The sequence below is a fragment of the Psammomys obesus genome, unplaced genomic scaffold (assembly GCF_907164565.1).
Source record: "Psammomys obesus unplaced genomic scaffold, mPsaObe1.curated_primary_1811, whole genome shotgun sequence".
Taxonomy (NCBI): Eukaryota; Metazoa; Chordata; class Mammalia; order Rodentia; family Muridae; genus Psammomys; species Psammomys obesus.
The window spans coordinates 898,806-969,415 of record NW_026596039.1 but is presented as its reverse complement, the minus strand read 5'-3'; the positions used below and the strand labels follow the sequence as shown (position 1 = coordinate 969,415).

At 44.0% G+C, this 70,610-nt stretch overlaps 4 protein-coding genes across 9 annotated transcripts in view; 1 reads left to right on the top strand and 3 right to left on the bottom strand.

The window, feature by feature from the left end:
• Nrgn (neurogranin) overlaps nt 1-525 on the top strand; it is an 8,028-nt gene extending 7,503 nt beyond the window's left edge. Inside the window, exon 4 of the mRNA XM_055622338.1 lies at nt 1-525. This exon is cut by the window's left edge and continues 311 nt beyond it. The gene's annotated coding sequence lies outside the window, so the exon portion shown is untranslated.
• Nucleotides 526-774: 249 nt separating this feature from the next.
• Vsig2 (V-set and immunoglobulin domain containing 2) lies at nt 775-5,396 on the bottom strand. The gene is made up of 7 exons (XM_055622337.1): nt 5,342-5,396; nt 4,767-4,924; nt 4,296-4,503; nt 3,416-3,574; nt 2,432-2,551; nt 2,175-2,319; nt 775-993 (listed from the first exon to the last, which is right to left on the bottom strand). Exons 1-7 carry the CDS (start codon nt 5,394-5,396, stop codon nt 861-863), a joined length of 978 nt encoding a protein of 325 aa, XP_055478312.1. The 3' UTR covers nt 775-860.
• Nucleotides 5,397-6,388: 992 nt separating this feature from the next.
• Esam (endothelial cell adhesion molecule) lies at nt 6,389-16,487 on the bottom strand. The gene is made up of 7 exons (XM_055622029.1): nt 16,287-16,487; nt 12,933-13,120; nt 10,265-10,466; nt 9,920-10,075; nt 7,888-8,010; nt 7,479-7,605; nt 6,389-7,246 (listed from the first exon to the last, which is right to left on the bottom strand). The coding sequence occupies exons 1-7, from the start codon at nt 16,354-16,356 to the stop codon at nt 6,928-6,930; spliced, it is 1,185 nt and encodes a 394-aa protein (XP_055478004.1). The 5' UTR covers nt 16,357-16,487; the 3' UTR covers nt 6,389-6,927.
• Nucleotides 16,488-20,296: 3,809 nt separating this feature from the next.
• Msantd2 (Myb/SANT DNA binding domain containing 2) lies at nt 20,297-51,717 on the bottom strand. 6 transcript variants are annotated; one of them, XM_055622059.1, is made up of 4 exons: nt 51,195-51,717; nt 28,371-28,626; nt 26,998-27,058; nt 20,297-22,608 (listed from the first exon to the last, which is right to left on the bottom strand). In XM_055622059.1, the coding sequence occupies exons 1-4, from the start codon at nt 51,705-51,707 to the stop codon at nt 21,756-21,758; spliced, it is 1,683 nt and encodes a 560-aa protein (XP_055478034.1). In that variant the 5' UTR covers nt 51,708-51,717; the 3' UTR covers nt 20,297-21,755. The 6 variants fall into 6 exon arrangements, 5 of the variants coding, with proteins under 5 accessions (XP_055478034.1, XP_055478035.1, XP_055478036.1 ...); XM_055622060.1 differs by having other exon boundaries at nt 28,371-28,470; XM_055622061.1 differs by lacking the exon at nt 51,195-51,717 and adding an exon at nt 28,973-32,153 and having other exon boundaries at nt 28,371-28,470.
• Nucleotides 51,718-70,610: the final 18,893 nt, after the last annotated feature.

The following is a 70,610-nucleotide window of genomic DNA, read 5'->3' as shown; positions in this document are numbered from 1 at the left end:
GCAGCCTCGGTGCGCTTCGCTGCGCGTACTGCAGAGGGCACCCAATGCGTCGCGCAAGTACTCTCAAAAAGAAAGAAAAAAAGCAACCTCCAAATCCTTTCGTTCTGTGGTCAACGAAAGGGGGCGCCCCGCGTCTTTGTGCCCTATCCGCCCCAGCCTAGCCTCAACCCCCTAAATCTGGGGCTAGGAAAGAGGGGAAGAGGGTTTTTATGGTGATGATGCCCCTTGCTCTGATGGGAAGGGAAGTACTATCCCACACCTACCTGTCACCCCTTTTCCTTCCTAAGCGCACCCTGAGAGCAGCCCCTCCCGCTCTCCATTGTTTATGCAAAAGCCTCGGAGCGCCTGGAGGCTCGGCCGGAGGGGTTTTCTGCGGCCCCGCCCCCCGATAGCCCTTCCCCCGTTGGGCTCCTGGGGTTGTGGCTGGAAGGTTTTTAATCTCTGCGTGTGCATGTTACCATACTGGGTTGGAATGTGAACAATAAAGAGGAATGTCCAAGTGTTCAGAGGGTGCAGGGGGGGGGGGGGGGGGCGAGAGGGAGTGGGAAGTGAGGGGAAAGGGGTTTGCAGAAGGCCACTAATGGGCGGCAGAACAAATCTCATTTCATCAAAACAAAACTCACAGGCAGGGTGGGGGTGGGCGTGGGGTAAAAGGGTAGGAAAGACACTTAGGTTGAAACCTTGATCCAGCCGAACTTGCGGCACCATCTCTGGGATTTCAAATTCATTCCTTCCCTTGCTGATAGTATTCTTTGGGACACAGAGAGGAATTCACCACGCGGCGAGAAAGAAGGAGGTACCAGGGTACCTAAAGGCTTTTATTATGAGCATTCCCCCTCACTACCCTCAGGGATCAGAAGTCAGACAACCATAGAGAGTTTGGACTTGGTGGTCGTCACCGTGCTGGCGGGTGGGGACTTCTCCAGGAGGCCTTTGCTATAACTGGCCCGCAGAGAAGCTTGTTCAGAAACCCCAGGGGCGGTGGCATCCTCCCTGAAGGATACAAGCAAAGTCATACAGAGGCGAAAAGCATCCCTTAGGTAACTGGCATCCTCTAACCCAGGACGTTTAAAAATGAAGACATTTAAAATCCTTAGAATCATCTGCAGAACTTTGTTTAAAATGAAGAATCCGGCTCCACCGACACACACGCTGCCTTGGGAGGCATACAAAATGGCTGAGCGTCTAAGCATGTTCCTCTCGGGTTTGCCTAGGTCATCTGAGGCCACATTTTAAGAACTGTCCTGAGAGTTGAGGACATGGCTTGGTGGGTGAAAGGCTTCCTTTTTAAGCATGAAGACCTTAATATACGCCCCACCCCCACCCCAGCATCCTCAGGCCTGTAAGCCCACAGCTGGAAAGGTGGAGACAGGTGGATCTCTGGGGCTCACTTGGCCACTTGGCCAGCTCCAGACCAGTGAAAAATTACTCCAAAAAGTTGGCCTCTGGCTTCCACAAGTACAGCATGAACACACAATATTAATAGCTAAACTGTGTAAAATTAAGGGGGACAACCTTCCTAGAAAGGCCATATGCTTGCACACTTATTTGCACAAACACATGTACATTCCTGCGTGTGTGTGCACACACACACACACAAATAGGAAAAGAGACAGTTAGGTGTGGTGGTGCACACCTTTAATCCTAGTACTTGGGAAGTAGAAACATCAGGATCTCTGTGAGTTGGAGGCCAGCCTAGTCTACACAGAGTTCCAGGCCACTCAAGACTACCTAGTGAGACCCTGTCTAAGGAAAGAGAGAAGTATCACAACAATCCCTATGCCTTGCAACCAAGTGTCAAGTGTATAACAAAGAGCTTTGGCCTTTTGTGTTGGCTCCACCCAAAATAACTAATCTCAGGACAAATGCAACTCCTGGCATCCACCATCCACCTCTCCCCATTACCCTATGTAAGACATATATACCTGAATGCATTAAGTGATATATGTATAGAAAATATATATATATAAAGAACAACAAGAAAAACTTTTTTTTCATGATGAAGAGGAGGATCAGGGCAGCCTGCAAAGTGAGACATCCCCAGGCCAGCCTATGAACCCATCCCTCCTTCCCCTTAAGCGATTTTAATGGTATCAGCTCGAAAGCCAAAGACATCCACGTTGAGCCTGGTCTCTTTCATTCCCCTCTGCACCATTCCCAGCTCTCCTGCTCACCGAAGGTCGCTACCCCCGTACGTCTCCTTGGGCTCCTTTTTCCTCTCTTTCTGGAATCTGATCAGGCAGAATGCGGTGACTGACAGCAGCAGCACGCCCAGGAGCACCCCAATCAGAGTCCCAGCCACTCGGCCTTCCGATGAGTCTAGGGAGACAGGACCGTCAGGGCTGCAGAAGTTTATGCCCACCTTCAGATAGGGTTATGTAGTCTTCCCAAACCCAGACTTTTGGACAGGCCTCTACCCAGCATCCCCTACCAGTCACAGAAAGGATCAGCTCACAGGAGGCACTGCCCATCTGGTTGCTGGCCACACATTGATAGGTGCCGGAGGAGGTCAGGGAGAGATTGGTGAGAATGAGCTGGCCAGACACTTCATCTAGAGAGCGAGAAGGAAGTGTGCTACTGTGCATTCACCTCACAGCCCACACCACCGCCACAAAAGCTTAATGTGGTTAGTCCTCAAAACAATCTACCAAGAAAGGTCCAACCTCATTTGATTGGTCGGAATCCTGGCTCAGAAAGGAGGAATTTGAGAAAACTCAGAGAAGAACCCCAAAGCCACTGAAACTTGTGTGCCCTTGCCTCTCCACACAGCTGCCTTCACAGAGAAGGAGCTACATGCACAGGAAGGTGATGACAGAAGGAGGGGCACTTATTCGATGAGCTCAGGTCCTAGATAGCAGCAAAAGTCTTAATAGCTAAGCATCCATCGTCTAGAATAGCTCTAAGCCGACCCAACCACTTTCTGAACTCCACTTCTGCCTCAGAAGGCAGAGAACACATAGGGAATGATCTAGGGGAGGAGATGTGCTGGATGAAAGGGTTTACTGGGACTGTAGCTACAGAACAGGGCATCTGGAACCAACAAAATGAAGCTAAGGCTTCTAGATATACGACTCCAAAGAAACCCATCAAACATTTGAACCAGTCTAACCTACTGGATAGTTGCCTCTCTAGGAAGTTTGGAAGCAATTTGTAACCCTTAAGAAACCTCCAATAAATAGACAAGTAGGAACTGTCAGCCTGTTTCCTACCCTGTGCTCTCTTCCAGGCTATCAGGGGGACATTTAGCTTGAGAAGTGTTTCCCAAGCACTAGCAGTAAGACAGACGAGAAGGCATCAATACAAGAAAGAAGGAGGAAAAGAGCCGTAGTCACAAATGGATGTGGGATATGGGACTTAGATAGCAGATCTTACATCTCCAATCTTGTCTCTCCCACCCCCCGCCCCACGCTCTCACCTTGAACCATGCTCCCAGGAGGAGGTGTAGGAGAAGATCCGAGACGGACCCAGTTGTACACTGGTTTGGGTGCTCCGTGAGAAGAGCTGCATCTCAGTGCAGCAGAACCTCCCACAGAGGTTTGCCCACTCCGGCTGCATATGGGGTGACTGGGGGGCACTGCAAAAACCACAGAACTTCTGTGATCCTCTAACCCCCAGACCTGTTGAGTTCAACATTTCCTATTTCAATAACTATGCCAAATAGTGGTCCATACGGCGGAAGTGATTTCCACTGCGGGGAATTCTGAGTCATAGAAAGGTCTTTCTCATGCTAAGCCCAAACATGTTGTTAATATAATGCCAAGTCGCTGGTTCCAGTTCTTGCTATCCGGGCCCATAAAGAGAAATTATTTTTTTCTCCACATGAAGGCCCTTACAATATTTGAATACACAGGTCACGCACCACCATCTTAGGCCTTCTCTCTTTTGTATAACCACCCCTGTCTGCTTTTAAAACTTCTTGTTCAGCTTTGAACGGGCTCTGATTTGTGCTGGGGTGGAAGCTCTGAACACAACGTTGTACTCTGTTACAGAGAGGCTTTGTTTCTCTAATGGCCACTTCCCTTCTCCCTTCTCACTGACTTTGGGAGGGACGGAATCCAAATCTGAGCTACCAATGGGAAGTTCCTGAATGATAGTGTTAGTAGAACATGATATGACTCAGCACCCCATATATGGCTCTCCCTGCCCCCTCTTTCCACACTTTGATACTAAGCCACCCAACACAACAGCTGCCCGCACGTTAGGACTGCCTATCAGGACTGAGTGGGTGGAGTTTGGCAGGGTAGAGAACACTTCCAGAGTTGGAGGGTGCCTAGTGCATCCTCGACATGCCTTACCCAGTACAGTAAGGTTGATTATGCCCAACCCATTGGTGTAGAAATCTGGTGGGTTGTTAACATTGCAGAGGTAGGTTCCAGTGTCTGAGGGGCGGAGGTCAGTCAGTCTCAGCGTAGCCACTCCTCCTGTGGGTGGGTTGTGGAGAAGGCTGGCCCGGTCTGCTTTAGAGCCAGTGGGATACAGATGGCCGTTGGTGAAGTAGAGAATCTGAGAAGAAGCCCAAGGTACACATGTCCCCTTTTCAGACTCGTAACAATGGGCAGAACAGTATACTATCACACTACCTCCGATTCAGTGAACTTAAGTTACTGAACTGAGCTACATTTGCATAGGGGAGTTGAGACCCAAGGGAGGGGGAATGCAGGGCCAAACAGACTGAAGGCTCAGACTGCAGGCCCTCTCCCCACCTTCACCCTTGGTGAGCCCTCAGTCCCTGGACAACCCCAGAAGGCACACTGCCCTCCACTCACAGGAACAGATGAAGAGATAGGCTTCCCAGGCTGCACAAAGCTCCACTCCAAGGCAAAGTTGTCGCCCACAGACGTGCTGTAGCTGCAGCTCAGCGTGGCCATCTTGCCCATTGGCATGCTCAGTGGCTCAGTGGGCACAGTCACCTCCACAGCTAGCCCTGGGACTGAGGACCCCAATCCCACAGATCTGAAAAGTGGCTGTTTAGAGGCTTGGCCTCCCTTGCTACAGCACAACCCCCTTCTTCAGGTCAACCCCTTCTCTCCTGAAACTTGAGGTTTCAGGGAGGGAGGAGCCCTCAGCCCAACCCGGCTTTTTCGGGTAAAAGGTCCAAGACTGGGCCAGGTATGAGGATGTATTGCCAGAGAAGGAAACAAGAAAAGGCCCTGCACTGGTAAATCCTGAGACAAGACAGGCCAAAACCATTAGCTTGCCTCCCCGCTCCACTCTCCCAGCCTTCGATGCCCCCTTCCCAGCCTGGCAAAGTGGCTCCTGGCTGCAGGTACTGAGCAGGCCTGAGCAGCCCTGCCCTGCCCCCAGCTTTCCCCTTGGTTCAACCCTCCCAGCCTCTCCTCACCACTCAGGCCCAGACAGGACCAGCAGAGGAAAGCCCCCACCAGGGCCCAAGCCATGGCCATCAGGGTCTCCTGGTCCTGACGTCCTGTCTGTCGGTCTGGAGGGCGTAAGAGCGCTAGGTCTAGGAAAGCCCGAAGGGCAGCCGCCTTTTGTTGGGCAGGAGAGAGACTGGCTATCTCAAAGCAAACAAGGGCAAAGGCAGGCACCCTCAGGTAAGGAAAATGCTCCTCCCTCCCTCAGGCCTGATTCTGGGATACTTCTTCCTCCTCCTACCCCCAATTTCCAAAGCTTTTGGGGCCAAGGGAAGGAGCTGGATTGGTGTGGGCACCCTAAAGACAAGGGTTCAGAACCGGAACTCTGGAAAGGAAGTGTCTTTAGCAGAGGAGAAGCTATTCTGATACCGCCTGGCCAATGATGTCACCTTGGGAGCTGGCAAGCATGCATACTGGGAGCTAAGCTGTCCTGGAGTCTTCAGAGATTCTCTTCCCACCACTTGCTATGGTAAGAGTCTCTCCAGGGAAACTATACCCACTTCTCCATTCCCAGAGACACTGGGGACAGAGAAACTGAGATCTGAAGCCCCCACACTTGGTAGGAAAGAGAAGGGTGGTATTAGGAATCAACCTGCAAGACATCTTATGTCTCTCTTCAATCGACAAAGGGGACTGCTACCCAAGAGGCAGGAAGGTATGTTTGTTAAAGATCCCGTGGCACGGGAAAGGAAATACAAGTTAGGTTCCTCTCCTCCATTCTGCAGGGGAAGAGCAATGGGGTGCATGGAGACCAAAGCCCAGAGCTCCAGAGTTCCAGTAGCAAGTGCCCCATTCATCACCACCTCCTTGCTTTTCAGACTAGGTGAGGGGCTCCTCAGCCTCAGACCCTTGGCACCTTCTCTTTCCATATGACAGTGAATGACCCTTCCATCCTTCTACAGACTCTAGAAGAACTATAAGCCAGTTGTGTAAAGGCTCCCAGATGCACAACCTCATAGCCTCCTACAACTCAACTGCTGAGAGGCCTTAGTTAGCAAAAAGTGATTTGATTACTTGTCCATGCAAATACAATGTATCTTTATTGAAATTTGCAAAATGAAAACAAAACAAAACAAAACACACCAATTTCAAGTTAGTTTTTAAAATGTCTTCCCTATCCCCTGCTCCAGCAAAACCCAGCCAAGCCAGCAGGACAGGTTATATTAATACAGGGAGCTGGAGTGGGCGGCAAAGGACAGCATTAGATAAGGGTGTTGTACAGATCACAGAGCCAGGGGCCTCACTGACTAGCAGTCTCCCCCGGAGCTCTTGGAGGGAGCCAGTCTCAGCAGCATTCTCTGGCTTCATAGAGAGAAGCAGGGAAGAGGTGGGGCCTACCCACCCCCAAACCCCAATCTCAGGTCCATTTCCTTTTTCTCTTTTGTCCTGGATTTGGTCTTACTGAGGCCCCGTATTCCAGCACTAAAAGGAGTTGGGGCAAAGGGCTGAAGGTCTAGAGTGTGGGTATCCTCCCAAGATTCAGTCCTCTGTGCCACAGGCGACCTTGACAGGAAGGTGAGATACCAGACTTAGGTAATGAGTGAGTGCCTGGCCATCACACGAGAGACCCAGCCTGACTCTGTGCAGGCACCATCACAGGTACAGCACCCATGCGGCTCAGAGCAGAAGAAGAAACCCCACCTGGGCTCAGGGATATTGCCTGAGGTGGGGGCCCATCTGTCCTGGGCAGTCTTGGTGAGGACAGGGCCTGGCTAGAGACACTGGGTGTGGGAGTGAACGTGCCAGGTCTTGGAGGAGCCGCCTTGGGTGGCCGCAGAGCTCGTGCTGAAGTGACAGAGGAAAGCGTCCCATTCTTGGAGATTGTGTCTGAGCCTTTGGTCCAAGGCAAAGTCCGGGGAGCAATGGCATCTTCCCTGGTCATCAAATAAGTAACATGTCAGAAGGAGAAAAGGGAGAAGAGTTTCTACATGCCTGTCTTACAATACACACACCGACTCCCTTTCTTTCTGCATTTAAATCCTCCCATAGGAATACTGTTACAGCTACTTCCCACCTTTCCATTAAAAAGTGGTAGAGGCCTGAATCCCCAGATGCCAGAAAAAAGCCAGAAGAGTTCCCGGCTACTCAAAGACCAGGAATACCTACTTGATATCATTGGCCAGCTCCTCCAGGGTCTTGCTCCGGCGTTGGTACAACAGGACCAGTCCAGCCAGCAGCACCAACCCAACGAGAGTGCCCACAATGGCTCCAGCGACCACTGCAGCTTTAGACCCTGAGAAATCCTTATTGTCAGAGAGGGGACACTTATCTCTTTATTATCCACTCCAGTTCTACTACCCCACTCGCACCATAACATTCTCCCTTCTCTGTTAGGATGGGAGTAGAGGGCTGCCAAGTAGGAAATGGCCAGACACTGACCAAACATTTGTCTGTGCCTTCGACCAAGTCCAATTCCCTGTCATGTGTCGATGAGAAGCCCCAGCAGACAGGCTTCTTCTTTCCTGGGAAGCCACCCACTGAGCAGAGTTCTTCACCACACTTACCCCTCACTGACCTGTCATCACTTCCAGGGTCACGTTGCACTGGGCGAATCCCACTCTGTTTTGGGCCTTGCAGACATAGACTCCAGACATGGCAGTGGAAAGGTTGGTGAGCTTCAAGGATCCACGGACAGCATCTTTGGACACAATTTAGCTATCAGTCCAAAGACCAACTTTTCCATTTAAAGCATGTATACCATGCCCTACTTCTGAAATGTCCTCTTTGAGTCCCTGGTAGTCACTGCTTCTCTGTGCCCTCATGAGTAGGAGGAATGTGGCAACACTCTGGGCTCTGCAGATGGGCTAGCTCAATGCCTGTTCCATTTTCCATCACTCAGTGATCCCAACTGCTCTCTGAACAGAAGTGCTACACAGAAAAACCAAAACACCATTTTGGCATTTGTTTCTGAAAGGCTGTGTGAGGGTAGGAGGGGACAGAAAGAACATTTGACTAGAACTAGAAGAGCTGGGATCCCAAATGTCCATGTGACCCTTGTGGGTCCCCACTTCTTCATCTGTAAAATGGGGACAGGTCTCCTTACCTGATGGGGTTGAGAAGAGTGTATAGGCTAACCATGCTGACCCTTTCTGCTGACTCTGTGCTGAAACCTGGCCTGAGCTCAGCTCTGTACTAGCTTAGACTTCCCAGGAAACCTACCCACTGAGCCCTTTTAAATTATGATGTAATCAAGCAGGGCATGGTGGCACATGCCTGTAATCCGAGCACTCAGGGAGGCAGAGGCAGATGGATCTCTGTGAATTCGAGGCCAGCCTGGTCTACAAAGTGAGTCCAGGACAGCCAAGGCTACAGAGAGAATCACTTGCCATGTAAGCCCGGCCTCCTGAATTTAATCCCCCCAAAACACAAACAAAAGTGGAAGGAGAGAACCAACTCCATAAAGTTGTCATCAAGCATAGACCATGATCACACACCTATCATGTACACACACACACTATAATCATCATCATCATCATCATCATCTTGTTTCGAATATATAAGAGTAATACTTTAAAATGTATCTTCAAAAACAATGTCCATGAAGCTGGGTGTAGTTAGAAGCGTACCCCTTTAATCGCAGAACTTTGGGAGTCAGAGGCAGGCAGATCTCTGTGATTATAGGGTCAGTCTGGTCTACATAGTGAGTTCCAGGACAGCCAGAAATACATAATGAGACCTTGTCTCAAACAAAACAAAATTAAAAAACTCCTGCCAGGTGTGGTGGCTTAGGGCTGTAATCCCCACAGAGACAGGCAGATTGATGTGAGTTTGAGGCCAGCTGCTCTACAAAGTGAGTCCAGGACAGCCAAGACTACACAGAGAAACCCTGTCTCAAAAGCCAAAAAGAAAAAAGAAAACAAACAAATAACAATAAGAAAAACCTCCTGTTGTTTTAGACAATCAAAAACCATTGCAAAGCCTCAGATGTAATGATCTTCTGAAGTCAGCTAATGCTTCATATTTAAAATATTCCTGTTGCTGAGTAACTTAGTGGTGTTAGCACTCAAGGGGGTAAGGCAGAAGGATCATTAGTTTGAGGCCAGCCTTAGCTATATAGTAAGACTCTAACTAAAAAAAAAAAAAAAACAATGAAGCCAGGGGGGGGGGGGGGGGGGGGGCATAGGCTTCCTGCCTTTCATGCACAAGGTCCTGAGTTCAATTGCTAGCATCTCTCCCCTCCCTCTCTCCCTCTCTCTCTCTGTCTTACACACACACACACACATATACACCCACACACACAGCCCCCCAAATATTTTTTATAGCTGGTATGTATAACTCATTTTACAAGCAAGAGAAAGGGAGCGGAGTCACAAAGTTCTAGAGTGGCAGGACTGGAACTTGAAGCAGGCAGTTTAGCCCCAGACCTCAGTAACAGTACACAGAGTCTCCGAAGCACTGGGCACAGTACCTATTAGCATAACATCGTTTTCACCCTCTTTCCATGTCTTCTTCTGTAATGTTTGCCCTTATCACCCCATTCTGTGAGGTGCCGCTCATCCTTGCCCATCTTCAGCTACTATCTCAGTGACTTCCAGAAACTCCTTTACCTAAGGCTGGTCCAAAGAAGACCTGGGAGGACGGGGCCAGCTTCTCCCACTGGTATTGCGCTGTAGGCTTACTCCTGGGGGACTTGCAGTTCAAGGTCACATTGGTCCCCACATAAGGTACACCCTGTAAACTACAGGATGGAGGAGCTGGAGGAACTAGAGAAGAGGAGATAGGTTAAAATCCATATGTTAAGGACCCATAGGTTCTCCTTCCCCAGCTTGTTGTATTCCACATTTCATCCCCAGGTCTTATAATCAGCCACTTGAGAGAAAGACCTGCTTGACTTCCCTGTGCTGGGGTGGGGTGGGGGGTGGGGGGTCCAGAGATGTGCCCTTCTTACTCACCCAGCACTTTGAGCTCTATGCTTTTGCTGCTGTGGCCCATACTTGGGCTTTTACCATCTTGCACGTTGATAGAACAGCGGTAGGTCCCAGAGTCCCCCTCTTGAAGGGCCTCCAGCCGCAGGGACACATTCCGCGTGGTGACAGAGTGGACCAGGGAAACTCGAGGTATATTTGACAGAGCTCCATTGATATAGGACAACACCTAGTAGGGACAGGACATCTGTTACGAGTATCCAATGAATCTGTCTGCAACGGGCTCAGCCTGTCTCCCTCCTCCTAAATGGACTTCCACTCCAACTTGGACCCTTCTTATCTGAACCCCCTTTCACCCATCTTCTCACCCACTATTTCACAACTCCAGGCAATTCTCACTTCCCATGTGGACCATCTTTTCCGCTTTTATGGTGGCTTTTAGGGGAGTACCACAGAGGGAGAAGAAAGGGCAATGCAAGAGGAAGTATATATGAAAAAATTTAGATTGTAGATTACAATCTAAGTAAGACCTAACAGTTTTTTTTTTTTTTTAATTAAAAAAGGCAAGGCTAAGAGGATAGCTCGGTCTCTGATATGCGTGTCCTTCAAGCATGAAGATCTGTATTCAATCCCCAGAACCCATGTTTAAAAAACAAACAAAAAAAATTTTTTAGCATGGTGGAGCATTTTTTTTTTTTAACAGCATAGAGCGATTTGTAAACCACTCAAGAACAGAAGCATCTGACATGACTGGGACAGAATTGGGATGGCAAAGTGAACTGATATTCATCATCTAATAGGTTGGAAGAAGCTACATACTCTTCACAGACATCCTCCAAAGAGTTGATACAAGACCATTCATTAACCTAGCACACCAAGTGTGTTGAAGTGGAAATGATGCAACGAAGAAAACAGTTCTATTAGAAAGATCAACGCTTAGCAGGGAAGTGGTAGCACACTTACAGCATGAGCTGTAATCGCAGCACTCGGGAAGGCAGAAGCAAGTGGATCTCTGAGTTTTGGAGGCCAGCCAGGGCTACAAAAATAAATAAAATTAAAAATAAAGAAAAGACCAACACTTTAAAAAAAAGGGTGAAACACTTTCATTTCTTCCCCTTGAACCCTAAAACATCTCACAGGCTTGTCCTAAGAACTGACTTTCCCCCTGACCCCTTCCTAAAAATCCAAAGATTATACTGGCCAGTGTCATTTTACTCCCCCACCCCCAACCAATTTCTAGACACTGATAAGGGACCGTATAGGTGGGGCACTTATGACCCCAAAGCTGGAGAGCCACACACAGGTAGCCTCCGGGGCTTGTTGGCTGCCAGTGTAGCCCAGTGTGAGCTTCGGGGCTGCTAGGATAAGCCCCTGTCTCAAAAAGTGAGAACACCCAAAGGTTAGTGCCAGAAGTACATGAGCATGCAGCCATGTACATGCACCAACATGTACACACATACAAACATGCACATACAAACACACACACACAAATATAAGTGGGGGATTGAACTAGAGTAGAGTTCTTGCCTTGGCCTAGTGTTTGCTGTAATCCCTAGGTTCCATACCCAGCCCCACATCATCCCAGCACTCGGGAGACAGAGGCAAGAGAATTGGAGTTTAACAGCCATAGTAACTATAGGAGACTGTCTCAGACAAAACAGGACAAGGCCAAGTGTGTGCCACATCCCTTTAATCCCAGTACTGGAGGCAGAGGCAGGCAGATCTCCAGAAGCTCAAGGCTAGTCTGGTCTATGCAGTGTATTCCAGGACAGCCAGGGCTACACAGAGAGACCTGTCTCAAAAACAAACAAAACAAGATCAAATTACTTTCTTGAATACATCTTCCAAGACGGTGCAAGGAATCCATAGGAGTGAAGGAATCTGAAAATGGTTTCATTAGCTTCTGCATAAAAGAACCACTGAGTGCCAGTCCCGTGTAGTGGAGGGACAGAGAGGCCAAGTGCTGGAAGGAGGCCCTACTGTCTAGTTCTTACAGAAAGAAAGACTTTAGGGGTTTGAGTTGGCAAGATGGCTCACTGTTGATAAAAGCACTGCCACCAAGCCTGCAGATCTGAGCTCAGTCCCGGAAGTCAAATGAAGATAGAAGGAAAGAACTGACATCTCAAAGTTGTTCTCTGACCTCCGTGCTGGCACCACGGCCCACACAAGCCCACTCATACATAGACATGATGATGAAGATGAGGATGATAAAATTTTGCTTTAAAAAAGAAATAGAGGGTGTGGCCCGGAAGGCGGATGGATCCAGGAAGAGAAGTGACCTGTACGTGACAGTATATCTCAAGCTCAGAAAATGTCAGCAGACAGCACGTTGAGCTTTGAAAACTGGCGGTGCAGGCCATGGTGTGGGGTGATCTTAGCACCCAGGGGGGCAGAGGCAGGCAGGTCTCTGAGTTTTGAGGTCAGCTGGGTATACAGGATGAGACTGAGTCTCCACAAAAAAAAAGCTTGTGTTTTACTCACCCTGTGTTCCTTCTATTCTGAGCCTTACTTCCCCACCTCGGCTCCTTCCCCCACCCCCCTCTACACCTACCTCTGTGCTGTCACGTGTTTTGTGTTGTGGCTTTCACAATGAAAACCATCACTGACACTGTCACCACATTGTCACCCATCCTCATTCCCTGCCAGCTCACCCCTCCAGCCCTAGGTTGTCATTGGCTAAGATTTCCCCCCTCACCTGGGCCAGTTCCTTCCCTTCTTGTTCCAAGAACCAAATCACGATGGGCTCCTCCCAGGGTTGGGATGAAGACTCCTCCCGAGTCATCGTGTACCAGGCAGGAAGCACCACTTCTTGTCCCTCTATGGCCTCTAGTTTGTTGAGGCCGGTGGGGACGTGCAGCTCCAGCTGCGCCAGTGAGGAGGAGGCTGAAAACAGCAAGGAGGTGTGAGCTCGTCCGAGGGCTGGCTCCCTGGTCAGCTGAAGACCCTGCCTCACATCCGTGGCTTCAGGGAGAAACATGTGCCTGGAGGAGTGTTTCTCCTCACTCCGACTCCTTGGGTGTAGAGTGGGGGTGGGGCCCTATTCCTAGGAATTCCTTCTAATCAGAGGTGCAGAGTCTGTGCAGATTCACCGTGAAGAGGGGAGATTCCAGGAGGCAAGGCAGACCCACTTTTGATCCACACCTAACATAACACACTTGTTTCTCCGATCTCCTTGGTGAAAGGCAAGGGAGAATGGAGATGCCAGCCCAGGTCACCCGGCCTCCTCACGCCCGAGGTCTCTACCGGATGGCAGATCCCGGTGGCGGCTGCTCAGTTAGTTACTCATTAACCCCGCCGCTCTTTCTGAACCCGGGGTGGGGAGCGTGGCGCTCCCCAGCTCCCGCCCCAGCTGGTGACGGGAGAATCCCAGGCCTCCGCTTAGTCCCGCTGAGTCAGCCCCCCCGGGAAAACGCACCTCTGAGACCCACTCAAACCCTCAGGAACACTTCGGGGGTCCTGGTTATGCCGCTATGTTGTGGGGGGTGAGGATGGGAGGTGAGGACTATCCTCCCACAAGTACAAAGCTTCCCCGGCGTGCGGTCGGGTAGACAGGGGTGTCCCGTTCGGTTAGGGGGCGCACAGACGGCACTGCGATGCCTAGAGAACAGTTTCTACCCTTCTGTGAGCCGAACGGGCTTGGAGTGCTAAATACAGCCTTTTAGGAAATAACTTTGGTTTGGCGCAGAGCGCAGCCTGGGAACACCGGCGGCTCTGGTCCCGAGCCCCGCTCTTCCCGGATCATAGCACTCTGCGCGCAGTGAAACTGCCGCCTTGGGGAAGGTGAGCGGGGCGGGCGGCGGGAGCTCGGAGGCCGCAGACCGTCTGCGCGGGCAAAGCCAGGGCGGAAGGTCCGGGAGACCCAAGGCCCACCGAGCCAGGATGCGCGCCTCCCCCATCTTTTCCCGACCGCGTCTTAACAGAGGGCCCCTATTCCTTGTCCTTCGTGGCACACCCCCCACCCCCGACATTTCCTGGCGGGTCCCTGAGGTCGGAGCAGGAAACTTGTGCCCGCCGATAAGACTGAAGACAATGAAGCTGGGGCCGCTAGACCGGAGGCGCTGCGTTCGAAAACAACCCCGCCTTGAGAAGCTCCACTTCCCTCCAGGGACTCCGCCTGCAGGTTGTTCCGCTACCGCCAGGCGCACCTGGAGACCCCAGGCGGCGCCACTGTTGTTAAGGCCATTCAGGAGGGGAGAGCGTCTATTCCCAGATGGACTCCCAGCTTCCCTCGCTAAGGGAGCCCTACGTGCCTCTTCCAGGTGCTGCGCTTGTAGTTTGCAAGGTGGGGAGCAGGGGCTCGGGGATGAGATGCGGCGACGAACACACCTGCGTCGAGGCAAGAGCAAGGGGTCCTGAGATTTCCCCGCCCCCTGTTCTGGTGTCAGTAGGAACGGAAGACCCCTAACTGGTCAGACCTTTTGGTGACTAGGTACCTCAAGGAGAAAAATGGCGGGCTGCTGGGTTCCAACGAGGGACTGTGGAGCTGCTCAACAGTAGCATCATTTGGCCCAGTCTGAGACCAGAGTCAGAGAGGAGGCCAAGGGCCTAAGCAGAGCGAATGGTCCCTGCTCCCTAGGGCTCCTATTTTTAGTTCCCCTCTTTCTCTGAGAAACTCCCCTTGTGGGCTTCTCACGCCCCAGGAGCGGTGCTGAGCCGCTGAGAGAGCACATGCAGCAGGAGGGCCTTGTGGCCCTGTGCCTTCCCTAGGAGCAGCAAGCACATTTAACCCTCCAGAGGCAAAGAAGGGCAACCCTTCATGGCATGGTAGGAACCTAGGCTCTGGGTCTTTGATATGACAAACTCAAAGACGAAAGAAAGAAAAAGGAAGAGCCCACGGGTGACTTGCAGAGGGGGTCTGTGAGGCCCAGGCACCAGAGCAGGTTTCTCCTCCCTTGCTTGGCGACCGCCACTGACCCCTCCAACACAGTAAGGGCCACGTTGAGAGAGAATGCAGAAAAGAAACAGAAGCTGAGGTTGAAGATGCAAAAGCGGACGGAGAAGCTGAAGGAGCAGGAAGCTCTCTACCCTTTGGACCTGGCTGGGAAGGGTGGAAGTTCATGAGACCCTCAGCACCACTAACACAGAGACCAGGCTGAAAGAGACTATAGGTAGAAACAAGGAGATCCCCCATCAGCGTCGTCACTGGATTGTACTCTACATTCTTCCCGGTCTCACCTGCTCTGACATCCTCCAGCCTGAGAAAGGAGTTAAAGCAGAGGATTCCAAACCCAGATAGCAAAACAGCCTGGGGGCGGGGTGGGGGTAGCCTAGAACGGACTCCCGTTCCTACAGAATCTCTTCTCTCAGGATGGAGAACTGGGCAGCCCCAGCTCCTGAAGCACTTGCTTCAGGAAGTTTCTTTCCTCTTGGACCCTTTGGCACCCTCTCCCTATTTTCCTTGTTCCTTCGGATCCGGGAAAAGATAAGGATGATCGTAGACCTGAGAGTGTGCTGTGTGACTAGTCTCAGCATTTGACCTCTTCCCGAATTTCCTGTGTCCAAATGACCTCATGGTCAGGCTTCGGGGGCATCTCCTTTGATTTCCAGGGCAGGAAGCCGGAGCGATGAAAGAAAGGAACTTGGGGGATGGGGGGACGACGCTGTGACGTTAAGTACTGGCTTGAAGAACTTGCGTCAAGGCCGAAGACCAGGCATTCCCCCGGGGATCTCACATCAGCTCGAACGTAGGGTTGGGGGCTGGAACTAAGTCCTTAAGCTCTTTAGCCACTGTCTCATCTAGTGCCTCAGCTTATCCGGCTGTGATGAGTGGGGGTGGCGAGCAGACAAGAATAGCTCCCACAACTCAGCCCAGAGGTCTCGCCTGGAGATGCGAGACCCCCTCCCCAACACCCACTCCGCACCAAAGCTGGGAGCCGGTCTAGCCCTAGAAGGGAGAAAATGTAGCACCAACCAGTGATGCCCAGAAGTGGAGGGTGATGAGGACAGACAAGAATGGCAAGCAGAAGTCCCATCAGATCCGCTTCCCGAAGTCCTCGCTGGGATCGGATTTACCTCATCAAAGACCCTCCGGGCCCGGGGTTTGACTCACCGAGGGTACTCAGTCCCAGGAACAAAACCCGCAGCCAGCCGGTCTCGGGGGTTCCAGCCGGGAGACTCATGGCCCTCGGTGGCCCGGAGTACTCAGGACAACTGGGGCACACGGAGCCTACAGGTGCAACGGCTGAGCCGCGGCAACCCGAACGTGCACAGGAACCAGGCTACTGACCAGGGTGGCTCCCGCTCAAGTCTGCGGGTGTGCGGATGGGGAGGTGGGGTGGGACCGGCTGCACAGGGGGCGGGGCGTTCAAAGGGGTGGAGAGGTCACCGTCCTGCCGGGCGCGGCTTGCTGGTGATCCGCAGGGGGGAGGAGAGTTCTCCCGGGGCCGGGATAGCCGGATCCAGCGGCCTCTACCCGGTTATCCTTCAGCTGGGGTCGGCGAAGTTACCCCCCATGAACCAGATCTGCGAGCAAAAAGGAACTACCATCCTGAGTCCTGCAGACCTCCTGCGCAGGTGTCTGGTATGGTGACAAGGAAGAAATGGGGACCGCCCTCAACAGACACTTAAAAGCCCTGTAGCTGAGGCCAGAAACCCGCTCCAAGCCCGGGGTGCCGCGTCCTAGCCTAAGCCTTTTCGGAGGAAGAAGGGGAGCGACGCCGTGTGTGAAGTGCCGGGTCAGGTGGGGATTCGAACTTTCGCCTAGGCCCCTCGCCGCCCGGCTCATGCCCGAGGCTTCAGGGGGAGGATGTCCGAGACAGTCCCGACGCCACAGGCCTTTCTTCTCCTAAGGCGAGAGAGGAGTCGGTTCTGCAGAGCTCCAGAAACTGAGGCCCGAGGGAGTCCCGGCCCTTTGCCTCATTGCTGGGAACACGGAAGATTGGTACAAGGTAGATGCGCAGGAAACTGAGGCAACCGTCCTCAGCCCCTCATCCGTGAACCGTTCATACGCTTAATGCTGACTGGGGAAGAGCGAGCAGCTGCGGGAGGACGGGATATAAATTTCCTTTCCTCTGTACAGCTACTGGTGTCTTCGCGGCCGCCCATCTTCGCAGTGAACAGCTTAGGCCGGCCCTGATCCTTTAATTCCTAGGACTGGATCTTTCCGCTGTGAATTTAATTTCAGGCCCACACCCCTCCCACGCCATTCGGTGGAGGCACCTCTGCGCGCCCCCTGATGGCCGAGGCTGCTTGAGCAGGGCACGCACAGGTTCTAGCCTTTGCCCAACAGCCAAGAAATAAATTACGAAGATGCTTCAAATATTTGAGCAGAAGGCATAACCACGGATGTCTAGCGTGGCCCGTTGGGGGTGGGGAGTGGGGCAGAACTGTCGGGTAGGAAAAGCAGCTGGGGCTCCAGAACCCCTGCACCTTCTTCCCGGTGCAGCCAGCCTGGCTCCTCTTAAAATACCCGTCATGCAGTGGCTATACAAAATGCCTGTACAAACACTAGATTGCTCCTGACATTTCTGGAATCTACCTCTTGGCAGCTCAGACAAGGGACAGAGACCTCCAGACTATGGGACTGTCAAAAGGTGGTCAAAAAAACAAGGGCTGACTTGTTTTTTTCTAGTCTATCAAAACTCAAACATTTTCTAGATTTGAGAATCGGTGTTTTTAAAAAAAAAAAACCGTTTATGGGCTTTGTACCTGCATGTGCGTCTGCAGCACATGCATCCAGCGCCTGTAGAGGCCAAAAGAGGTCAACACTCAGTTTTGAGCTGCCATTTGAGTGTCTGGAATCAAACCCCAGTGCTCTCGAAGACCAGCAAATACCCTTACCCACTCACTGAGCCATCTCTCCAGCCCATAAGCACCTCTTAAAACTCATTTGCTTCTGGACCACAGTTGCCACACCAAATAAATAACTCCTCCCAGGAAAAGGGAGTACAAAGCCTTGGCTCTAGCCCAGTGACACTGAAGCATCTGATGACTCAGGTGTGCCCACCCCCACCCAGAAGCTGCTTTCCAAAGAGCGTAACCCTGGTACAGCAAAGCCACGAGGGTCGGGGGGGGGGGTTACGTCTCCATGTGGCACAGAAGCATTCTCAGGCTTTTACCCCAAAGAACTTTCCCTACTGTCTCCTATTCCAGCCACTTGGGAGCGATGTAGCTCTTTTGCACCCCACAAGCTTTGGCTCTGATGCTTTTGAAAATAGACACCTGTTGTGGTGTAATGACACACGCCTGTGTAAAGACCTGCTTACCTAAGCATTTGACTGTGCAAGCTAAGTTCAGAATGTCATAGGTTCCTCTCAGCCATACTTTCTTCTCAAAGAATTGATAATTTGGGCTGGAGAGACGTCTCAGCAGTTAAGAGTACTTGGTCTTACAGAGGACAAAGGTTCAATTCCCAGCATCCACATGGTGGTTTATAATCATCCGTGACTCCAATCCCAGAGAATCTGATGCCCTATTCTGACCTCCAAGCACACATGTGGTACACATATACACATTCAAGCAAAACACTCATACACGTAAAAAAAAAAAAATTTTTTTTTTTTCAGGACAGGGTTTCTCTGTGAAGCCTTGGCTGTCCTGGACTCGCTTTGTTGATGAGGCTGGCCTTGAACTCACAGAGATCCGCCTGCCTCTGCCTCCCAAGTGCTGGAATTAAAGGCATGTGGCATCACAACCCGCTAAAATTTTTTTTACTAAAAAAAAAAAAAAAAAAAAGACATGGGAGTCTCACACTGAACTACCAACCAACCAAAGAGCATGCATGTGCTGGACCTAGAACCCCTATACATATGTGCAGCTTGTTCTTCATGTGGGTGCCCTAAAATTGGAGCGGAGTTGTCTCTTACTCTGCTGCCTGCAACTGGATCCCTTGCCCATAGCTGGGTTATCTTGTCTGGTCTCAGTGGGAAAGGATACTTAGTCCTCCTGAGACTTGATGAGTCAGGCTGGGTTAGTTCCCGTTGGAGGCCTCCCCTTCGCTGAGCAAAAGGGGAAGAGGGAAGAGGATGTGAGGGAAAGAGGAAAGGAGGGAGGGGGCTGAGATCAGGCTGTAAATCAGTTTAATTAATTAAAAGAATCCTGAAAGTCTTTTAAAAACATTTGAATAAAGGGCCTCCACCCCTCCTGGATCACACAGAAAGCTTACTCAGGGCCTTAGTCCACTTGTTTTTAGCAATGTTCAGTTAGTTACCTGATAGCTGTTGTCTTCTTTTCTAAACTGCTCTGGTCCAACACAGAGGATACTCCTATCACCAAGACACTGTCCTGACAAGCCTCCATTTCTCAACGCTCACTTCTGTTCCCCTAGCCTTCGACCCATTTCAAACCAAATGGAAACTCAGGCTTGATCTCATCTTTTCCCTCCATCTTAGTCATAGGAGTCTAATAATGCCATGCAGGTATAGAAAGTCCTCACCAAATGTTCCTAAAATATTCTGCCCCATCTAGTAAACACTAGCCAAGGAAAGGGACAGAGGTAAGTAAGTTCAGTAACTACTGGTGATAGTTCTGGATTGGTCAGTGGCCATACTGGAGGGGTCATGCAGTATTCCTGGTAATGTCTGTTTCACCACTTTAGCACTGGTAACTGGGATTACTGCTGTATGACCATCAGTTCACCTTAGCCTGAGAACCAGAGTCAGGTCACAAGAATCTCCTAAGGCCCCTACATATAAACTGCGCCCTGAGAGCAGGTGCTGTACTAAGTCTCAGGGTATGAAGTAGCACCTAATTTTAGCAGCTAACATAGGAAAAAAAGTAACCCCTTAAGCCTAGGCTCAAATAATGGAAACCACCCCAGTGGTTAAAAACTCTAGATCAATAGAAAAACATACACGCATCAGCTAGCCAAATGGTATCAATATAAGGACGGACCACTGATTTGACATCATTCTGTGGGCTGTGGGAAAGAACATTTTTAAATATGTAATTTCATTTTATTTTTTAGTTTTTTTGTTTGTTTGTTTGTTTGTTTTAAGACAAGGTTTCTCTATGTATCCCTGGCTGTCTTTGAAATTGCTCTGTAGATCAGGCTGTGCTCAAACTCAAAAATCCACCCATCTCTGTCTCCCGAGTGCTTAGGAGAATAGGACACCACCACCTCCTGGCTTGTGATTTTATTTTCAACAGTATAGAAAATCAGGACTTAAAGAGTTCCAATCTGGATTTGCTGCCCATTAAAAGCAGAACATTTGATAGATGTTGAGGAACCATTAAAGATAAATAACAAAACCAGCAAGTTCCTGCCATGAGACCAAAGTGATCCTTGACTACTGGAGACTATTCTTAGCAACTGTACTAACTTCCATGTGGAGTGGTCCCTAACCCCCCAAAAGCTCAGAAGAGGTCTATGTACGAGTCATTGCTTAATGGATTGACACCTTCAAATTGCTTCTCTCATAAATCACACTTCAAAGTCATTAGTGCTGTATTTCTACTGGATCCTCATTTTCTTTTTTTAGACCACAGCAAGATGGCATAAATTGTCCTTTCACTACTTAGGAGGCTTAACCCAATTACTAAGAAAAAGATAAGGAAACAAAGTGTTTCATGAATTTATACTACTAAAGTCAAAAGGATATTATTACATTTTCAAGTAAGAAATAGTGTAGTTCCTAATGACCTCCAGAACTGACAAGAAATGAGTATGGTTACTGTTAATACATAGAGAAAATAGAGATTTTTTTTTTCTTTTTTCTTTTGTGTGTGTGTGTGTGTGTTGGGGGTGGTCCTGGTCATTCTTTTTCTTTTCAGGTTTGGGGATAGAGCCCAGGGCCTTGTGGATTCTAGACGACTCCTGCTGGGCCACATCCCAGCCTTTGTCTGTTCACTTACAGCAAAGCCAGAATATTCCCCCACAACCATGCAGCCATACTCTGCTACAAAAAGCTCAACTAGCACACCCAAAAGGCCAGGAATTCCTTTAATTTCTTTTTTTTTTTTCTTTTTTTAGTTTAAATGTCAACACAACCATAAAAGTTTGTACATCACATAAACAAAGTCTTTGCAGGCAACACTGATTGGAAATAGCAAAACGCTTGGTTGGTGAAAAATGAAACTCTAAATTATATACAATAGTAGCTAAAGGTAATACTGAAAAACAGCCTTATTAACTGTGACTCAAAATTTACTTGTCACTATCTATTGCTTATTTATTCAAGGCTGTAAATAATACTTATAGAGATGTGTAAAAATGAAATAGTGTGAAAAAAATACAATTTTCAATTTCATATGAAACTCAAAGTATAAGTTTTGTCCAATATGGAATGTACCTACATCTGTTTATATCAGGGCTCTAAAATCCATTTAAAAATTGATGTTTTCTTTTTTTAAAAAAGAACTGACCTACCATGCAAGACCTGCTTGCTCAAAATGAGCATTTCAGGTGAGGTCTGCTTTTTCTGCCCAGAGTCTACTATGATTTTTTCAGAGGTTGTATTGGTCTCATCGTGGAAAGAGCTCCCATGAAGAGTCCGATGGCAGCATCTGGATGTGGGGTAGTTTGGGTAATAGGAAGAAGGGAGAAGAATGCACAAGCCCAAATCCTTATGAAGGATGACATTCAGTTGTTAAATTTTAAGGGGTATCCAATGGCTTTTTCCAGGCACTCAACTAATGAGCCGGCGGACAGAAAATCCCTTTCTACTTCTACAAATTTGATATAGATGGATTTGGGGGAAACTCCAGGATCCACAATACAGTTCTGAGACAAAAACCCATTAATACCAACCCAATCTTTACTGAAGGTTTTGGTATTTGCTTGGAAATGTAGAAACAAGCACTGCTGCAGAGTCCTGACTTCAGCAATTCCGAGGTAGCAGTAGGTGATGCGGGCGGGTTCTACCTCCACCTGTAGTGAGGCTTGTGTCGAGAGGGTTTCTATGTCAACCCGGCCCTCTTTTCCTGGGTCCAGGGCATGGCGCTCCACATCTGGTGAGAGCGGCCTCTCAAGACATTCTTCATAGCCAATGGCATACAGGCCTGGGCTTTTAGGAATCCCTCCTGGTAATAAATACTGAACAACATTCCCACCAGTTGGCTTGGAGTGGGCAATGGGTATCCAGTCAATTTCCATGTGCAGCTCTAAGCACCTAGCTTCACTAATGGTGATCTCTAAAAATTTGTAGTAAACATTTTTCCAGTTCATTTTTTGCACTCGGGTCATAATGATCCGTCCCTCGGGTTTCTCAGAGTTGAAGTACTCCCGAAGACGCTTGCCAAGGGGCACCTGTGAGCTGATCTCGGCATAGTGGTAACGGATATCCTCTTTCCAGCGGGTGTTATAGCCAATTCCAAAAATGGCCAATTTATTGGAAAGGTGGAGCCTTGAAAAGTCTGTCCAGCTCTGAAACAGTTCCCATTTCAACTGCACCGACTCCAATATCTGTACAATATTCTGCATGGTATCTCGCTTCCTAAAAAGAGAAATCAACATATTCTTCAATTGCCTCAAGCAGCAACATCTAACAGAATTTTCTATAATGATGGAAATGTTCAATACCTACAGTGCCCACTATGGGAGCCGCTAGAACTTAAAATACAGCCAACACCCACACCTCAGAAAGGCTTCTACACTAGAAGGTCACTGCATTAAAAAAGTAACCCATCAAGTTCCTAGAATTAAAAACAAACTGCTCTTTATGATCTCATATCAATTTTAATAAATATAAATACTTATGGTCCTAGGATTTCAAAAAATCGTGGAACATGAATTTATGGAAAAAATGTTATTGTACAAATGCATGTGCCATATTATTTGTGTGGAGGTCAGAGGAAAACTTTGGATTCGATTCTCTTCTTCTATGTTCCAATGCATTCTGGGGATTGAACTCAGACTTTCAGGCTTCAGCAAGCACTTTACTCACTAAGCACTCACTGACTCAAAGCAGGACCATGATTTTTTTTTTGTTTGTTTACTATTCTTTCTTTTTAATTTGTTTATTTTTCAAGACAGGGTTTCTCTGTGTAGCCTTGGCTATCCTGAACTTGCTTTGTAGACGAGGCTGGCCTCAAACTCAGAGATCCTCCTGCCTCTTCTGGGACACGTGGAGCATGCTCCCAGTGGAGCATCAACTTTTTAAGTGGTTATCACAGCTCTTGGTTACCTTCAGACCAAAGTACCAAAAAAGCAAAGGATACGTAACAGAGCACCAGAGCAGCCTCAAATAGCACCTTAATTTTTAACATGACATTTATGAGCTCCAGCTCATACACGTGTGCTGGAAGAAAATAAATGGTTATGACTAAGAACCTAAAACAAGAACATTTCCATCATGCCATTTCCAATGAAATGAATTAATACAAACTCATTACTAGTCCCAGATTTAAGTTAGAACATAAATGGTGAAATTACAGAAATCCTTCAATTAGAATTTACATAATTAGCAGATTAAGATAGAATATGCTATGGAATTCTTGTTCCATAGGCTGCTTAACTAAGGTACTGACTGACACTTTGTGTAATAAATGTAATTATAAGCTGAAAATCCCAGCACTTGGGAGGCTGAGGCAGGTGGATCTTTGTGAGTTCATGGCCAGGCCGGTCTACATGGTGAGTTCCAGGACTGCCAGAGCTGTGTGGAGACCTTGTCTCAAATAAAGCAAAACAACAACAATAACAACAAATAGGTATTTCTCAATATGGCCAAACTTTGATGTGGTAAGACCGGCTTATTAGATATTAACTTAGAAATCAAGTTGTTATATTTGGAAAAAAAAAAAAAAAAAAAAAAAAGGAAACCAATCAATTATAGGTTTAATCTACAGAAGTACTTACATCATGCTACAATCAAGAAAAACAGATTTGCTAAGAATACTTTTTTGTTTGTTTTGGTTTTGGTTTTTTTTTTTTTTTTTTTTTTTGAGACAGTGTTTCTCTGTGTAACTGTGGCTGTTCTGGACACACTTGGAGGCTGGCCTTGAACTCACAGAGATCCGACTGCCTCCCTGAGTGCTGGGATTACAGGTGTGTGCCAACCGCCTGAATAGTACTTTTTTAGTGGGCCAGTGAGTGTACACATGTGCTGGTGGAGGCCTGGGAATTACAGGCAGATTTGAGCCTCTGGATTATTGCTGGAATCACAACTTGAGGCCTCTGGAGGAAGGAGCACAAGCACTTGCTTAATCACAGAGCTCTCTCTCTCCAGCTTTCTGTCCATCTTCAAAAGAGGCCATGGTCCTTCATGCTTTCCCTTTGAAATCTTGTATCTTTCAGAATAGCTAAGGAACATTCTGGAGAGGCCTCATAGAGCCACTGTCTGTCCTCTTGTCCTCCTGGCCTAACTGTGCAAGATGTAAAGAGCTAACATTGTGTTACCACCTGCTTCTTAGGCCCCTAAGAGTGCCCTGGGTTTATCCTTCACCCATGTGTCTGTCTTGGAATCTTCTCAAGTGGCCATGGAAGCACCTAAAGGAACACACGGGATTCCTGGGAACCACTTTTCTACTCAAGGAACATGAAGGAACTCACTCCATCACTTACAATATTCAATTGTGATGCTTCATGAGGCAGATATGTTTCTGAGTGGGACAACAGTTCAAAGGAAAACTGTCTTTCCTAACTATCAGACTGTTTTTAAACTTCCTTCTTTTAAAGTTCTGTATGTATGCTTGGTGTATACACGCCTGTGTATGTGTGTGCTCGTGCAGAAGGCAGAAGAGGGAATCTAATATCTCTCACTGAACCTGGAGCTTTCATTTCTTGAGTAGCCACCTGGTTCCATCTCCTTCGGGGCTAGTTCAGGCGTGAACAGGACCATGCCAGCTTTTTTACATATGTGCTGAGTTCCGAACTCCTATCTGCAATTCTATAGGAAGTACTCTTACCACTAAGCCACCTCTCCGTGTTTCACTGATCTCAAAGAGGATTACACTAAGTAGATGGAGGAGAGCTCAGACTTTTGTTCATCTTGCTCAGTGATACACCTTAATGCCTTGAATACAGCAGACACTTAGAAAACAAGTTAACGAAACAAGATCAAGTGAGTACTTTGTGAAGCATGTATCAGTTCGCTAACTAACCCCACAGGTGCCAAGGGAGAGAGGGAGGGGGAGAGAGGGAGAGAGAGAGGGAAGGAAGTGGGAGAGGGAGAAAGAAGAAAGAGGGAGAGAGGGAAAGAGAGGGAAGAAGGAAGGGAGAGAGAAAAACAAATACAATCTACTAAAGCAGATCAAGGTATTTTATTCCACACTTCACGCTCTGAGCACTAGTTACACACTGCATGGGATTTCAGAAGTCCTAGACAGAGAAGTAAACGGCCTCCTAGCAGCTCTTCAGAACCTCTCACTCCCTCGTTAACTGGCACCCAGAGAAAGGGCAGCAAAGGACAGAGCATACCAGAGTCCTGCTGGCCTCAGTATGAGGGTGTTTCAGAAGCTTGGAGCAATTTGGCACCATACTTATTTGAGTAGTTTTTGAGAACTGTCCATTTCCTGGCTTCCAATGCCAAGAGTTCCAGGGTTTAAGGCTAGTGACAACTCTGTGACGTATGTATCTATACTTGCTACATCAAATGACTATTCCCTGAAAGAACCAAGTGACTTGGGAGATACAGGCCATCTCAGTTATAGATCCAGAGGCTTATTTTGGAGAAAAAGGGACTTAAAAGTATGGATTTATAGTAACTCACTTTAAAAATCATTTGCCAGGGATAAAGGGTAAAGCCCTTGCTATGTAAGCCAGAGTTTAACCCTTGGGACCCATGTAAAGGTGTAAGAAGAGAGTCAACTCCACACAGTTGTCCTTTGACCTCCATAAATTCACTGTAGCTAGCATGTATCCATACACATGCATGCTTGTACAGTAACAATTAATAATTTCAGTCACCAGTCTTCTTTCCTTTCTACTTGATGTCACAATCTTGAAAGAATAACTACTTCTCAATAAGACATGACTTTAGGTTTATTGATTTGGGTCAGAAAAAAAAAACAACAACACACTTTTGAAGAGCAGGATAATGAGTACAGATTTGGGGGAAATGTTCATATTCCTGAATGCTCACTCACTCTCTCCCCAGACATAGGCTCAATCACACACCACTGGGAATTCTGTGATTCTAAAGACATACTACCAAAAAAAAAAAAAAAAAAAAAAGTGTGCACTTGCAATGGTAGCGTGCTGAACTGCTGACTTGCCTTTTCTGTGGAGTTTTTAGCTATCTGCAACTTGTCTTTTCCTATGTCTATCAAATGTCATGTGGAATGCGACACATCAGGCATGGGTGCTAGGAATTCAAGTTACCAGGAAGAAAAATGAGTAGTACTTTTCATTTAGCTTCTAACTTTATTTTTTATTCTTTTTAATGGCTTTGATAAGGAACTCACTTGAAGCCATTAAAAAGAACCGTAAATGTAACAGATGGTGATGAACTCTTACGGGAAAGAACAACAGTTGGGTCATTGAGAGGCTTTATCCTGAACCTTCTGGGTCCTTCCTCCAGGTGGTTTCCTACATGCATAAGTAGGTCACCTAAGAGCTTCCCTTCAGATTCCCGAACTGTAATATTATTGAAAATTCAAATGTCCCTTTGGTCCTCCTTTAATCTCAAGTCCTTGTGGCTCATCTTGTCTAAGGTAAGCATCTAAGGGTGCACACCAACACAAGGAAACACATTTTCATGAAGACTTGTTTCTTCTTCCTGTATAAAACATTCAGCAGCTCAGGTCCCCAGTGGTAAAAAAATAAGCAGAAATGCTTCCAAGATGCTGGAGTAAGGCTGGAGTTTCTCCATCATGCCTAGGTACCCATGATCCTCCCAGGTTACTACACTTGGACACATTGGTGCAAAAATGAAACATCTACTTACTGTGCCTCTTCAGAAGACTCTTGTTTTATTTTTAATGTTCTCTTTGAAACTGGCATTTCATCTGGAAAAAAAAAAGAAGTTTTGGAACAAATTATATTTTCCTAAATGGTGACATACATTTATGTAGATAAGTAGCTCTATTTTCTGCCCATTCTGTCCTTTCTTAATTAATTCTGATGTCTAACACTGTCCGGCACCAGATATAAAAATAAAACTTTATCTAATGAGATGCGAACATTGATATGCAGGATCAGAAACCAGCTCCACAAGCATAAAATTCTTCAAGGTCACCAGTGGATTTTAAGCGAGGAGCTTAAAGCTTAATTTCACTGCAAACATGATTTTAAAAGAACAAGAATGGAAATGACTCTGCTCTACTTAGATTTTCTGTGTAGGTTTTACAGAGGAAGTAATTACTCCCAAATACGAGGATCAGCATATTCTGCATGTTATTTTTTTTTTTCAAAGGCTGGGTGACTTAACGCTTCACAGCAAACAGGTTATGGTATGCTGCAGACAATCAGCCCTTAATGTTCTTGTGAGATTGAAAGGCAAGATCAGTTAGGATCTAGTCTTATTCTTGAAATCTTCATTTTCTTTTACATATGGCTAATAATCTTAACAATTTGAGAACCTCTCTCTTTTTCCCTTCCAATATTTCGAAGAAATTAAAACAGCATTAATACAAAATACTATAACAGTTCACCCTTTTTCTTTATTTCTGTCATCGGGCAGGATTCTGTAATTCTTTTTCCTTAAGCAACGGAATCAAATTTATACTGGCAATCCTGCCTGCACTTCCTCAGGCGTCACCTGAGCAGCTCATTAGGGGGAAGGGCATTTGCTCCTCACACACTCAGTACACCACTTGCTGCTATGGAAAAAGGCTATAGCTAAAACTTGTCAGCATTTCCCAAATAAGAAAGTCAAAACGGGAGTACCTGACCTATCGAGATGCAAGCAAACAAAAACTACATATACCCTCTTCATCAGGCCACTCAATTGGAGATTTAAAGTAGTTGGGTCAAGGACTCTCAGGGCTACAAAAAGCAGGGGTATTTTGAGTTGCATAAGGTTCAGTCAGTGAACCTCCTTGTATGAGTCAGGTTAGGAAGTCTTCTATCTTCAGAGAGCTTACCAGTACCCAAGTCACCAAGTTGCCAATAGAAAGCACTACTTGGCAGTTTAATGCAAAACCAAGGATGTCCATGTTGACTCAAATAGTTTGGCAATATGCCTTGTGCTGACAGCACTAGAGGCCATCGAGGATGGTAAATACCAGTGCACATACCAGACAGACAGACAGACAGACAGACAGACAGACACACACACACACACACACACACAGAGTCATAAGTGATTGGTTTTCTTACCCAATTCCTGATCTGTTGGATAGCCATGGAGATCCTGACTGTGGTTTCCCCAGTCCTCCTGTGAATAGTCCTCCATAGTGCTGCCATCTGACTCCAGCTCCTGGTACAAGCCACTACTGTTAATAAGTACAGGCTGGCAGGGCTGAGCATCCCATCCTCCCTGACCAAACACCTGTTCCAACTGTTCAAATGTGTAACTGCTCTTTCTTTTCCCAACACCATGTTCTTTCACCCGACTGTAACACCTGCGAAGGGTCTAAGACACAAAGTCTTTTGTTATTCCTTTAAAGCTGTACTTCCTCCTCCAGATACGGACCACAGATATTAATTACTATTAGACAGACACAGACAGACAAACACAGACACATTGTTACAGGAATGCTAGATTTCAAATAAATTATTATATTAGAAAAATACTAATTTAGCATTTACTCAAACATGTTATAATCAAACAATTATTTTGCAATTATCAATTAAAACAACAAGAAACATTACAACATTATTGCAAGTACCCCATACACATATTTTATACCCCCTCCCCCACTTAAAAAGGGTAAGGGGGAGGAAAAAAAGAAATACCAGCCAGCCAATAGGATGCACACCTGCCACAGGAGAGAAAGCTGCTATGGTGCCCAGAATTTGGAAAACGTGAGGGAAGGAAGACAGAAAGAAGAATTTCCCCAAGTGAAAAACATCTTCCTTACTCTTGGTTAAGGAGAACAGAGGAAAACAGTTGCCTAGACAAAGTAGCTGACAAAGCAGATCACTTATTGACTCTTTTTTCCTTCCTACCTCACTCTGTCATGGTAAAAGAAAAAAAAAGTCTACAATTTAAGCAGAAATCAAATCAATAATGTCATTAAGTCCCTAGTCTCAGACACAACAACAAGTACATTAATACCTAAATTTTACTAATCTACCAAATCAAATTGCTAGCTGAACACAGCAACAAACAAGGTCAACAGTCTTTCTTGGGGAAGGTGAGGAAGGGAGTCATCTCACTTCTTTCTCTGTCACTTGGCACACAGCAAATAAATACCATTATGCAAGCTTCCAGAAAAAACCTGGATAACCTCGTTGCCTTGTTCAACTCTCTCGCTTTTTATGGTCTTTATTTCCACTACACATTTCAAGCTAGCCCAGTTTTCCTGAATTAAATGGTACACCTCATGTTATCTTACTTGATAAGCTAAAAGATACATCAAGAACTTAGTCTCAGCTTCAGTCACATTCAGGCTCTACTTGCTCTCTGCCTTCCTTTCTTCCTTCCAATTGTTCTTCTTCACAGGATTTCACTCAGAATTTTCTTGAGACAAAGCCTCCTTTTCCCTAGTGGCTCCTAAATATTTTCTAATTTAACTGTTAAAACTAGTTTATCTCTAACATAACGTATCTCCTAAAGGAGAGATTACCCTCCATACGCCAATATATGACCTAGTCTCACCAAATTAAAACAAGTCTGAAACGTTATGGCTCTCCATGAAGTACAGGATCTTTAAATCACAGCTGACAATCTACAAGACACTCCCTTAAACACTCTAAAATCTGGGCTCTGAGGCCAGAAATCCACATGGGGAAAAAATAATAATAATAAAAGCATGAGACATGATCGTCTGCCTCCCTCAGACATGGTCACCCGCCCTGCAGCCTCAGACCCCCAAACGAGCATCTGCCCATTGTCCGTTTCATTGAGATGGCATCTCCCCCACCACCTCAAATGATCCTTACATAAAACTGAGGCTTCTTATAAACCCTCTAAAAATCAATCATCTTGGCTTTCTTTTATAACGGAGAATTGTGACCCCATAGGACAAAACCATCTAAAAACAATCCAGAAAAGTAAACTTGGAAAATGTGTGTCATGGTCAAATCTCTCAACAGAAGAGGCAAGCACTGCAAATCTCATTTGACTTCACATACTCCCCTTTCCCAGCACCCTCTGCCCTCCTCAGAGATCGGAATTTGAATTGCAAACAGCCCGTGACAATTTATTTTTATTTTACAATGTCTAGTTTCTGCCTCCAAGAACACCCCAACTACTCTGGACTCCTCCAAGAACTGTAAATAGAGTCCCAACTCTGTCCCCTCCTAAGACCATAAATGGAGATGGAAACGGTGTCCTTCTCACCACTTACTGGCTGCCTACAGCACAGCAAAGTCCACTCAGATGTCACTAAGGGTTACCCCAGAAGCCAAAGAAGGGTGCCACTCTTATGAGGAAGTGTCAAAGGCATAAGAAAACCTACCAATTTCTCCCTATAACTGCAAACACATATTCTCCTTATCAAAAATAAAGTCACCAAATTTTGATAATATATGTGGAGAGAAACCAGAGAAAAGACATTTCTTCAAAGTCACCAAATTGAGCTTACAATTTTCTTCGGTTATGTAAATGTGAATGCTGAAATCATCGATCTCTGACAGCTAGACACATCTTTTACTTGGAGTGTACACCTGTAACACATGTTTACAATTAGTACAAATGTGTTTGGTAATGTCTAAAACCATGATAATAATCTGTTGTACTGCAATAACATTAAAAAGATTTCCAAATCAACTTTCCTTCCTTCAAGATATAAATACATATAAGCAATTTCTTGTAGGTCTAATAAACACCAAAAATCCAAGGACAGTCTGTTTAAAGAGGCACACCCCCTAAGATGGTGGGGAGGAGGGGAACTCAAACATTGGCTTAACTGCTACCTTTAGACCCACTAGGATTCACTTGAGAGCTCCAGACATAGATAAAAAGGACATTTGGAGACCTTCCAATTCTTACCACCCACAGAAAAGATTATACAATACATTATCCTCTAAATGCTTAATCAAAGCATATAATTAAAAGACTGGGTGGCTGGATCAACAATCCTAAATAAACCAACTAAAAACCTTCTCTAAATCAGAGATCATGATGCTCCAGAGTCCAGGAAAAAGGAGACTGCAGCTCCCATTTGAGTCAGCTACCAAATCCAACAAGATACACCATTTGGCTTTCTTAGTGAACCACATTCTACTTGACATTTAAAAATCTTGCTTCACTTCTTTCATTTACCTCACTCATCTCAGAAATGTATAGCAATTTGATCTCTAATTGGAAAAACTTTAAAACTACTAAACACTATTCAATTAAAAGATAACAGTTAACTTCCTCACGGTGAGAAACCTCTCTGGTCAGCTGATACTGTCTCCCTGGAGAGGTGCTGTAAAGACTATACTATCCACCCAAACAGAGGCAGTGAGGAGTCAAGGAAATCTAGAAAAAACTAAGCAAGCACAACAACTTCAAGGGGCCAAACCAGAGTTGTTCCGAGTATACGATTCAGAAACGCCAGGCGAATGCTTACTCAATTCGCCATACAAATGCTTGGGTTTCAGGGCTACAACCAGAAAAGCACCAGAGAAAAAGCCTGAGGGATGTTCCATTACCGAAGCAGGGGGGAAATTGGCTGACAGCTAAAAATTTATAGGACAGAGTGAAAGTCTTGCCAGAGTTTAAGATTAAAGTAAAAGAAAATCAGAAAATAAAAAGATGACATTCATTGTGGATGAATGCACGGGGAGTCCACGGGGAGAAGGGCAGGTAAACGAAGGCAGGAGTTTTAGATTGGCAGGATTGAGGTTTGACGGCAGCGATGCAAAGAAAGACCCAGGGTCACAGTACACGAAACATTAAATACAGTGCACAATGCAGCTATCTTGCCCAAGTAAGCAAATCCAGCACTGGGTTGTATAGGCAGAGGAATCACATGTAAGCTATGAAGGTGGCTCTTCCTCTCTATTCAGCACCGGTGAGGCCACAGCTGGAGCACAGCATTCAGTTCTGGGCATCGAACCAGCTACAAGAGAGGGAAATTGTAGAGTTCAGAAAAGGGCAAATAAAATAATGAAAGGCTTGGAAAATAAGATCTACAAGCAGGGTCAGTGGTTTCAGAGCCCTTCCTGGCCTTATTAAGTACTCTGAGGATGAAATTTAGGTTTTTCACTTTAGTGTCCTCTAATCCCTGCTCTTGTATTAGAAATGGGAAAAGCTAGTTCTTCTCTGCTTTGGGAATACAGGAGGCAAACTAACTAGCTCATATAGGCACAGGCCAAGAAAACTGCTGCTGGCAATTTACCCCCTTCATATAGTAATACAGTCACACGACAAAACCACTGTTCTAACACAATTGGTGGCAAGTAGAGCAGAGCATACAATGAAGAGGAGCAGAAATAAGTCATAATGGCTACATAAACATGCTGTTTAGAAAATACTGGCTTCAGATGAAAAATAAAGTGAACCTGCAAGGAGGACAGCTTAATTATAATAGTAGGAAACAATGTTATAAGAAAACACAAATAGTAACACAGCTTTTCAAATGTAGTTGTCAAACTGGCCACACTACACATGCCCTGCAGTTACCTTACCCAGTGGCAAACTGAACATGACAAACCCAAAATTCCTCTAACTCAAATGAATAAGTCTTCAAAAATCAGATACTCTACAAGAAATGGGGAAATTACACAAAAGGTAAATCTCCAGTAACTAATTTTCTTATAACAGTATCAAAATAAAACTTTAAGCTGGGTATGGCAGTTCACTTCTATACTGCCAGCAAACGAGGTAGAAAGACTGCTGCAAGTTCAAGGCCAGCCTGGAGTACAGGGAGACCTTGTCTCTGGAAAACAAATAACCCCACCCCACCAAACAAATACCACCGACTAAGATAAATGAATAGTCTCTATAAAATAGATCTTTTCCCTTTTAACTACTATTACAATTATTACTAGTGGCTCTTTTAAGGAGGCAACAAAACCCCAAGTTTAAATAAAAACTGAGAAGGTCTGAGGACACAGCTCAGTGGAATGCTTGCCTAGTATGCGTAAGGCCCTGGTGCAATATTAAGCAACACACACAGACACACACAGACGTAGGCAGGCTGGGGGTATAGCTCAGTTGGTAGAGTGCTTGCCTAACATGCTAACAGTAGGTGGTGCATGCCTGTAATCCCACCACTGGGTCGCAGAGGTAGGGGGATCTCTGAGCTCCAAGACAGCCTTGGCTAAATAGAGAGGTCTGACTCAAAAAGAAAACAAAGCAAAACAAAAAAAGCAAGGTGTACACACCTTCTAACACATGACTGCAACTTTTAGGTACAAAGTACCTAAAACAAAATCATTTGGACAAAACTCTTGGTATTATCATACTGGGTTTTCAAAACATTAATATATGGCAAACTGACTAAATCCTTTAAAACCACTCCTCACCAAAAGAAAAAGAAAAGAGCAGAGTAATTCTAATCTACACATGTTGCTCTTCCTTCTCCTATGCTCCTATGCAGGAGAGTCTAAGCCTGAGGGTTGTGGGTTCCCTCCTGAGGAAATGCACATATCACAAAGTTCCCAGTCTCCTTGATGAGCCATACACACATCCTGCTTTAAAGCCTGCTCTACAACAGAGGCTGTTCTTCCAGGAAAAAAATAAAAAATGTGTTAGGAAGTCAAAGATAAGTCGACTCAATTTATATGACAGACTTCAGAAGAGATTCTAAAGACTGACACAATCAGGGCCAGAAAGATAGCTTGGCAGGGAAAGGCATCATGGCCATACTGATAACCTGAGTAAAATTCTCTCAGAGAATGTCTCACTGTGTTGCCCAGGCTGAGCCCAAAGTCAAGGGATTCCCTTACCTCAGCCTCTCATAAGTTGAGCAGGCACGATATACAGCACTTAGATTTCCTGATTTTTTCCAACAAAATGTTTGTAAAGCTCACAATAAACAAATAAATAAGCAAAGGAGAACAGTATTTGATTCAGAAAAGTGTCACTTATTGTCACTCATTTCAATAAATTAACTGAAAAACAAACAAAAAAACCCACAAGTATCCTAGATGTGGTCCACACTTGTACTTCTAAAGTAGAGGCTGGAGGATAGAAAATTCTGGGCCAGCCTGTGCTTTAATAGTCAGATCATATCTCACTAAAACAATTATCAACAAAAAGAATATACAAGGATCTTACTGTGATGAGAAGGAGCACCCCTTTTTCTCTTTCTTATTTTTACTTTCTTTCTTTCTTTCTTTTTTTTTTTTTTTTTTTTTTTTTTTTTTTTTTTTTTTTTTTTTTTTGGTTGTTATAGACAGTTTCTCTATGTAGCCCTGGCTGGTTGTCCCGGAACTATAGACAGCACTGTAGACCAAGCTGTCCTGAAAGCTCTGCCTGCCTCTATCTCCTGAGTGCTGGGATTAAAGCATGTGCTGCCACCACCTGCCAAAAGCACTTTTTTCCCTATGTAATAAGCAATAACTGTTTTTCCAGAAGTGACAATAAACAATATTTAAAAATTCATTCTGGAAATACACGGTCAATCTAGGCTGAGACCCTGTCTCAAAACAAAACAGAACTCCAACAAAACCGCAGGTACCATGGACATGTTTGCATGCTAGACTGCGATTGGACCCTAGAGCATGCTAAGGAAGCACTTGTAATGGAGCCCAACGTTGATGGGAGTGTTAAACAAGGTGTGATATCCATTCAGGATGGTATTCCAGAAAAAGCATTCCTCTAACGTTGCTATGTTAGCATCTCAATACTTCACACTTTGGGGCTCTAACTCCAAGTGTTATTCAGATAACATTAAAATTGTCATTCATTTATTAATAGGTAATAATGAGGGGAAAAGCACATTCACAAAAAAAAAACTTCTGGCATGGCAGAGGGGACCATTCCTCCCTTTTAAAAGTCCCCATTTGATACTGAAGACAAAGCTCTGCGGTTAAGAACATGTATTGTTCTTGAAGAAGACCTGAGTTCAGTTCTCGGCATCCACATCAGAAAGCTCACAATAACCTGGGGATCAGATACCCATCTGACTTTATCAGACACACACATGTAAATATCATATCCCCACACAAACTATGAACTAACTATTCCACAATCAATTATGCCCCCAAATTAAGGTCACTCCCCTAACAAAAATCTTGACCAGCTTTTACTGTAGTAACATTATCTTGCTGCTGAAATACAAAAGTAGCCTCTACACTTAAAGTTTAAGAGTGAAACCACGGGGTCCGTGAGAAGGCTTGGCAGTTAATGGTGCTTACTGAATGGGCCTGGCTACTGGAGTTCGAGCCCCAGAACCTATATAAAGGTGGACAGAGAACCAACTGCACAGAGCTGTCCTCTGGCATCCTCATGAGAAGACTGTGGGCACACCCCCAATAATAACAGTTTTTAAAGTGAACCTACAGAGTAGGCCACCTTATCCCTTTCACATGCTGGTCATGTCATCAGCTCAGCTTTTACTTGTTTTCTTCTGAAAACCACCATCTAGCTAGCAAAGACAACTTGTAGTGTTTCTTTCCATTAGTAAATTTATTCTCTTATAAAAATCAATCCTCAATCCATGATATCTCACTAAAAACTAAAGCTCCTAGAAATCTTCCATAGACACATCTGGCCCTTAGCTGGAGAGATGGCTCAGCAGTTAAAAGCACTGGATGATCTTGCAGAGTTCAATTCCCAGCACATGGTGCAGACATATATGCAGGCAAAACACACACAATTTAAAGAAAAAGAAAAATCTCTAGGTCCAAACTTTAAATCAAGATTTAGCCAATTCTAAAAACATTTTTTTTAATTTCATTTACATAGAATAAACTATAAGCAATAACTGTATAAGATTTACCATTTTATAAAAAATTAAAAGATAAGCAAGTTCTAAGTTTACTCGAAGTTTCTGCCTTGGAGCAACCTAAAATTACTTAGGAAGTTGGAACAAAATGTAGATGATCAGCATAGGATATGGTGGGTATATCCCCACAATCCCAACATTAGGAGGTGGAGGCAGGACCATCTTTCATTCATGGTCATCCCCAGCTACGTAGTGTGTTTCAAGGCAGCCTGCACTATGTAAGATCCAAAACATGAGAAATTATAGTGTGCTTACCCAAACCTAATCAGTATGGGCACATCACTGAATGTGGCCTCTTAAGCAGAATGTGAGAGGCAGCCAGTGCAGTGAAGCCTTCTACTTAGCAGTGACAACTCAAGTTAACACACTGGGGAATAATGACTGTCAGGCACGCGCCTAAGCCACCAGAAGCACTCCCCACCATCTTCAGGTCATGCCCTGTCCACTTACATGTGCCGCTGTATGACTTTTTTTTATTTTATTGCTGCTTTGCTCTGTAAGACAGTCGCACTGTGTAACTCAGGCTGTCCTGAAACTATGGAAATCCTCCTCATGGAAAGCCTCCGCTATTTGCTACTTTTTGTCAACTTGCCACAAGCTAGAGTCATCTTGCAAGAAGGAACATAAATTGAAAAAAAAAAAAATATCAGATTGGGCTGGGGAATCTATGGCCCATTTTCTTGATTAATGATGGATGTGGGAGGGCGTAGCCCACTATGGTCAGTGCCACACCTAGGAAGGTGGGCCTGGGTGGGGTAATAAAGCAAACTGACCAAGCCAGAAGGAGCAAGCTAGGAAGCAGTGTTCCTCCATGGGAACATGAGAGGATGTTCAGGTCCTGCCTTCAGGCTCCTAAATGAGGTCCTGACTTCTCATGAGATTGTAAGCCATAAAAATGAAATAAGCCTTTTTCTCCTCAAACTGCTTTTGGCCACATATACTAAAGAGAGCAAGCAAGAGTAGCCTCAGACTACAGAAGTGAGCCTTCGTGCTTGACTGCACTATACTTTTACTGACTGGCGACAGAGCAGATTTGTTCTACCAGCATCACAACATGTTGAGTAATGCTTTGACACAGAACATAAAGATAGCTCTAATTTGATTATATGACAAGAAATGTTTGGCTCCATTCTAATGGCCTCTGTGTACCTCCATTTTTGACAAAAATGCCATCGTGTGAACACAACTTGTATGTGTTACAATTCGCCTCATCTCCGGTATTATCACTATGGAGGCAAGTCCCCAACCTCATGTCGCAATTAATAGAAAGCATGAGAGCATGGCCATAATCTATAGCATCGTTTGGCAAGAAAGTCCCACACTTACCTGTTTTTACTATCAAAAAGTAATTGCACCTTATAGATGTTTTTCCTGCTTTAATTCAAGCTCACCTCCTTTAAGAGGAGTTGACAGCCCAATAACCACCATCATCCACTGAAGATGTGAATGAATGACAATGAATCTTCTACAATACTTTATTTTCACGGGTTTTAAACTCTTCCTTAAAACTTTCCAAAACAGAACTTGTATTTTTGTTGTCTTCTTTTGTAATCCAAAACTCATCGTTCACCATGAGTTTTGATACACATAAGAAGGACTATGATATTAAGAACAGATCTAGAAAGAAAAAGTTTATGGGGACTGGGAGGGTCGCTCAGCAGTTAAGAGCACTGGCTTCTCTTCCAGAGGATACAAGTTCAATTCCCAGCAGCCACTAGGCAGCTCACAAAGGTCTTTAACTACAGCTGCAGGGGATCTGATGCCCTCTTCTGGTCTCCTCTAGCACTGTATACATATGATGTACTTAAACATGTGTGCAGGCAAAATATTCATAAAATATTTTAAGTTGATAATTTAGAAGCATAGATGATAAGAAAACTCAGATGTAATGGTTTGGCATTCCACTTCTCATGTGCTAGATGAAATATGCCCTTTTGTTAAGGCTTCAGTCTTGGACATATCTGCAGTTGATATCATTGTAGACTGATGCTCAGTGTAGCAAGCAGTATATTGTTACATTAAATCTTCATTAGTTTCACTTCAAGAGTTTTGTGGCTTTAATGACCAATTGTGACAGATTTCCAAAAAGCAGTCTTGGATTCAAACATTCCCTAGTGATGTCGTGCCAGTTTTCACTCTCTAAGAGTTTTTGAGGGGCTCAAACCCAAGAGTCTAGAGCAGTAACCATAATTGTGTTTTTCTGTCCGAGTACACATTATTTGAAATCAATAGATAATTCCAGCTGAGAAAGACAATTTAGCATCATAATATAAAAACAGAGTAGGCTGTAAAATCCCATAAATCTGAATGATGAAATTTAACTCAATCAGAAATATATGCATTTGCCCAGTATAAAAGGAGCTGGGTTTAATCCCAGAAACAGAGAGAGGGAGAGACAGAGAGACAGAGAAAATTAAGAGGGCTGGAGGCACAGCTCAGTTGGAACAATGCTTGCCTAGCATACATGTCATGCTGGGTTTGATTCCCCAGCACTTAAATAAGGCATCGTGGCAAATGCCTACAATCCCAGCACCAGAGAAGAGACAGAAAGATCAGCAGTTCAAGGTCATCCTCCTCAGCCACATAGTGAATATGAGGCCAGCCTGGGATAAATGAGACCCTATGTAAGAGGGAAAACAAAATGGAAAAGAGAAAAGAAAAACATGTAAGCATAGTGGTGTGTCCATCTGGATGCTAGTATATGGTTTTGGTATTACATTTACGCTTTATACTCCAAAAACATTACTGCAGTTGTCAAAATTTAAAGAAAGTGGGCTGGTGATTTGTAGAAGAAAATAAACCAAGTTGTTACAAACACAGGATCTGGAATGAGAATGCTTATTCTTTTGTCACCACCTGCTAGCTTTGTGACATTAGCCAAATTAATCTCTGTGCCTTAATTTCTCCATCTGTAAAGCGGCGTTAAGGGCAGCGCTCCATCACAGACTTGTGAGCATTAAAGTGATGTACCTAACTACTTTCAATAAATGTTAGCTGTTATAATTATTACAGAGTGATGCAGGCACAGTGTGTGTACACTAAGGGGTTTATGAATAACGGTAAACCCAAGCAGAGCAAAGCAGAAAATTAATGTGCTGTATCAAGAGCACACATTAAGAATAAAATGTGAATGACACCTTCAAATAAACCTCAATGGGCAGTAGTGATCCCAGCACTTGGAGGATGGTCGCAAGTTCGAGGCCAGCCAGGAACACATAAAAAGACTATTTCAACACCTCTTCATCACTACAAAAACAATAATTATGTGTGTGGGGGGGGGGGATCAAGAGTTTCAGCTAACCCATCCCACTGAACAGCGTACCTTGACTTTCTCCCATTTTAGTATTTAAAAGATGTTAAGATATCTTTTCGCTTGATAACAGAAGCTCAACACACAACAGGACTTCGTACCTAGATGGTTTGTGACATTGCTGTGTAAATAACTTTTACCCAGAATCAAATTTCAGAAACATCTAACTTTGTCAGCTAATCAATCCCAACAGTTTTTAAGGCTTAGCATGAATATAACTAACATGCAATTAACACACTGACATATGAACAAAGAAGGTAAAGGAGTCTAACTCCCTACCTAGAGATTTGAGCCTCACTCAATGGCAGCCTATTCACAGGAAGCAAGCACAAGGGAAAACTCAACACAAATAGTGTAAATAAGGTGCATAAAAGGCCCATATATTTTCTTGACGTTTGATAAAATAAAGCCATCTCATTCCTCTTTTAACATATGGAAATATACTGAAATTAAAATTAGGTTTACCAGTCTTGTTGAAAAATAAACATTTTGCTGAGCATGGTGGTACATGCCTTTAATCCCAGCACTTGGGAGGTAGAGGCAGGCAGATCTCTGTGAGTTTGAAGCCAGCCTGATCTACAAAGTGAGTCATGACAGCAAGGGCTCTTGTTACACAGAGAAACCCTGTCTTGGGGAGAAAAAAAAAATTATATATATAAAATATACATAATATAATAAACATTTTAGGGATGTGTCATTTTAGGGATGTGTGATTATGCTATGGTAAAGAATTTAATTTTTTTTTCCTTTTTTTTAGTGTAGTAGTAAGGATACATTACTTAAATAAAGGAAAAATATTCTTTTCTGTTCTGTTCTAGTCTAAAACAAGCACAACACTGACCTCTCAAAGCCCAACTGTTTTCTAATTTAAGCAAGAAAAGAAAATTACCTGCTTTTGCTTAAGATGGGAAGGTGCATATTAAAAGGGCAAGGTGTGGTGTCCAAACTGAGACCAATAAAGCTCTATCAGAAATATCACATGTGAGGAGCCTTTGTCTTGTGCTGTTAACTTATTTCAGAAGCAAGGTCCCACTGTGTAGCCAAGCTGGTCTCAAACTCTCTGCCTCCTACTGTCAGGTGCTGGAATTACAGAAGTAAACCACTTGGTTTGAATTGGCTGTATATACCTATTTTCTCAGGACTGGGGTATGTGCCTACCTAGCATATGCAAGTCTCTAAGCTCAATCTCCAGCACTATAAGAATATAAATATCATCATTTTATATTAGAATATAGACTCTGTGGTTTGTTTTCTTAAATAAGTTTTGTAACCAGGTATGGTGACAAAGACCTGTAATCCTAGAATTTGAAAGAGGAAGGTGGGCCCATCAAAAGCTCACAGCCTTCAGTTATAGAGTGAGTTATATACAGTGAGGAAGCCTGAGCTAGAGATACTATCTTTAAAAAAAGGTTTCTTTCTTTCATTGACATACTCCCAGTGCCTTTAATACCTGGCATATGAAAATGGCTTAATAAAGTTGATAGATGAGTGAATAAAAATTCTTTAAGATTGTGTCTAGGCAGTTTCAGATACCACATACAGGTTGACTTGCTGTCCTAACACATTCTTCTTTATAAATCACAACCCAATCTTTCCATGTAGAGAAAAATATTTATAAATTAAATAAATAATAAAAGCAGGTTTTGATTGATACAAACTTTTATTTTTGTTTTATTAATATCACAAACATAATTGGCTTATTCAAATAAATGAAGTAATCTAAAGAGAAAACTACTGTAAATGTCAAAAGTTTGAGCTTTTACAATAAAGCAGACTCACAGACAGAAGAACTCCAACTAGAAAACATAGAAGTAAACAACTTCCTACCTACTCTGTCAATAATACTTGTTAACTCAAACTATGTTATTCATTAACACATCTGAGAACACACACAGAAAACCGCAATGATGAATGACTACTGTTCCTAGAATACCTGAGAAAAGATACAGGTTTATTATTTCACTAAGGCTTAGCAGCACATCCTAAGTAAAAAAAGATAGCACCCAATTAGTGCCAAGAAAAACAAAGTATTTCCAAAGGCTCTCAAGAACTCTCTAAACCACAAACAAGTGATACACACATATTTAAATACATGTCTTTTTCCAAGTGCAGACATCTTCACCTAGTATTCAGAACAATGGAAAGGCTCAGCCCAGATCACAAACTCCAAATACTGTGGCATATGCATAAGAGGCAATGATTCATTAAGCATCAATTTTAAATACATATAGAAGTTTCCGGAAAGGCAAAAGTAGGCAGAACAGTGCATGGTGCATAAACTTCCCCTACAGTGAGAAAATTAAAAAGTATGTCCTTATCCCTGTGACCCTAAAAACTGTTTAAACTCTAAAACACTACCTAACAGGCTTTTTGCTGCATGCCTTTAATCCCAGCACTCGGGAAGCAGAGCCAGGTGGAGCTCTGTGAGTTTGAGGCCAGCCTGGTCTACCAAGTGAGTTCCAGGACAGCCAGAACTACATAGTGAGACCCTGTCCCAGAATCAAAGGTAGGTAAAACATTATTTTCTATAGCAGCAGGGGTGGGGTCGCCACAGGGAAAATACTGCTAATGCAGTTCTCAGCCTTCCTAATACTGTGACTCTTTAACATAGCTCCTCATGCTGTGGTGACCCCCCACCATAAAATTATTTTGTTGCTACTTCCTAACTGTAATTTTCTACTGTTACGAATCCCAATGTAAATATCTGATAGGTAATCCCTATGAAACAGTCATTCGACCCTCAAAAGGTTCGAGACCCAGAGGTTGAGAACCACTGTGCTAATGTATATTAGCCTAGTAATAAAAGCATACTTGTATGATAATTAACACGAAATCTGGCCTAACTTGGTGGTACACTCTTATAATCTGTGCATTCCAGAGGTGGAGACAGGATGATTGCTGCAACTTGAAGGCTAATTTAATCTACCTAATGAGGACTAGGCCTACCAGAACTATCATGTCTCAAAATACTTTAAATTTTTTTAAACTGAAATCTTAGATCCAAAATTCAGTTCTTACCCTCTGCCAATGTTAACAACAACAAAAGAAAAGAGGTAGAAAAGAAGGTGGGATAGTCACTCTGTCCAAACCAGACAGACCACAGGTTAAGAGAGAATGTATCTTCTAGGCCATAGAACATGTTCTATTTCTGTCTCACTAGGTTGTGAGTAATGAAGCCTATCACTGAGCCATTAACTTCCATGAAGGTCATGTGACCATAGAAAGAACTGGCAGAAGTAGGCAGTTCTAGAACAAGTTAAGATCCAACAAATCTCTTAAGAACTGTGCCGGCATGAAATCTGTTCTCCTCTCCCAAGCTTCCACTGCCACTACTAACTCACTACAAAAATAACTTCAAAATGACCTCCATACCTCCACTCTAACCCTTTCTATTGACATTACTGCCAGTAAGAGCTATAAAAAGAAAAGTAACCATGTCACTAGATGGCTTAAAATGCTTTGTTAGATAAAGATAAAAAAATAATTTCCCGGCACAACACCTGACCTCCAGTTTGTCACCACCTCCTTTCTTACTTCCTATTTCCCTTTACCCTTCACTCAACCAAGTGTTCCACTAGAGAACCTGGGGCTTCATGCCATGTTGGAATAACTCTATAAGAGCACAGTGTGGGCATGGGATGGCTCAGCAGGCAGGTCAAAGAACTTGCTTCACAGATCTGCTGACGTGTGAAACATACCTTCTTCTGGCATCTATGAGCACCAGGTACATAATGCACAGACATATGCAGGCAAGATGCCCACACATATAAAATAAACAGCTTTAAATATAAAATACTTTTAGTAGGAGCACAGGCTGTCAAGATGGTTCCGTGTGTAAGGTGCTTGCCACCAAGCCTGACCCACTTACGCGCAATCTCGGGTATCCACATTAAGGGAGAGAACCAACTCCCACAAGCTATCGGGTGACTTGCACAGGTGTCATGGCATTTGAATGCCCAAGAAAACACACGCACACACACACCATACACATAAACTAAATAAATGTAATAACATTTTCAAAAGAAAAATGTTGATCTCACCTCTGTATCTCCCAGGTTTTCCCCCCCTGGAGGGCAGTGGGGAGAGAGTGGGTCTCAAGTCATGTAGCCCAGGATAATCTTCCTGCCTCTCTATTCTCAAATGCTGGGATTATAGCTCAGTTCCTTGTAGCTAACTAAGGATGAGGTTGAGAAGTCAATTTAAGCACCTTGTGACAACAGCCTACACAGGAGCTAAAGAGAGAATAAACACTGGAAAACAAAAAATGCTCTAGTAAAGAGGTCACAATCTAAGTTACATTGCCCCTGAGCTCTACTCTATACCAACTACTCCTCTACTCTACTGCCTTCTGCCCCACTAAAAAACACATTACCTTCAGGTAAACTCTTTTAAAGATTTCTTAATACTCCAACAACATAGTCGCCATTAGTTAAAGTGGCTATTTAAAAGTTTTAAGTAAATAAATTGAAGCTAAACATAATTTTAAAACCAGCTACTTGGGCACACTAATCACATTCCAAGGGGCCAGTAGCCATATGTAACTGATAGCAATCACAATGAACTAACAGACACAAACATTCCCATCATCACAGAACGTTTTATTGGATGGCAATGCTTACACTAGATGGCTTGTTTCATATTTTTCCTTTTTTGGGTTTTTTGACAGGATCTCCTGTAACCCAAGCCAGGCTCTCTATATAGCCAAGAATGAATGATCTTGAGCGCCTGATCTTCCCGCCTCCACCTCCCAATTGTTGAGATTCTACTATTCCACCATGCCCCCTTTCCTGTGCTTGGGAAGGAATCTAAGGCTTATGCACTCTGGGCAAGTATTTCTACCACAGCTACACACCCAGCTATACCCATACACTTTACAAATATTTTTATTTTACTTTTCTTGGTGTTTTTTTTTTGTTTTTTTTTTTTGTTTTTTGTTTTTTTTTTTGTGATGGTTAACACTGAATTTGGACTCAAGTTATGAAAACATAACTATGGATATAACTATAAAGCTGTTTCCAAAAAGGTCTGAAGAAGAAAACCAACTGAATGCATCCCAACGGGATGCAGTCTCATGCTGAATAAAAAACAGCAAGCTGAACAGCAGCATTCATCTTTCTGCTTCCTTACTGTGAACACAATACAGTCACAGCTGCCTTAAACTCCTGCTGCCATGACTATGACACAATGGACTATATCTGCAAACTGTGAATCAAAATAAACCCTTCCCACGACAAGTTGCCTTTCTAGAACATTTTGTTGCAGAAATGAAAAACAGTAAGCAATACAGAGTCTCTCTATGTATCTCAGATTTCATTAAGCCCATGCCAGCCTTGAATTTGCAATCCTCCTGCTTCTGCTTCCTAAACGCTGGAATTACAAATGTGAGCCTTCAGGCTCAGATACATATTTAACGCTACCCTTCATTAGATTAAAAAAAAAAAGGCCAGGAAATAAGTGAGAATCCCATTCATTCACAGTTCTAATGGGAGCTTGTTGTATCTCTTTAAAGCTCTGATAACCAATACGACCTTGACCTCTCTATATAGCCAGCTTGGCCTTAACCTTCTGCTCAACCTCCCTAATGCTGGGATCATAGCTTGGACCATCATACTCTGCTCGAAGAAAGCAGGTTTTGTTAGTTGTTATTGCTCCGTGTAGTGCTGTGGACAGAGCTAGGCAAATAAATGTTCTACAACTGAGGCACACTCCCAACCCCCCAACCCCAAACAAGTAAACTTTTAAGTGAAAGACAAGCTTTCAAGTGACAGCAAGATGGGACAAAATTCAGAATATGTAACAAATGATAAGAGAAAGAACTCACTAGATCTATCTATGTTGCTTGTAACAACAGGTCTTGTAGATCTTTCAAGAAGAAAAGTCTTGTCTACAAACACCAAAGGAAAATCCTCAGGAATGGGCAGCCCACTAAAATATTTGTACAAGGAAAAAACCATCTTTTGGCTCCAAGTTATCTCCACTCTACTGGTTCTCACAAACAGAGAGTGTAGCTAAAATAAAAAGCCAAATACACTGTACTGTAATTTTGGTGCTAAATCACTGAATGTATTCCAACATAATGACAAATGAACAAATCTAAGCAATGTCCCATGAGAATTATTTGTTCCAATGGCTAGACAGAAGACTCTGATGGTTAACCAGCATGGAATGAACACAGCAAAAGCAAGTTTGTTGGGTCACAAACAATCACCTTGCCTTTCAACTGCAGGCAAAGCCAAATATATACATCTGTTCAGAGACATAAAGCCAACTCTCAAGAGGCAAATTTTTGGCAAACATCCAGAAATATGTGACTTGAGAATGAGGCTTGCAGTGCATCAGATTAACTGACTGAAGTGTGAAGTGTGAATGTGGCATCTGGCTCAGAATTGAATGCTTTCGTCAATTCTACCTCAAGACATATCTTTCAACTACTGAGGAAGCATGGAGAAGATGACTCCCCCTTTGAAGTTATCACACTTACAATCTGCTTTAGTCCTATGCCACTTAATCAAGTACTGCTCTGCATCCCATCACTTGTGTTGTTTCATCTTCTCAACTCTTCGATGTGTATATACAAGCTTCAGCTGCAGTAAAAGCGCTTAGGTTACAGGAACTGTATTTAACACAATTTGTTTTTTATTCTAACGTCTAGCAGACGGAACCACAAATAACAAGCACTCAAGGTCCATTCGGTGAGTGAACATATGAAGAAAAGGGTTATAAAAAAAGAAAAAAAACACACAAGGTAAACAAAACAACACAAAAAAGAAAAAAAAAAAACCTCTATATTTGTTTATCTGACTCCAAAATTGGGCTGGAACTGTTAGCAAACACATTTTCTTCTGGCAAACAAAAAACGTAAGAAAATTTCAGAATAAACAATCTGTGTAGTAAAGCAGTTTCAAACACATCTATTTTATCCAAAAGACAGAACAAATGCCAACATCATGGCAGACATCAAATGGAGCTGTACAACTCTAAACAATGTTTCTATCTGACTTTCAATTAAAATATTGTAGGCTTAGAAATATAGTTATGAACATTTTAAAAGCTGAACTTCAGAAGGAAATTTCAAGCATTATTAATATTTATAATCTTAATACCTTCATTGTATACATAACAAGGACAGTCCAGAGAAGTAATATACTTTAAGAAACGTAGTTGGGCAAGGGGCTAGGATAGGAGCCAGCCTTCCAGTCCTTTTTTAGGAGGAAGGCTGCTCTGTGTTAAGACATTATCTAAATGGAAAAAACTGATTTCTATTAATCTATTTTCAAATCAAGAAGAAATTACTTATTGGAGATGGGCATGGTGGCACAGTCCTATAATCCCCAATATTCACAAGGAAGAAGCAAGAGGAACAGAAGTTCAAGGCCAGCCTCAACTACAAATAAAGGTCAAAGCCAGCCTATGCTACCTGAAACCCTGTCTCAAAAGTGAAACTTTTGGGATACTCAAAACTACTATCTACCTTTATCTACACCACAAAGCTCCTGTTTGCTGTGTGGGTATTTTGCCTGCAGGTGTAGCTGTGTATCACTTGTGTGACTGGTGGCTCTGGAAACCACAAGGCATTAGATCCCCTAGAATGAAATGCTTATGAGCCTACATGAGGGTGCTAAGAACCAAAGCTGGATCCTGTGGAAGAACAGTGCCCTTAAATCACTGAGCCATTTACTGACTTCACATAACTGAATGTTTACAGGAATTTCAAATACACTACAAGAGAAATTAAAACGGATTCACATGGTATTCTTTCTCCCATCTAATAGTAAGGCTTTTGTTGATTTGTTTTTGTAAGAATAGTTTATTGAGGATACCGAAAGGAAGCAATGGATTGGGCAATAACTACATTACTGTGTTCGCCCTGTTAAGGTGTTTTGTGTGCTGTGCAGTGCTAAGAATTGAACCCAGGGTAATCTACATGCTAACCACATGCTCTAACACTGACACCCTACCCCTGAGCTTACATTTAAATAAGCTACATTACTGTACACAAGAACTTCCTGGTTTAAGGACTGGAGAAATGACTCAGTAGTAATAAGCACTTGCAGCTCTCGCTGAAGACAGGTTTGGTTCCCAGCACCCACCTACTTGAGAGCTCACAACCATCTATAGCTACAGGTCCAGGGGATCCAATGCCTTTATTTGACTTCTGGAGGAACCGGATACTCACATGGTTGTGCATACATACATACAGACACACACACACACACAGGCAAAATGCACACTTAAGATAAAATACATTGACTAATAGCTAGGTGGTGGTGGTGGATGCCTTTAATTCCAGCACTCTGGAGGCAGAGGCAGACAGATTGAGTTCAAGGTCAGTCTGGTCTACAGGGCAAGTTCCAGGACAGTCAGAGCTACAGAAAAACCCTGTCTCAAAATCCCCCATAAGACAAAGGTATTACTAACTGGATTTCTTTTTGTGTCATATTTGTTTTATTTATGTGCATCAGTGCATGCCTGTGTGTGTGTGTACCAGCATTCCATGTGTTTGTGAGTACCCAGAGGCCAGAAGAAGGCATTAAGTCCCCTGGAGGTGGAGTTGCAGGTGGTTGTAAGCGGTCCCATATGGTACTAGGAAACAAACCCTGGTGCTATACTCACTATTAACCCCTGAGCCATCTCTCTAGAATCTTTTTGCACTATTGCATCAATACAATAGTGACATGATGTTTCCAAATTACTGTTCTAAGCTGCCATTTCTAAAAACTGGGACCCAAAGATTTGTTTTTTAGGTCAAAGACTCTAAGAACTTAAGGTTGTATTTTTCTTAAGTATAATCTTTATTTCCTGGGCAGCTATATCATAACTGTGTTTTCAGTGACTACATCTGCTTCTCTGCTTAAGATCACATTTACACGGTTTTCTAAAGGGTCAAAGCTTGGGGGAATTTTATTAACAGTTTTGTCTTTGTATTTGTCCACAGTGCTGGGGATTGACTCCAAGGCCATATAGAAAACAGGCAAGCACTCTACCACAGAGCTAATTCTTCAGCCCTTCCAAGCATAGCTTTAATGTAGTATTTTTAAAATTGGGTTCTAAAGTGTATATTTTATAAATTTTAATGACACTACTGTGAACTGTTATACATTCAGTCACAGCTTTTTATCAACTTGACACAAACCTAGATTTATCTAAAAAGAGAGAAACTCAGTTGAGGAAATAAGACTAGTTGTGACCAGGTCTGTAAGGCATTCTTTTAATTGATAGTAGAGGACCCAGCCCGCTGTGGGTGATGCCATCCCTGGAAAAGTGTGCCTAGGCTATGAAAAAAGGGTAACTGAGGAAGCAAGGGAAGCAAGACAGTAAGCAGTGTTCCTATTGGTCTCTGCTTCAGTTCCTACCTATGGATTCCTTCCTTGGGCTCTTGCCCTGTTGTGGTTGTTCGAATGCAAATGGCCTCCATAAACTCATATATGTAAATGCTTGATCTTATAGTCAGTGGAACTGTTTGGGGAAAGATTAGAAAGTGTGGACTTGTTGAATGAAGTATGTCACTGAAGGTATGCTTTGAGATTTCAAAAGCCCAGCCAGGCCCAGTCTCTTCCTTTCTGCCTCCTGTTTGAGAATCAGATGTAAGCTCTTAGCTACTGTTCCAACACCATGCCTGCCTGCTGCCACCATACTTGTACTACCATGATCGCCCTGGACTCGCCCTCTGAAACTGTAAGCAAGCCCCCAACTGAATGCTGTTCTTTAACTAAGATTCCTGGCTTTCCTAAATAATGCAACCTGTAAGCCAAATAAGCCCTTTCCTTCCTACACTGGTTTTGATCACAGTGTTTTATCACAGCAACAAAAAGCAAAAAAAGGGAACACCTTCCAAAATTCTTTTTAAACTTTGTTAGGTAAATGAAGTATTTAAGCAGTGCCTATTGTATGCTGGTGTGTCAAGGGACACGATAAGACCAGAACTTGTCCCTAAAGAACCTTTAATTTTAGCAGGAAATATCAACATTAACAAAAGAGTCTGATTCCTTGATCCAAATCATTTTGAGCAAAGACTTTACAGAACAAAACATTTATCAGCCCTCCATGTCTGTTAATTGCCACAGCATATCAGAGAACCCATCATCTCATAATCTCAAAAGACTAAATGTTTGAGGTCAACTTGGTCTTACCTGTCTGAAAACAGGTAAACTGATCCTCTAAATTCTTCAGAGGCTCAATCTCCTTTCTTTGCTTTAGATTTCCTTCTCATAACTGGACAATGAAGCATTCCAACTAGATATTCCCTGGTTGTTTGAGAAACAATTTTATGGAGAGATTTATATTCAGCAAGGTTTCGATAGTACACTTTGAAAATCCTATGAATAAAAATCAAGAAAACAGGCATACTTTATAAATGCCTAAGACACTCTCAGAACTCCAGAAAAGTTGTGGACAGATGCTATCCAGGGCAGCTCAAGAAACTGCCCCAAATTTAACATGAATGACCCTGAATAGAGCAATGAATGAAATCCAAAGAACAATAGTTTTTCACTATTACATATTATTTCAATGACATTCTTGTTTAACAGAGGAATTCACTAAGAACCCACAAATGTACATAATCAGATAATCTAACTTAGCTTTCTAATAGGTGTCAAATGCCTTGAACAGTAGATAATAATGAAGCAGTTGTTTATGGACCAAATTTTCTAAAGAACAATGTCCAAATGAACATCACTGAAGCCAAGTGAACTCTGGCACAACCTCCCCAAAGTCAGTGTGATTACACTTAAACTGTTCTTATTGGGGTTTATGGTTGTTCGCTAATGTGATTATTCTCAGTTATGACTGTTCTTAGCAGTTTTTCACTCCCCAGAAAGAGTAGCCTACACTATCAGAAATGAACACTGTGTTAAACTCAAGTGCTGTAAATGTTTCAATGAAAACTGGGAGAAACTTTTAGCAGACACTAAAATGAGGGAAAGAACGTGACTAAAATACAGCTCCTTGTCTGGAAAGACGGATAAGAACGCCTAGACAAATCATTAGAAACAACAAACCAATACACAAGCTTACAGTAAAGTTTAGCCCATTTAAACATGCAGATTCATAAAGATGGCCAGATGCACACTTAGTTTTACTTGTCAGCATCTGGCACCTTAACTAAAGCAATAAAAACTGGGTATAAAGAAAGGGCCTCCGCAAAAATAGAAGCTTCCTGACTCTCAAGCCAACCTGACTCTTAAAGATCGCCAATCCAAATCCCAATATAACCCTCAGCCAGACTAACATTCAAGGTGTCCTCTACCTCCACGATAACAATTCACGACCTGACTTTCATTAAGCCTTTCCAACTCTCCAAAAGCATCTCAAATCTTGCTAGTCCTAACCACCTCAAGTGACAAGCAAAGCGACTGACACAAAAGGCCAGCCGTACCAAGGCTCCTTTCTTTTTAAAACTCCAGCACTTACAGAAAAATCCTACACTGGGCGCTCACTCGGCCCCCTGCTGCCCTTCCTCAATTCCTCCTAGCTGAATTCCATTCAGCCAGTGAGCCCCTCTACCTAGGAACAAAGCAGTGCGGGCGACAGCACCAGTGACAGTGCGGCCCCGCGCACAATAAGAAACTACGAACTTCAGAGCAGCGCAGGAACAGCCTCAATTGGCAAGAAAGAGGGGCGGCGGCAGACACGCCCAACTTCAAACTCAGGAAACCTACGGGCTGGCGGCCATCTGGAAAGAAGCGCCCCTTCCCAGCGAGAGAAGAAAGAGGCGGAGGAGATGCGAGGGGTGACTCGGGGCCCGGGAGGGGAGCCCCGCGCTCGGCCCGGCCCCCGCCCCCAGGCCCGCTTCCCCGCCTTCTCCGCCTCTGGTTCGCTGCCCCGGGCAGGGCGGCCGGTTACCTTGATGCGCTCCCGGCACTGGGACGGGGTCCGCTCGTAGCCCAGCTCGGCCAGGGCCCGGGACACGCGCTCGTACATGGCCGGCCCAGGGGCCTTGCTGCCGAATACCGTGCCGGCTCCCTCCAGCTGCTGGTACCGCGCCTCCACCAGCCGCTCGTTGCCCCACACAGCGATGAGCGCGTTCGTCTCTGCCGGCGTCCAAGACATGCCCCGGCAGGCGGCGGCAGCTGCCGCCGCAGCCCCGCCGCCGCCGCCGCCGCCGGGCGAGAAGGAGACCGAGGACGAGGCAGCGCTGCGGCCCCCCAGCCCCAGCCCGAGACCCCCGGACGCCGCGGCCCCCGAGCCCGCCGCGCTGCCCGGCCCGAGAGGGGATGCTCCCCGCGGCGTGGAAGGGTCGGACAGCGATGGGTTCCCGTCGCTCAGGTCTCCAGGAGAAGCCGGAGAGAGCACCTCCATCTTCGGAATTTTTAGCGGCGAGTTGGCGGGCAGCTCCGAGCCACAGGGCGCAGCCATCTTCCAAGCCGCCGCCGCTGCACCGCCCGGAAGTGACGCACCCGCGCATCCGGCCACCTCGGTCTCCGGGGCTGCCCTGGGGCCTGGCTCGGGGCTGGGCGGCTCGCTGCTGGGTGAGGGCGCGTGGGACGTGGCTGGCTGGCTCGAGCGGCCGGCAGGTCTTCGCCTTTCCTCTCCCTCCCGCTGGCGCCGGCCGCTCCCCTCCGGAAGCGAGGGTCTGGGACCCGGCCCGCCGTAGCTCCGAGCAGAGAAGGGTGGGGGCATGAGGGCGCGGGAGTGGGGGACTGATTGGAGTCTCCCCACTTCCTCTCCAATCTCAGCCCTCACAGCAGGGGTGAGGCCCGCGAAGGGCTCGAATTAAGGACAAATTGGCCATTTCTATTTTCCTGTCTCCTCCCCTGTGCCCATCCTCCTTCCTAAGCCCGCCTTTGGGTACAGAAACCGATGTCCAGGGTGGAGACTAGGGAACTCTACAAAGGGTGTGTGGAGGAAGGCAAGGCGCGAAGGCTGCAGAGAGCAGTTCTGGAAGAGGCTTTTCAGAACAGATGTGGGCACTGTGCTTGTACACTTTAGCTTTTCAAGAATCTCCTGCATGGTAGCAACTCTGATTCCACTCACGTGTTCTGCTGGGCAAACACCCCACCACTGAGCCACGCCCACAAGCCCTCGGTTCTACGCCTGGTTCGTTTTCTGGGTAGATGTAGCCAATGACAGAGTAACTAGTTATCTTTCTTGCATTTGTACGGCATATATAATGGGGGCATGAAAGAGCAGAATAGCTACTCCAGACTCTCAATCCTCTGTGACTTGGAAGTGGTTTAAAATAGCCCGGTTTTCCATACTGTCAAGTGCAAGGAAATGAAACGCACTGTCAATTATGACAGCTGTGATAAATTAGCACTCATCAGTCCCCCCCGAATATATCCGTAAAGTCTTGAACACTCAAGAAGCATGTACTTAGCTGTAAGATACATCCATATTCTTTTTTGTTTGTATGTTCTTGTTTTATTTTTTTAAGAGAGTTTCTCTGTGTAGCCCTAGTTGTCCTGGAACTCTATCTGTAGAACAGGCTGCCTGTTCTCCCCTGGTGTTGGGATTAACGCCCTCAGCCTTCACCTCCACTACCACCCGGCCAGCATCCATATTCCATATTCTTTAAAGCTGAAAACTGTAACTGTTTATCTTGGATCGTTAGCTTTAAAACCTCAGAAGTGGCGGAAGAGATGGCTCAACAGGTACAGGCATTTGTTGCCAAGCGTGATGACCTAAATTCCATCCCTGGAGACCTACAGGGTGAAAGGAGAGAACCAACTCCCCTTAGTTGTTCTGTGACCTTCAGACGTGACATGCCCCACATGTCCCCACACATACACATGCAAAAAAAAAAAAAAAACTTAGTTTTATGTGTATAAATGTTTGCCTGTATGCATGTGTGTCCATGTAGGGGCCTGGTGCTGATAAAGGTCAGCAAAGGGCATCAGATAGATCTCCTGGAACTGGAGTTACAGGACCATCCCTAACAGCTTTACCTGAAGACTCTTCAGTGATTCTAGACGCAATCAAATTGGCAACCAGGACTAACCATTGCACCTACACAAAACCGGTCTGTCCATATTTTGCCATGGACTGGGGGGGGGGGGAGGGGATTCACAAGGACAAACTCCTCAGAATGCATAGGCTGTTAGGTCAGTTGCTAGGAAAAAGTGATACTTCGTGAAGACATTTAGGTAATTACTAGTTGCTAGGAGAAGGAAAGACATTTTCTTCAGGGGTCTAAGGGGTCTAACATCAGTAAATTTCACATACTCTTGTATTTAACTGCTCACTCATTCTCTCATAAGTAAATACACACACACACACACACACACACACACACACATACACATACACACACGACATGAAAATAGAAGGATCCTGAGAAGCCGATCAATGGGTGGGAGTGAGACAACCTTGCCTTTGTCCTAAAAATCTGACCTAACAGGATAATGAACGGGGGTGAGGGTGAACCTGATCAAAGTACATTTGTAGGCATGAATGAACAGGTCATACTGAAGTACAATATTGCATATAATCAATATATGGACATTAAAATTCTAAAAAGAGCTGGACATGGTGACACACACTTTTAATCCCAGCACTCAGGAGGCTTTCATTTGGAATGATAAATTTCAAACTCCTTACCAGCACTGCAGTGGTCTGTTTTTTTTTTTTTTTTTTTTTTTTTTTTAGTTTCTATCTATTTATCTGTGTCTATTTATTTTCTGTGTATGTGTATGCTTGCACACACATGCTCATGCCATATAGGTCAAAGTTCAACTTTTGGTTGTTCTTAAATGGCTTCTCCAGTGACAGGAAGAGATCAGTGAAGTTGCCAGGCTGAGCTGGGGTAGGGGCTTCTTAAAGGGGAGTGGCTGGGAGTTGTGATGTGATGGTGAGGTGGTTGGGTTATAGCCTTATTTGTTGAGTTCAGGCCCCTGTAGGTCAGTCTTAGATTCAGTGGTCACTTTGAACTCTGAAACCAGGAGCTGGCTTTGTCCATTGATTTGCTTGGGCTTTTGAAAGCATGGGTTTGCCAGGCACGGTGGCACAGGCCTTGAATCCCAGCACTTGGGAGGCAGAAACACAGGAGGATCTCTGAGTTCCAGGTCAGCCTGGTCTACGAACTGAGTCCAGGACAGCCAGAGCTACACAGAGAAACCCTGTTTCAAAAAAAAAAAAAAAAGGAAAGAGAGGAAGAAGGAAGGAAAAAAAGAAAGAAGAAAGAGAGAAAGAGAGAAAAAGAGAAAGAAAGAAAGAAAGAAAGAAAGAAAGAAAGAAAGAAAGAAAGAAAGAAAGAAAGGAGAAAAAGAGAAAGGTCCTCCTGGTCAGAAGAGAAGGGCAGGGACCTCTTGGTTCAAACCACCTTGCCTTTGTCCTAAAAACCTGACCTAACAGTTCTCTTTAACCTTGTTGAGTCCCAGTCCCTCTTGTTTTAGCTGCTGCTGTGCTGTCTATTCTAGGCCAGCACGTCCTCGAGCTTCTGGCAGATTCTCCCGAATTTCCCTGTAGGAGTACTGGATTGCAGACTGCCCCACAGTATCTATATATATTTTTTTTAATTTTTAAAAATGTATTTATTGTAATGTATTTATTTTGTGTGCATTGGTGTATTGCCTGTATGTGCATGTCTAACTGTGTGAGGGTGTGAGATCTTGGAGTTACAGACAGTTGTGTGGGTACTGGGAATAGAACTCTTCCTCTAGAAGAGAACTCAGTGCTCTTAACTGCTGAGCCATCTCTCCAGCCTGCCCCTACCCCTTATTTTAAAGGTTTTCTCTGTGTAACAGCCCTTGCTATCCTGGAACTCGCTTTATACACTGGACTAGCCTTGAACTCACAGAAATCCCCCTACCTCTGCTTCTGAGTGACACCATGAAAAGTGTGTACCACCAAGCCAGGCTTCAGTATCTAGATTTCTTTTTTAAGTGGGTTCTGGGAATCAGGTGTGCTTGGGAAGTACTTTCACCCACTGAGCCATTCCTCTGGCTCTGGGCTGAGTTTGAGCTTACACTTCCACAATGCTGTTTGTCACCGAAGGAAGTCAGGACAGGAACTCAAATAGAGCAGGAGCTGATGCAGAAGCCTTGGAGGGGTGTTGCTAACTGGTTTGTTCCCCTGGCTTGCTCAGCCTGCTTTCTTATAGAATGCAAGACCACCAGTCCAGGATGGCCCCACCCACAGTGGGCTAGGCCCTTCCCCATTGGTCACCAATTTTTTAAAAATGCCCTACAAGCAGATATTATGGAGGCAGTTCCTCAATTAAGGTTCCCTCCTTTGAGATACCTATAGTTTGTGTGTCATATTGACCCAAGACTAGCCAAATGTGGATAAAGAAGCTCTGAGATGGCCAGGCTGGGGTCAGTCACTCTGGAGACCCTCAGCGGAAGCCTCCTAGCTTGCAGCAGGCAGCTTCAAAGTGACCAAATAAGTGACTTTTGGTGCTTTACAACACTAACTCTGGGTCTTCGTTTATACCGCAGCACACTGGGAAAATAATGTGTAAGGCACTTTTACCCACAGCAATCTCCTCTCCACCTCCTAGCTTCACTGGCCTTGTACCTGTGCCATTCAACAAGTCAGGTTTCCACATTGGAACCTTTGAATTTGACCTCCACACCCTCTCTGAGACAGGGTCTTACTAAGTAGCTCTAGATGTCCTAGAATTCCCTATGTAGACCAGGCTGGCCTCAGACTCACAGAGATCCATCTACCTGCTTCTGCCACCTGAGTGCTGGGATTAAAGGAGCGCACCGCTATGCCCAGCTGGGCTTGGCATGTGTTCCTAATTTAGAGCACCCCTGGGTTGTGTATGTAGCTCAGTAGGTAGAGTGCCTACCTAGGACGGAGAAAGCCCTGGTTCAGTCCCAAGCAACATAAAAACGGAACGTGGTGGTACACACCTGTAATGCCAGAATTCGGAAGGTGAAGGCAGGAGGACCAGGAGTTCAAGGCCAGGCTTGGATACGTGAAACTCAAGGAAAGAAAGAAAGAAGGGGGCAGAGCAACTGTTTCAGACATAAATATAAACCTATTGTTGTAATCAGCTTAAGCTTTTTATGTAACTCTAGCCGCTTCCTTGAGACCTGCTTTAGTTCTTAGCATAACCATGGCACCTGCTGTCTCCTTGAGCACATCAGAAGTTATTTTGCCTCCCTGTCTCCATTGTGATCACCAGGTGAAATTAAGTTCAAGTTTTCATTGTCCTATGTGCCTGAGACCAGGGTACAATTCAGTAGTTCAATACTTAAGCTGCTTAGAATAAACCAATAGATAATGCCTGTTCTGCTTGAGTTAAAGGCAAGGGTATGTTCTGGTAGAGTTAAGACTGCAACATCCATTCCTTGCTCACAGAAAGCTGGAATGCCCCCAAGAAGTCCCCTACCCTCTATCCAGCCAATCAGTTTAAAGTGCTTTGTCTAGCTACCTAGAGTCAATGAACATGAAGTAAAAAGGTAATTCTTCTCAGTTGAAGGAACACACTGTACTTGAAAAAAAAAAAAGAAGAAGAAGAAGAAGAAAAAAAATATTTTTCCTGCTTGGTTGTGGTTTTTCCCTTTAAAAACTCACTCAGTGTCACTGGCTCCTGAGACCAGAGGTGGCTGATTTTCTCAGATTTTTATCCAGCGCTCAATAAACTTCTTTCAATCTGAATCTTGTGCTGGAGTTGTGCAGCTATTCCTGAACGCTAACACTATAACATTTCTGAAAAAAAAAAAAAAAAAAAAAAAAAAAACAAAAAAGCTAGAAGGAGTGATGCACACTGCAAACATGAAATCTCAGCACACAAAAAACTGGGGCTGGAGAATTACTCCAAGCTTCAAGCAAGTTAAAGAGTAGCCATTAAGCCCTGTCTCAAAAATAAAAAAAAAAATCAAAAATAAACAGGGTCGGTGAAATGGCTCAGTGGGCAATTACCGTGATTGAGTTTGATCCCAGGGACCCACAAGGTGAAGGAGAGAATCAATTCCCCACAGTTTGTGTTCAATCTCCATGTGAGTGCTGTGGCACATGTGTGCTCATCCACACATACCTGTTTTACACACACTTAATACTAATAAATAAGTTTTAAAAGATAAAATCTGTGATCTTCAGCTAAGCAAGGATATTTTAGATCTACAATGAAAATTGTAATTCTAGAAGAAAAAAAATGATAACATGAACCATATTAAAATTAAGAATTTTTCTATTAGATTTTCTTTTTAATTTACTCTGTATGTGTGTGTGTGTGTGTGTGTGTGTTCCTACCATGTCAGTTGAAAGGAGTGAACTCAGGTCAGCAAGCTTGATGACAGTCATCTCTACCCACTGGCAGAGCCATAAAATTCTGCTTTTTAAAAAAAACAGTAAAGAAAAATGGAAAGACAAGACACAAACTGGGGAAATATTTGTAAATTGAATGTCTAATTAAGTACTTGTACCCAAATAGGTGCAATTATCTTAAATTTTAGCAATAGGAAGGAACTTACTTTCCTTTCTTCCCTTTTTGTTTTGTCTTGATTTTTTATTTATTGTTGTTGTTTGGAGCAGGCATTTTCCTGGATCTCTGTAGACCAAGGCAGCCTCAAACTCACAGACTGCCTCTGCCACCCGGGTACTGGGATCAAAGGTCTGTGCCGCCACCACCTGCCATTGGTGGATTTTTTTGTTTGTTTGTTGACATTGGTGGGAGTTTTTTTGTTTGTTGTTTGTTTGTTTTGGAACTTAATTTTTTTTTTAATGGACAAAAGAGTTTAAGATACATCTTTACCAAAAGAGATATACAGATAGCAAAGAAGCTTATGAAATAAAAGTAAATATTATTGGTCACTGGGAATGCAAATTAAAACCAAATGAGATCTTGTTACACATACATCTGAGTACCTGCTATTAAAAGGACTAATCAGGCCAGGCAAGGTGGCCTATGCCTTTAATCCCAGCATTCAGGGAGGAAGAAGTAGACATATCTCTGTGAGTTCAAGGCTAGCCTGGTCTACAAAGTGAGTCCTGGACAGCCAAGGCTACACAGAGAAACCCTGTCTCGAAAGAAAAGGAAAGAAAAAAAGAAAGGAAAGGAAAGGAAAAAAGAAAGGACTAATCACAGTAGCTGATAATAGTGTGGAGCTCTCATACTGCTGAGATCATTAAATGATTTCACTACTTTGAAAACAGTTTGTCAGAATCTTAATAAGTTAAACATGTACCTACCATATGCCCCAGCCATATGATTTCTAGGCATTTCCCCAAAAGGAAAGAAAACATATGCCCTTAAAGACATACATGATACATTGCAGTTATACTTGTAATAAAAAACTGGAAAAACCCAAATAAATGTCCATCAGCAAATGAATATATACACAAAATGGTGGTATATTCCACACAAGGGACCACACCCCCAGCTATATTATATGGTGTGCACCAGGGTACCCATGTGTACAATCCTAATATGGGGGAGGAAGGAGCAGGATCATGACTTCTAGGACAGCCTGGGCTATATAATGACACCCAGTCTGAAAAAGCCAGAAGAATGAAAGAAAGCTACTGACACATAAAACCAATGACAGATTGCAAAATAATTTTAGGTAAAAGGTGCTGAACATAATAGCACATGCTTCCAAATCTCAGCATCTGTGAGGCAGAGACGGAAGGATCACCACAAGTTCAAGACCACTGTTGGCCACAGAAGGACTCTGATGCAACTCTGGGATATATACACAGCAAGGCCCAAACTCAATAATCCAGACTACAGGGCCTTTCATCCCAGCACTTGGGTGGCAGAGGTAGACAGATCTCTGTAAGTCTGAGGCTAACCTGTTACACAGAGGGAATTCCAGGCCAGGCTACACTGAGAAACCGTGCCTCAAAAAACAAAACAGCAAAAACAAAAGCAAACAAACTGTGTAATTACACACTTGCAAGAAATAACGGCAATTGTGGGTTACCTGCACAAATTAAGACTGATAATGCTGCCAGAGAAGAGTCAAACAGGTCCTGAGTGGGGAGTGAGGATTGAAATAATTAAAGCAAGTCACAACACACACAGGATCAGCTTGAGAGGGCTATAAGACTGCAGTGTGAGTTTATTCCACAATTCCTTTTTTATAGGCAAAGCAAAACCAAATCACATCAATATAAGGAAAAAGTTCCTGGAACTGCCAAACTTGTTTTCTAAAACTACTTCCCTGTAGCAGATAAGGTCCAAGATCACACAAACAAGTTTTAAGGAACTTGTCCAAACATCTTTTTTTCTCTGTCTCAAGGTGAAGGCCAGGGTGAAAACTTGTTTTTTGCTGAATAACAAAGCAGCTTGACACACAAGCTGCTTTCCACATAATACAGACCCTGGGAGGATATCAGGGAAACTCAAGCAAAGACTCCTAGTATCAGAGGCCATAGAGACTGAAGAGGACACCCTCTAACTAGACTAGTCTCCTAGGGAGGAGAACACTAAACCACCCACAAAAACTTCAACCCAAAATTTACCCTGCCTACAAGATGAGCAGGGATAAAGATAAAGCAGATAGAGCAGAGATTGAGGGAATGCCCAACAATTGCTTGGCCCACCGAAGACCCACCCTATCAGAGAGCGCCAACCCTTGACCCTATGAATGATGATACTCTGCTAAACTTGCAGAGAGGAGCTTAACAGAACGGTCCTATGAGAGGCACTACTCAGCAGCACCTCAAAACAGATGCCAAAACTCACAGCCAAACTTTGGGTGATGTGTAGGGAGTCTTGTGGAAAAGTGGGAAGAAAGAGAAAAGGACCTGGAGATGACCGTAGCTTCAGAAGAAAACCAACAGAGCTAACTAACCAGGGCCCAGAGGGGCTTGCTGAGACTGAAGCATCAGCCAAGGACCATATATGAACTTCACCTTGGCCCCCTATAAAGATGCAGCATATGAGTAGCTGAGGCCTCATGTGGGTCCTCTAGTAAGGGAAGTGGGGACTGCATCAGACATGGACTCACTTGACAACTTTTTATTCCCTTTCTCCTGGCAGGACAGCCTTGCCAGGCCAAAGGGAAAGAGGACAGTCTCAGTCCTCAGAAAAGGGGAGGGGGAGGGAGAAGAAGGGAGAAGAGAGGTTGGGACTGGGAAGGGAGGGATGGGGCTACAACGAGGATGTAAATTAAAATAAGTAAAAAAAACAACAACTGATAATGTGCCTGTGTATGTATCCAATAAGATGAAGCAATTCTCTGCATATTACAATATAAAGCACATTATGGGTATACCACACAATCCTATAGGATAAGCAGTTGTAGAAAAAGCCAATTGTACCTTAAAAGAGATGCTTATTAAACAAAAAGGAAGAGTGAAAAACTCAGGGGTAGATTAAATAATGCTTTGTTAACTCTAAAGGCTCTTAGCCTTGGTGAAAAAGGAACAGCGACAGCTGAGAAACACCAGGTTATAGGAAAAACAAACAAACAAACTGAGGAACTAGGTCAACCAATATGCCATAAGGATATGTTGACATTAGAATGGAAACTCTCAATAGTTTTGAGATGGGGATGTGGTTATGCTTATGTATCTATAGGGAATGACAAAATATGATTACCAACAGAACTTATAAAGATTAGATCTGACCAGGGAAAACCTCTTATCAGCTGAGACATGAATGTCTTCATGAAGCAAATAGCTCAGGTGATTCACTCTCACAGACTGCCTCAGTCACTGATTTTTCCAAAGTTTGCATGCAAATAAACTTCAAAAGGGCTAACCCAAAAGGTTGTTCACACAGGAACTAGACAGACAAAGACTGGACAGACAACACAGATACTGGACAGAAAAAGATACAGCTAGCGATTTCTGAAGTCTTGGCTTATAGTCCTATTTTCATAGGCACCCAAAAGATATCTTTGCCTCCAGATAAGTAATTTTAAAAATACGACTCCCTCATTCCCAAAAGGTAGGGTAGATATTTTTGGTCACTTGATGTGTTATCTTACCTTGGTATGGATTAATGTATATTGGTAGAAATTTAAAGTTATTTTGTGTAACTATTGTATATTGATAGAAATGTAAGTTTATTTTGTATTGTACATTGATAGAAACTTAAGGTTCTTTTGTTTAATTATAGCATATTGGTAGAAATTTAGGGTTATTTTGTTTAATTATTGTATACTGATGGAAATTTAAGGTTATTTTGTTTGACTATTGTTTGATGTATTGTACATAAGCAGTTCATTTAAAAATTTGATGTAAAGTTCAGTTGTATGGTTGCCATAATTATTCTTACTGTGTGTAGACTGTTAATGTTAGAGGAAAAGACTGTAAAAAAAAAAAAAAAAAAAAAAAAAAAAAAAAAAAAACAGAAAGAGGGAAATGAAGTAGAAGTTTCTAGTTTCTTTAAAGACTCAGTTTGTGCCACATGATGTTTTGAAGAAAGCTGTCTTGTGTGAGGGGCATGATTTTGGCCAGCTGAAAACATCCCTGGGTGGACTCTGAGGAAAGGAGATAGATAGAAGCCCATAGACAGTAAGACAATGTTTTTGTGTCTACATCACTTCAATGGTCTTCCTTCTTGTTCCATACTTCATTTCAAAGAGAGAAACATTCCAGAGAACTGCTGTTTTTATTTTTTTAAAGTTGAGAAAATCCACTCTCTCTCTCTTTTTTTAAGATTTATTTATTCTATGTATATGAGTGTTCTATCTGCATTTACACCTGCCAGAAGAGGGAATCAATTCTCATTATAGATGGTTGTGAGCCACCACGTGGTTGCTGGGAATTGAACCCATGACCTTTGGAAGAGCAGTGCTCTGAACCACTGAGCCATCTCTTCAGCCCTGAACTGCTGTTTTTAAGTAGTTCTAGGGCCATCAATATGGCTCAGTGAGTAAAGGTATTTGCTGCTTAGCCTAAGGACTTTTGAGTTCAATCCCAGGGATCCATACAGTGGAAAGAGAGAACTGACTTTGACAACTTGTCCTCTGACATCCACAGATGCCCCAGGGGTGGAAATGAAATCGTCAGGTTTAGCAGCAAGAACCTTTACTACCTTACCAGCTGCTGTAGGATATTTGATCCCATTGTGAACCCCAAATTGTAGACTGTAAAACCCTGCTTCATTGGTGTGGTTGAGCCCTATCACATACCTTTAATCTAAGAAGTTTCTGTTAATGTTAAAGTGGTAACTGTGGTGTGGCTTACCCAGTCCTAGCACACAGCTTTAATATTACCAAGAGCTTTCTGAACATGGGATTTAATAAATTAAACCTAGGTCAAGAGGCAGAGCAAGAAACCAGCTGACAGGGATTAAAGAGTAGGAGGGACTTTGAGTTGAGGGGCATTTAAGACAGCATGGAGAAGATAGGACTATTAGCTCAAGCTCTGGCTTTAGCTTAGGCTTTAGCTCCTCAGCTCCCTGGGTTTTCAGGCTTTGAACTAGCAAGCCTTTGGCTTTGTTTTTGTTTTCCTTTTTGTTTTTTTGTCTTTTGCTCCTGGGGCTGTCAGCTGAGCTAATGAGCCTTTTAGGTTTTTTCCATCCAGACCTAAACTGAGAAGGAAGGTCAGCTGGGTACTTTCTCTGCTTCTCTGAGCTAGCAGGTTTTCTCCCCAGCATCTGGCTTCTGAGTCTTTACTGGTAAAATAGGAAGATTGAGATTTTCCCTCTTTTAAACAACAACCAGCCTTTACTTTCATTACAGTTTTGCCTTTTCTAGAACATGATATGCAGAATGCAGCCTGTTCGTGTAGGATTAGACACTCAGTCTTCCAGTGTGATCTTCTTTTCATTTTTTAATGCATTTTTAGAAAAAGAATATTGGGTTCTTACATTTTTGAAGATTTTGATGTTTGTCAACTTTTTTCTATAGAAATTTTCTTCCAGTTTATATTATCATTTTTTTTTAGCATTATAGAGAAATATACCTATCTCACAACTTGTCAATCTCTTGCCACCACCTCCAGGGAATTCATCTCCTATTTCTGAGTAGTATTGTCAAATCTGTATTGTGAAATGCTTTAGAAATGGAAATTGCTTCCTTTTTATTTGCTGAGTATAAAGAGAATTCATGCTTATGCTGTCTTTTTAAATTATTTGCAAATTGAAAGGTTAAAATAGTATTTCATTATTTAATTTGTAGTTCTTCAATTGCTAAAAAAGATAAATATTTTGTCAGGAAAAAATATTATCTTTGTGCCATTTAAGGGACATTAAGCTGATGGGTACGTGATAAATAATAAACCGCAGCATGGCACTCATAAATCAAATTATTGAGCAGTTATCCCAACATAGTAGTTCACTAGGCATTCCATGAACACCTAGGGAAGAATCTATTTACTTTTATGTATTTATTTTTATTTATTGAAGGGGAGGGCATGCACTATAGTGCAGAGGTCAGCAAGCAATTTGTTCTCTCTTTTCACCAGGTAGGTCTCAGGAACCCCCTAGAGCTGGAGTTACAGGCAGTTATAGGGCTGTTTGACACGTGTGTTAATAATAGAGCCTGGGTCCTCTGGAAGAGCAGTATAGGCTGGCTCTAAGCCTTCTCTCCAGCCCCTAATTAGAAAAGGCTGAATTCAAACCCACAGAGATCCTCTGGTCTCTGCCTCAGGAATACTGAGAATAAAGGCAAGCACACTATGCTTGCCCAACACTTCTCTTTATAAAAGTTAATCTGAGTCAGGTGGTGGTGGCACACATCTTTAGTCCCAACACCAGAGGCAGAAGCAGGCAAATCTCTGACAGTTTAAAGCCAGCCTGCTCTGCAAAGTGAGATCTAGAATAGCTAGGGCTACACAGTGAAACCCTGACTCACAAAACCAAAACCAAAACCAAACCAACGGAAGGAAGGAAGGAAGGGGAGGAAGGGAGGAAGGGAGAAAGGAAGGAAGAAAGAAAGAAAGAAAAAAGAAAGAAGGAAGGAAAGAAGGAAGGGAGGCAGGGAGGAAGGGAGAAAGGAGGGAAGGAAGGAAGAGAGCAAAAAGAAAGAAAGAAGAAAAGAAAGAAAATAAATTAATCTGCTGGGCTGTGGTAGCACACACCTTTAACCCCATCACTCTGGAGGCAGAGGCTAGCCTGGTCTATAAAGTAAGTTTCAAGGACAGCCAGGGCTACACAGGAAAAAAAAAAAAAACTATTTTGGAAAACTTATAAATAAATTAATTAACAAAAAAATCTGGCCAGGAGTGGTGACATTCACCTTTAATCCTGGTCTACAGACTGAGTCCCAGGACAGTCAGGTCCACATAGTGTTCTGTAACAGTTTTCTCAGAGACTGAAACATTCCATCATGCAGAAAACCTCCTTGAGCAGGTTTAAAAAAATAAAATAAAATAAAACCTCCAGGAAATCCCTGCTACTGAACAGATGAACAGATTTGCTAGGCCTTCCACCTTGCCAGAATAAACAATAAAAGCAGCACAGAAGATTCCAACAAGCCACAAAAAGAGGTTTAGACCAACTGAGGGACCAGAAAGATCACTTTTCAACCATTTGAGCTGTCTGTAGGCTGTGTACCTGTGTTCCAGCTTTTGTGAGCAAGTTACTCATTCTGGGGTGGGCTTTGATGATGCAGCTGTCCTTGAGTCATTTCTGTTCCTGAAGATAACCCCTCACCCATATTCCTGTAAGTAACCCCAGTGGAGTTCATTGCTTCACTGAGTTGTACTTTGTTCTGTCCTAGGATCCCTATCTCTGGTGAGTAGGTGTGTGTGCTGAGTCTCTTCAGAAAAGTTCTTGTCACATAACACATAGTGAGATACTGTCTTGAAGGAAGGAAGGAAGGGAAAAAGAGAGAAAGAAATCTAAATGTAAATCTAATAAAAGGAATCTAGAGAGGAAAGACAGAGGAGAGTGACACTCTGTCCGTTCTAAAAACACTGTGTCACCACATTAGCAGGAAGATGAAAGGAGAGCCACTAGAGGGTAAAGGACTTTACATGGAAGCCAGATGACCCAAGTCAGGACCAGAACCTGTAAGACCTGCGGTCTCACAGCTCAGGAGTTCAAGATCGCGCCCTTCCCAGAAACTCCCCCAGACCAAGACTCGTTGCAAAAGCAAGAGGTTTATTAACCATTGTGCAATGGGGTCACCCCTGCCGGTCAGCAAAGAGTGGCACCAGGAGACAAAGGCCTTTAGGTTTTTAAAAGAAAAATTGCGGGAAATTTGAAGTTGCAGTTTTGGCAACTTAGGATTGGATGAGGAAGCTATAAAGTAAGATAATTGGTTAGTCTTAGGTGCTCAAGCTTGGCCAGTCCTGCCAAGTGTGGATGCAGCTGCAATTTAGGGTGGGGGTGGTTAGCTCATCCTTGAAGATTAGAGGCTTTGGACTTTTGGCTGGAGGTCAAAAGCTACTCAGAAGAAGTCTGGGTTTGTTGCTAAGAAACACTATCTCAAAGACAGGAGTTTTTCTTTTTGCTGTGTGAAGGTCATTGCTTGCTTGCCTTTTTTTCTATCTGTCCTCATAGATAAGGTCACATTTTTCCATTCTCTGGAAAGGTACTAAGAGGCTTTAGTTTAACCTGAACCTAAAACTCAAAGCTATAGGCTTTAGAAGACATACAGATTACAAAGTTAGTCTAACCTTTCAAACCCACAATGGAAAGAGACAGTCAACTCCTGAAAGTTATCCTCTAACCCCCACATCTGTGCTGTGGCACACATTTTCGTATTCACACATGTACCATACGAATATGCTTAATAATTGTCGGAAACAAGCAAGAGAAACTTGTTCTAAGTACTACCACTTCTTTTTCAAATTCCATTTAATCATAGGGAAAAACTAAGTTCAAGGTCCCAGGCCCTAGGGGACCTGGGGATTTCCCAATAGCCGAACAGCTTCTGTTGTAAAGAAACAGTTGCCTGAGTCCAGACATCTCAGGGACAATTTGTAAGGAGACAATTGTCTGAGTCCAGCCATTTCAAGGACAACTTCTCCACCTTGCTGGCAGGATCAAAGGAGTTCATGTTCCCAGGCCCAGGAACCTTCTCCTATCCTGACTGATGAAAACTCCCTTGCTCAACTCCTCATGTCAAACTCTGATTGGACAATGTTATAACCCCATTCCCCCTTGCTTTGTGGTTTCATCCTTTAAATAAGCTGTACAACATCCCTTCAGGGTGGTAGTTCAGCTCCTCTTCAGTCTGTTTTGTGGTCCTGATCGATCAACAGCAGCTTGATTACAATAAATTTTTGTCACCTGCCTTGACCTGTTGGGTTTATGTTATGTTGGGTTAAGGTGAATCCCACAACAATAATAAGCAAAATGCATTTCATTCAATTGTTGTTTGACCTGGGTGTGCTGGCACATACCTTTAATTCTAGCACTCAGGAGGTAGAGGCAGGTGAATTTCTATGAGGCCAACCTGGTCTACATAGAGTCCCAGGACAGCTAGAGGTACATAATAGAGAGACCTTGTCTCAAAGTGGGGGTGGGGTATTTGGTAGAGCTAGGTGTGGTGACTCACAGTAGAAGCAGGCAGAAGCAGGGAAATCAATGTGAGTTTGAGGCTGGCTTGGTCTACATAGTCAGATCCAGGCCAGCCAGACCTATATAGTGAGCCTCTTTCAAAAAACAGAAGAGGTGAGAGGGGTGAGATGGTTCAACAGATAAAATTACTGGTCCTAAATGCCTGAAAATATCCCACAGTGGGAGCCGAGAACTAACTTCCAAAACTTGACCTCTGATCTCCACACACACTCTCACATATACACCTATAAATAATAATAGCACAGTTGCTTTGGTACTATTTTGTTTTTTAACTTGAGAATGAGAGGAAACCAGGAAGCATATGCTGCAAATACCTTCATAGGAAATGATATATGTTTTTATAAATAAAAGTCCCAGCCATTCAATTTTACCAATGGGAGCCAGATGGTGGGGTAAAATCTTGCTAGCTCAGAGCAGCAAAGCACCCAGCTGGCCTTTCTACTCAGCTCAGATCCCAGGAGAAAAAAGCCAAAAGCTTCTTCTCCAGGATGTCTCTCAATGTCCCTCCTTTCTGTTTAATCCCTGTCAGCTGGCTTCTTGCTCTGACTCTTGACCTAGGGTTGACTTTATAAAGCTCTTAGATTAAAGGTGTGTGCTAGGGATGAGCCACACCTCAAGGACTATTTACAGTAAACAGAAAGATCTTGGGCTAAGGTGTGTGTGTGTGTGTGTGTGTGTGTGTGTGTGTGTGTGTGTGTGTGTTAGGGCTGAGCCACACTAAACAATAAACAGGTTTTTACAGTTCACAATCTCAGGGCTCACAATGGGATCAAATATCCTGCAACAGATATAGCATAAAGTTGACTAAAATACATCAGAAGTGTAGGACATTGGCCACATAAAGTAGCAAGTACAATATCAGTCCTAATTAATTGCTGCTATGTAATAAAATACTTTTAGAATTAGGATAGAAAGACAGATATGGTGACACCAGTAATCTCAGCATTTGCAAGGCTGAGACAGGAGGATTTCCATGAGTTTGAGGCCAGCATGAGCTTCACAGTAAGTTAGTTTTAGGCTAGCCGAGGCTAAAGAGCAAAGCCATGTTTCAATATCAAAACAAAGCACAGTGAAAAAATAAAAGATAAGAAACAAAAAGACCCAGAAAAGAACAACATAGATACATACACTGTGGAGATTTGTCTTTACCCAGGGAAAGGTCCGACTTTTGTGCACATTCCCTGAAAGGTAGGAGGAGTGAAGCCAGCCTGACAATTGAAGGACTATGACTGGACACTGAGCTCACCCATGAGGGTAACACCTGAGCCAAGCATGCTTCCCTATGGCATGGAACATGAGGTCTGGACACTAGGATTATGGTAAGCTTTTTCAGCATGCCCTCACCACACATCAAAGTTGGGAGGACGATACAGACTCCAAGACATAAAATGTGGGACCTCTGCTGTAGGCATTTCTAACTGTGGCTGGTTGTTTGCTTTGGTTTCTTGAGGCAGGGTTTGGCTGTGTAACTCAGGCTAACCTGGAACTTAAAATCAATCCTACAAGCTAAACTTCAGCATTCCAAGTCCTGGAGCAGGCATGTGGTCTCTATACACTGGCTGATTCTTAGTTGTATCACTTCATTACTGTTGAACTACATCTGTTGGCCGCAAGTTCTGAGACTTAGTCCAGAAGTTCTCTGAACTGTCAAGTAATCATGCGAACCCCCTAGCTCATTAAAAGTGAATGAATCTGTACATAGTGAGTGAAACTGGTACATTTACTTGTTTCATGATCTCTCATACTATCTGACTTTCCCAGGGCAGGGGAGAATCGTGGACCTCAATTGGAGCAAAATGTAGCAGAAGCCACGTTGTGCTGGAACCTAATCTCTACAGCCTTCTGTCTTGCACTGTTGTGGTGTTGGAATTCTGCCTTTGGAGCAGCTGGCCCTTAGAACTGGAAAACACCAAGGAGGCAGTAAGGGAAGGCTGGAGGGAGGATGGAGCAACAGCGGCTGGTGTTGGGAAAAAAAAGTGAGAAAATAGCTGATACTGGAGAGAGGGCATCTCATGCTATGCAGTCCTCATGTGACTGACCTTTGCCAACCTGAGAGAGAGAAGCAATACTTAGTAATGTTTAAAACAATATGTGGACTTGTTTACTATTGTATATGTGTGTGGCGTGTGGACATGGTGTGTGTGTGCGCATGTGTGTGCATGTGTAGGTATGTGCACACCATAGCATGCCTATGCAAGTGAGAGGACTACATAGAGCGCCATCTCATCACCCAGCCCTGCTTCCGATTTTTAAGTAAGGAGATGGTAGGGCAGAAGGTGCTAGTTCCATTTGGTATCTCCTAACTATGTGTAATAACACAGAAAAGGAGAGATGAGCAAATGTAGAAACGATTCCTTTTACAGGCAGAATTTGAGGACTTTTTTTTTTTTAATTGAGACAGGATTTCTCTGTGTAGCCCTGGCTGTCCTGGAACTGGCGCTGTAGGCCAGGCTCACACTCAGAGGTCCACCTGCTTCTGCCTCCAGAGTGCTGGGATTACAGGTGTGTGTCACCACTATCTGACTAGAGAACTTTTTTTTTTTTTTAATCTCAAGGGTTTGCTGGTTTGGAAAATATAGTTGTCTCATTCTTCTTCTCAGATATTAAAATTTTCTGAAAGCCATGGGTTCCATCTCTAGCCCTGAAAATCAAACAAACAAGCAAAGCAGAAGACCAAAGCAGAATAACCAAAACTAACAACCCCCCCCCCTCCAAACCAACCCAATGCAACCAACCAAACAAACAAACAGACTCAGAACAAGAACAGACTCTGTGGCAGTATCTGAGTACAGTTAGAGTGGCCTTGCTGCTTGGACCACAGATGGTAATCCTGCATTTGTCACAGATGTGCATGCCACATGGAGTCCCTCACAAACTCCATTAGGAAAGTTCTAATTAGGAGCTAAAGAGTTGGTTCTGTGGTTAAGTGCCACGGACCGGCCCAGTCGGGCTCCCGGCGTCCGAGGGAGAACAAGGCTTTGGACAGGAAGACACGGATTCGGCGAATTGACAGAGACCAGTGAGGCTTTGGAATCTGCTGAGATTTTACTGAAATCAAGCTAGTATTTTTATAATGATTTCACAAAAAGGCACCTTAAAGTTGGCAAACTTCCCAGAACATTTAGACTTTTACCAAGAATACAAAGTTTACATTTTAACATAGGGGAGTGCCCACAAGAAATCTTGGCCTGCAAACTTTTGATCAAAGCAGACAAAGGGAAAGAAACCTCAAATGCAGTTTCATTATTGCTAACCAATGAAGAGGAAAGTCAGGAGCTAAGTCAGATGCCTGCCAAAATCTTTCTCTGTATCAAAATCTAAATACACCTTTGTTAACCATCCTCCCATATGTCCTGCTAAAGATTTACGATCTTCCCTAGGAACAAGGCACTGAAGGGAGGGGAAACTCCCGAGAGCTGTACTTCTCATGCTACTTTTTCTTAAGAAGGAGCCCATTATTTTTTTACTATTCTTATAATGCCTATTGATACTGAATCTGATTTATTACTTTTCTTAAATTTATTATTTTTACATATTATTTTTATTAAAGCTTTTATTATCTACTAATAATAAATTTCTTTATAAAATTAGTTGTGCTGTTTCAGGAGTCACAGAGAAAGATCAAAGAATTCAAAATTCCATTCCCAAGATTATGCCCAAAAAGCACAGAAATCTCAGAATATGGCTCTTTGCCAGGCAGGATGAGTCTGCCAGGGACCTCCAGGGAGTGAATTTCCGAAAAAAGCATGTCTCCTGCCCTGTAGCACAATCTATTGACATGCTACTTTGGTGACACTGGAGTGGGTGTGGCAGTTAAGGGCACTTGTTGCTCCAAAAGAGGACCTGAGTTCAATTCCCAGCACCCACACGGAGGCTCACAACCATCTCTGTATAACTGTAGTTCCAGGGGATCCACTGCCCTCCTCTGGCCTCCTCAAGCACTG

Bases quoted from the DNA above. Each gene is read 5' to 3' on its own strand.
- Vsig2 (XM_055622337.1), bottom strand. From the start codon at position 5,396: ATGGCTTGGGCCCTGGTGGGGGCTTTCCTCTGCTGGTCCTGTCTGGGC. The intron at 3,575-4,295 runs GTAAGGCATGTC...TGGTTTTTGCAG, and splicing joins AATCAACCTTACTGTACTGG to TGCCCCCCAGTCACCCCATA. The intron at 2,552-3,415 runs GTGAGAGCGTGG...CTCGCTCTCTAG, and splicing joins TCCTGGGAGCATGGTTCAAG to ATGAAGTGTCTGGCCAGCTC.
- Esam (XM_055622029.1), bottom strand. From the start codon at position 16,356: ATGAGTCTCCCGGCTGGAACCCCCGAGACCGGCTGGCTGCGGGTTTTG. The intron at 7,606-7,887 runs GTCAGTGAGGGG...AGGATTTCTCAG, and splicing joins GACCCTGGAAGTGATGACAG to GGTCTAAAGCTGCAGTGGTC. The intron at 7,247-7,478 runs GTAGGTATTCCT...TTTGATGACCAG, and splicing joins GAGCTGGCCAATGATATCAA to GGAAGATGCCATTGCTCCCC.
- Msantd2 (XM_055622059.1), bottom strand. From the start codon at position 51,707: ATGGCTGCGCCCTGTGGCTCGGAGCTGCCCGCCAACTCGCCGCTAAAA. The intron at 28,627-51,194 runs GTAACCGGCCGC...TTTGTGTCTTAG, and splicing joins AGTGCCGGGAGCGCATCAAG to ACCCTTCGCAGGTGTTACAG. The intron at 27,059-28,370 runs GTAAGAAAACCA...TTTTTTTTCCAG, and splicing joins TCCAACAGATCAGGAATTGG to ATGAAATGCCAGTTTCAAAG.